Source organism: Homo sapiens, chromosome 1 (genome assembly GCF_000001405.40).
Source record: "Homo sapiens chromosome 1, GRCh38.p14 Primary Assembly".
Classification (NCBI taxonomy): domain Eukaryota; kingdom Metazoa; phylum Chordata; class Mammalia; order Primates; family Hominidae; genus Homo; species Homo sapiens.
The window spans coordinates 99,634,427-99,703,707 of NC_000001.11; the positions used below are offsets into that span (position 1 = coordinate 99,634,427).

Sequence of the window (69,281 nt, forward strand, 5' to 3'; positions counted from 1 at the left end):
AATTCTCCATTAGTTTTTATACCCCTTCCTACTGAGAGGACCTGAGGTCAGCTTCCTTCAGATTGAAATCAGAGACATTTATGTCATACACACAAAAGTATCTCTCCCCCAAAAATAATCAGCATCCTAAACTGAAATATGTGTCTTTTCAATAGTCTCCTATATCAAGGTGAGTTTTCTTACTACTCAGTGTGCTTCTAGAAGTTCCTGGAGCCCCAGAATCAAAGGATCAGTTCTATAGTTGTCTCCCCATTTCTCCTAGAAGCCCGCATGCAAATACCCTGATCTCACAGCATTCCCAAAATGTGTGAAGATTAGGCTTCCTCCTACCCAACACCCTACCATCCTTTTCTTGTTAAGGTGAAACTCTAATGTAGCCTGAACTTGGTGCCTTTGAAGCTAATGGAGGTGAAAAATTATAAAGCTCAAATTCGCAGCCCAAAGCTACTTTTTTATTGCAGAATCTGACATGAAGTAGAGAAACATCCTACTGGTGAAAAAAAAAAGAAATAAACTAAAGTCAGTGGTTTGGTCTTCAGTAAATACAAAAGAAAAAAAACTGACCATGAATCAGCTAACATTTAGGACTTCTCTGTAGGAGTTGAATATTTCTCCCCAAATAGAGAGGTCAGTAGGCTGCCATGTAACATCTATTCTATCAGCTGGAACATTTTGCTCTTTAGTAGAATAAAGCTTGTAAATAAACCTAAGCTCTGAGTTGTTTCCTAAGGGGAAGATCATGCAGCCTGCTTTGGTGGAATGTCAAGACGTAAGGGGAAAAAAGAGATCATCAATAAACAAATGCACAGAACTGAATTGTTACATTCTTTTTTGTGGACAAACCCGTCTTTATTTTGAGCCGTATGTTAGGGAGTCACTGCTTCTCCTTTTCATAATTAACTTGGCACTTGGAGGCTACCATTTGTAATGGCATGTAAGAACCTTTCTGTACATTTCCCCTGCTGTGTAGCCATGGGGTATCATTTGTTTACATTCCATTTGTCATATGTACATTTGTGCTTAGTAGATCCTAGGATGGGGGAGAAGACCCAGTAGTCATACAAAGCTCAGGACAAAACTGAGGGGTGTTTACCTTGCTCACTTAGAAGTGAGCTTACTGCCTTCAATAGCTCTGGGAAACATAATAATGTACTTACTCCATTAGGCCCCAAAAAATGCATTTCCTTGCTTCCTCACACAAACAGATTTGGTAAATTCAAAGAAAGGAAAATTGATCTGCCCCACACCCTAAAAGGTTGTGATTTTTATTTCATTCATATTCATTTCCAAAAGAGCTATATAAATAAAGGGTGGGGATAAGACTATAGCTTGATAAAAATCAAATGTCAAACGGACAAACCATAGTATGTTAATAAAGCCTTGGACAAAATTAACACGAGATATTCATCTGGTTTGACCTTTGTTTCTCAACTGAATTACTGTTATTATTCTATTCAGGGACTCCCTTTAGAAGGCTGGTTACTATTGCAATACCAAAATAGCTTAGGATTTCATATTTAAGAATTCCAAGGCCTGTGAGGAAGAGTAGACTGCTCTTTGGAATTTCACTCAGAAAGAAATTTACACTTAAATTGCTTTTAAATGTTTTCTCTGAAGTATTTTTTATGTTATGAGGTTGAAATTAAATACATACAAAGGAATATTTTTGTTGCTGAGTTTTTTTTTTTTAAGTGGCTGATGGCCAACTAATGTGGGTACAAAGTGGCAGCTCCCTATGTCACTATCTGGGCTATGCTCTAGGCCTTCAAATTTCACAGGAAGTAAGGACTCTAATTAACCTCCAGCTCTAAAGGAGTTCCTACAGACCTGTTTGTGGCAACTATATTTCTTGGAACTTAATATTCTTTTAAATCTCACCCTGCCCACACCACTGCTTCACTGCATAATGTAATTCTTTCAGTCTTTACCCTGGGCACCCATTAAGCAATCTAACTCCTACAGTTAGAATCTCACCAAAAGGAAGAGGAGAAGAGGGAGAAGAGAAGGGAGGGGAGGGAAGAGGAGAGGAAGGAAAGAAAGGAGAGGGGAAGAAAAGAAAGAGGAGGGGAGGGGAAGGAAGGCTATAAACCCAAAAGAATTTCACTTTGCATGACAGATCTAATGATGAAATAACAAAGATATTTTATTTTTTACACTATGCAAGAGTAAAACTCCTAGATGGAAAATGTGTGGTTTTATTTTTTAGTTTTCGCTTTCAAAGCCTATCTAAGGCATGCAATAAACCCTGGCCCCTACAAAGTATTCATCTCTCCAAAGAGAGGCCATTAAAAATTTTGGAAGTAAACTTTCAGTTGGCATCTTTCAAAATACTTATTTCCAAAAATCTTCAAGCTAGAATTACAATTGTCTGGAACCCAATCTGTTGGTAAATGAAACCTCAGAGCCTTCACTCTTAATAGTGAAATGGACTGAAAGGCAGACACACTGACAGCTGGCTCATTTCTTGCTTTGCCATGTAAATCCACTTTAACATAACTGGCTTGCACCCTAGCCTTCAGAGTGATGGCTCTGCCTAGAAACCAATCTAATTGGATAATCTTATACGATATTTCCATAATGACAAAGAATCAGACCTCAGACCGAGCCCTCCAAGATTTCCATAGGGAATCTAATGGGAAGACAAGGAGTGTTATTATTTAATGAATTGGCTCCTTGCCCAAATCAGTCAGTCCATCTATGCCTCAGTTTTCTCATACTGGAAATGAAGATATCTGGTAGCTTCTTGGTTCGTGGGGAAGAATGAGACTCTGGTCTTTCTCCCAAACAAGTCAATTGCAGTATTAGGTTATATATGTTAAAAGAGGCATTCAGCAAATGTAAAAGCACTGAAAGAAATAATAATATGCCTGCAAGATTTAATATACATTTCTAAGAACTGGACTTGTACAATAAGGTAAATAGTAATAGTAAAGTTGCCATTTATTAAGCATTTATTGTAGCCTATTACCATCTTTACCTAAATACTAATTTAATCTTGATGAAAAAAATTTTTGACATATTTCTTATTCCCATCATTGTACACCTGAAAAAATGCACTCTCTCAGATATTAAGTGATTTTCTTGAGTTCACTCATCTACTAAATGGAAAGGTTGGAAAATAAGCCAGTACCTCTGATTCCAAAACCATCTACATTCATTAACTATCTAATGGAAGAGAAACAAGATTTTGATGTACATGAATTAGCTAAGGATCATTAATAGACACAAACATATTTATAATATATATGTGTATATATGTATACACATAGAGTCTTTGAATATCACATACCTTACATAATAACCTGGGGATGTATAAGCCTGTTCATGGACAATTTGGTAAGATGTCATTCCATTACCTACTAAAAATTCTGCACCTAGAAAAATTATTCAGTTTATCTATAATGATCTAGAAATTCAGGGGCTGTGACTGTGCCGTGTCCCCCTTACTTCCCTATACCTCCTATCCCGGAATCATTCTCTTGGTTAATTAACTCTTACTTGTCCAAATCTGAAAGACTCAAGCGCTCAGGTCAACTGCTATCTCTGCTAGGATGACTTCTCTGAACTCTGGCCTTCCTTGTCCTGATTCTGACTTTGGTGAACTTTTCACTTTTAATGCAGTATTAACTTGTCTTCTGTGTACCTCTTATCTTCTCCACTAAAAAAGTTCATTGTCTTATTTATCTTTATTTCTGCACATAGCATGATGTCAGTTACAGAGTCAACAGATATTTAATCACTACGTGATGTATGGATAGATGAATGACTACGTGATCAGAACTCAAAGTACTGGGTTTCCACTTAGCGGTGACATCCTTTTACAATTCCATATTCAGTTTCCAAATTGTATTCCTATGACGGCCAAATTGTTCTTCAAGACTTTATGGGGGAATGTAAGTATTTTATATACACATATTAGGTCCATATCTACATTTGGGAGTCTAGTAGAGCTACAGAATCAATGACTTCTTTATAGGCAAGGCAGCTTCTCAACGATCAGTTTTAATTTCTCTATTTGCATTTATGAGATCAATATAAATTTGAGGGTATTTATTTTGCTATACCAACAAAAATTGAGATTCAAACTTAAGGAGAAAAAGGGAATGCAACAAGTTCAGTTGATAGAAGAAACCCCACTTAGTATTTCTTTGTGCAAATCTAGGGCAGAAACTACCCAAATGCTAAAACTTACAATCAGTTACTCTTTAAACTAAAATCACAAACTTTGAGAGAAAAGGAGAAATAACCCTCAAAACAACAATCAAAAAAAGCCCACATTTTTAAAGCTCATAAAACAGCTGAGCACACACAGAAGCAACCTGGATAATTTAAACATCCAGTTTAGTATGCACTACCACATATTATTAACGTATTCAAAATGCTTTTGATTTCAGGAACACTTTTTGGTCCAAATATTTTAAATATTATGTTGAATTGACTGGCTAAAAATGAAAGTGTCAAGTAAAGGTATCACAGTGGAACAGCATTTTTAAATACACCCAAATCCGAAAACAATGCTGAGGGAAGGGCGGCTTCCTTACACTACTAACAAAGGAAGGAAAGTGAATAAGGCAAATGGTCCACACTGAATGCTCTTACTCATAACAAATACATCTAAAGTTCAACCTAGATGGTCTTTTTCATCCTCCTGTATGGTACACACTGTACAAGGGTATAAAAGCACCACAAGGTGTGGACGTGTAAGTGGGAAATTGATAGAGAAAAATGCACTGTGCTGAGGTACCCTATAGCACTTGATCTTTGTGGAATGATAATTACAGACTGTTTAGCCTCCTGCTTTTTCTCCAGTTTAAAGCTATGCTAATACTTTCTATGATGCTGATTATTTTCATGTCCATTTGTAAACTGAGGCAGAGGAAACTAAGATGTAAGATCTCAAATATGTTAAATATTGGTTTCTCATGTTACATGGACATGAGAAGGGAAATAAATTATAGAACATTTTCAATTTGTTTGATGGGTATTTGGGGAGACTTTGCTGTGTGCTTGGTTTGGTAATAGGTTATTTTTTATCTGTGGTTATTTTTGATAGGATATTAGATAACTTAGGCTGTGTTCAGAAAACAGCTGCACCTTTTATCTCTAAAAAGTCAATTGGTTTAGTTAAATATCCTTTTCCACTAAATGGAGCAGTTGTTTGACCTCTAGGAGACTTAGCTGGAAAGCACTGCATAGCTGTTTAAAGAGACAGCAGCATGCTTAACCACACACACTATTTGATTACATGCAAGTAGAATTTTTTTTGTAGTGGTCTATCTCTGGAATACTTTGCTTACAAAAAATTATAGTCTAAGCTTCAAGCAAATTTCAAAGAAAAAGTGATTGTGGACTCTGTTTGCTTACAAAATGTTATATTCTAATCTTTAAGCAAATGTCAAAAAGTGGTTGTAAACTGTTTCCAGTCTTAAAAATCAATTCCACAAATCATCGAAATGATTGAATTTGTGAATCATGCATAATATTGTATTCTACGTCTGGTTAAACCTTGTGCTGTGGTGTCTCATTGCAACTAAGGAAAAAATAGAGGTAGGATAGTATGGTGAATAAAGATGGAACCTTTTGTCCAGACAGTTCTAGATTTAAATCCTGGTTTTACTGCTTATTAGATATATCACCCATTGGTAGATTAGTTAATCTTTTTGAATGTCAGTTTCCCCAATCCATTAAGTAGGCCTATAAGGCATTTGACACATATTGTGCAATCAAATGGATCACAATGATTACCATTCAACAATTATCTGTTGTGTCCACTATGTACCAGTCTGCTCTAAGTACTTAGACTACAGATAAAAAATAGACCTTCTCTGCATGGAGTTTGCATTCTAGTGAAAGAAGACAGGCAATAAACCCCCCAGAAAAGTGTGTCATATAGTATTACAGAACATGACAAAGGTAAAAAAAAAAAAATAGAGCGAGATGAGGAGGATTCGTAGTTTCAGAAAGAGGGATTTGTGGTTTTGTATAGTGTAGTCAAGGTAGCCTCATTGAGAAGGTAGCATCTCGGCAAAGACCTAAGAAGGTGAGAGAATGAGGCATACAGATTTCTAAGGTAAGGGAGTTCCAGCACAGAAGAGAAGTCTAGGCTGGAGATATAAATAAATGCATGAATCTTAGCATCTAAATGGCATTAAAATGAGAGTAAATGAGATCTTGAGAGTGACTGGAAAGGAATAGAAAAGAAAAGATCACCAACAACTGCAGCTTTAGTGCACTGCAATTTTAAGACATTGAGAAAAGGAGAAAGAACCAGCAAAGAAGGCTGAGAGGGAGAGACTAATGACATGGAAATAAAATCAAGAGAGGTGTCCTGGAAGCCAAGTGAAGAGAGAAGGAGAGATTAACTCTGCCCAGTGTCATGGAGAGTTCAAGTAAGATAAGCATCTGTACTGTAGATTGTCTTGAAGCCTACTATTTTTTCCTCATTTACTCTTTAAACCATAAAGCTCAAATTACCTCACAATGAAATGGGTATGTTATAGTACCAACAAATCAAAATAATTTTTATTTGATTTATGTGGTCAGATTTTTTAATTTGATTTATGTGGTCAACCTACTCACATACTATTTGTTACTTGCCTATGGCAATTAAATCCCTTCCAATGGTCTACTAAAGAATAAAAGGTCGATGAAAAACTCACCTTGTCCAGTGATGTGAGAGAATAAGGGTCAAGGATTAAACAAAAGAAAATAGAAACACACTCATTAGCACATGGTAAATCTGAAAGTGAAGATTTTTCTAATGGTTCCTTCAGAGATGTCGTATAAAAAATAAACACCGTATTCTTAGCGTGACACTACTTCTGGCCTCCAGAAGTCTGAGAAGTTATAAAGAGAGAAAGACGGGAAGAAAAAGAGAGAGAAAGAAAGAGAGAAGAGTGAGAAGGAGAATGAGCATCCAGTTTTTTAACACGGGATCTGGTTTCAAAAAGGCTCTAGAGATGTTTTCAACATATACATCCTGCCTTCGGCATCCTTCAATTTTCTCCTGCCACTATTTCATTAGATTTCATTTCTTTGTGATTTTCTATCTGAAATTTCCAATTCAAGCTCCTATTTTGTACTTCATTTGGAACCTATCAAATTCTCATCCTTCTCTCCAGTTGAACACTCTTATTGAAATTTCTTGTAGATTTCTTCCTTATTGGTCATTCCCATTGCCATCCCCCTTGGATTCTAACACATTTGTATTAGCACCTTAAACACTTCTCCTCTACTTACTTTGTCCTTCATGTTCATCCAGTTTGTGGTCTCTGAGTTCAGACCTTCTGAAGGTGAGGAAGAACACTGGGGACCTTTCCTTTTGTGGAACATCAGCAATTTTTTAGTTTCCTTCTACAGGCTCTTTCTACAGACTCTTTCATAGTCACCCTTCCTGATGGATCTCTTTACCTGAATTTTCCCTCCTTCTATATGTTCTGAGACAGTTGGCAGTTTTATTTCCCTAAAATATGAATCTGATCTTTTCTCTCCCACTTTCCCTGAACATCAAGTTCTATGTATAAATGTATATCTCTATCAATCTCTCTAATTTCTCCTTTCTGCTCCAGACAGGACACTCTCCCTTATGGACCTCTAACACATTGTTTCACCCCCTCTCATGCTTAGAAATGGCTTCTCTGCTTCTAAAGTCTACTTTCTCCCTGCAGTCGCTTTCCTGCAACTCACATTAACCTCAATTTTCAATTCATGTTGCACTCACTGCTAATCCCACACACTACTATCATTCACTATGATATACTTTTCTGGGCTCAAATTGTGCAATAGTTAGCACTTTGTTTCATCGGAATACAACAACGGTTGGTTTACTATTCTTTTGTCTTCTAATTGTTTTGAGCACGCGTCTTATCTCTCCAGCCAGACAGTAAATTCATTGTAAGAAGGAGCACTGTCTCATAATCGCTTATATCCCTACCTCCTAATATAATGTCAACTAATTGACTGTAACTTTTAACTCTTGCCATCCTCGTTTACACTGGCTGGAAAACAACAAAAATACTTGGTAAAAGTAGTTCAATAAGATAAATGACAGCAGATAGTGCTCTATTATATATCTATTTTACAAAGGCTGAATTTGGTCATTAATATAAGGTTAATATTTAATGGAAGCTAGTTCGCTAACATATACTGCTTTTTGAACTATAATTCTGGATGTTTTGTGATCCTTCCGTAGTTACAATAAATTTTATAAATCCACCTGAGACTTCTTTCCTGAACTCCAAATTCGTATATCCAATTGCCTACTCAACATCTCCATGTGGAGAACCAATTGACTTTTCCAAAACTTGGTATCCATCCTCTCCCTCAAAAGAAAAAAAAAAAAAAAACCTAGTTCATCAACCTCACTATCTCAATTGATGGCGACTTCTATTCACTCAGGCAAAGAGTGATTATGAATCCTCTCTTTCTCTTAAACCCCTATATCCAATCCACCAACAGAATCAAAAGTTATCCATGGTACAACCATGGTACAACCAAGGTGGTAACACTCTCATTGTTACCACCTTGACACAAGCCACCATCATCTCTCATCTGGATTACTGTAATAACATCCTATCTAGTCTTCCTGTTTCACACTTGCAAAACACTCCTCTGCTTAAAACACCTCAATGCCTTCTCATCCCACACAGACTAAAAGCTAAAGTCCTTACAATGGCCTACTGGACCCTGCATGAATTGGGACCTGTTACATTTCCAACCAAATTTCCTGTTAACCCTCTCTTAGTCCCAGCTCTCTAACCACACTAGCCTTGTTCATAAAACATGGCAGGTATGGCCCACCACAGGACATTTGCACAGGCCCTTCCTGATATGCTTTTCCCATAAATATCCTCATCACGAACTCTCACCTCTTCTTCAAGACCTTGCTCAAATATTGCCTTCTCACTGAGGCTACCTTAGTGACCCAATTCTAAATTGCAACATTCCCTGCCTTAGCCATCTTTATTCTCCTCCCTGCTCTATTTTCTTTCCATAGCATTTATCACTATGGCTGATGAGAAAGTGCCTCTCAGACATTGAACTCCAGGAGCATAATTGACCCAAGAGTCCCAAGCTGTTTCACTCTGAAATCCATTCCTATGTTTGCTTCAAGGCTATGCTTCCCAGGGGCTACTCCCAGCCAGTGACTGAGCATGGCAAGAATGCTAAAATTCCTGAGAAACACTGGACTACTTTGGTTGCTGACAACTGATGTGTCTCATCATGTGTTTATTCATTCATTTAGTTGACAATACTAATACTTGTTAATTTTTTAAGCATTTGTTATTCATTCTGCACATATTTATTGAGAACCTCTGATGTGTCAGGCACTGTGTTAGGTGTCTGAACAAAATTTCTCCTCTCCTGGAACTTACATTCTGGTAGACAATAAAAGATTAAGTAAACAAAATACAGTAGATGTGGAAATGATGATGTTATTCTGGATCCTATAAGAAACAAATGCCAAGATGGGTTAAATGTACAGAATTTTATTAGGAGAAATGACTGTATGAGAGAACATGGGAGGACAGGCAGAAAAGGCTGGAGCTGGACATGTCTAAGAGGCAGGTGAAAGAGAAAGGGAGGCGAAGTTGAGTGGAAACATCCTAATCTGTATTGCAGTCCAAGGGAGATTGTCAAGACCATCAGAGCTCTGGCTCCAGGATTCCACTCAGGTCCCCCAGATTTTCCCAGCTCCAGCCTTTTCTGCCTACCACTCACATGATGATACCAATCAGTTGTTGCAACTCTGCTCCCTCCTAAATTCCCATCCTCTTTTTTTAAATCTTGTCCTCCCCTACACTAGCAAAATCTTGGGTTTTCCTCTAGCAGAAATGAGATTTGAGAGGTAAATTGTTTTTAGGAAAAGATCCAGACTAATAATTGGATGACTGCCCATTTGTTCTAGGCACCAAATATGCAATTCTGACTGAGATATTTATCATTACTGCTTTCTTGTCTTTAATTTCAGCCAGGATCTACAAATAAACATAATCAGAAGTCTTGAAGGTTTGATTTTTTTTACACTTAAATATGTTTCCAACAGTAATCAAACTTGGCACACATCCAAACAATCCTCCCATTCTCTGGTCTCCCTAAGTATCCCTTCTGAGGGTGTATGAGCAAGGACAAACTACTCTCAAGTATAATTTCAGACTCTTAAAACATGGGTTTCACCTTATAGTGACTGACAGAATGAGGGCTCTGTGGTTGGGGAACTCCAGTCAACAATGTGGGGAAACCTCAGTAGGGCCAATAAGTTTCTCCAGAGGACATTCCCACACCGTTCTGCCTTAGGCTGTTACACCCAGCTGTAGTGTTCTAGGAGCTAGACAGAGAAGGAGGCTGGGGGTCCAACCACTTCTCATAAAGACTGACTTAACCTTCAGCCTGTGCCTCTCCTTGCCCCGTGTCCTTGGGCAGTCCTTGATGAATGCCACTTATAAAGTCAGGCAGCTGGTGTTCCAATCCTGGCTTTGCTACTTACTAGCTATATGGCAAATTACCTCTCTGAGCCTGTTCCCTCATTTTTAAAGTAGGGATTATAGCACTTATCTCTCAGCACTTTGCAAGTATGCATTTACCTGTAGAAAGAATGCAACAAATATTAGCTATTATTATTACTAATATCAAAACTGCAAAGGAAATTAAACCATATGTTCAATGTTTGGGTTGTCCTTTTAACCTCTTCAGCTGAATGTTGATATGAAAGCGCTTAATAGCATTCAAACACATAATAATAAGGTAGTTGGTAATTAGGATTTACTTCAGCAAAATTTAATTAAAGAACCTGTAGGGAAAAGAAAACAGACAGAGCCAATTGTACAGCTTCCCAGCCTCTGCTTTGACCTAAGAGTCTCACTGGGCTTGCCTGCCTTTTTCTAAAGGATGGGCGAATATTCACACAGTGCCGGGCTCCAGGCAGTTACCAAATGTCTCATCACATTTTCAAAGGCTCACTCCTCTCTCTTGCGTAACCGGTGAGGTCAAAATGGGCACCTTCCTGAAAGCCAAGAGTGTCATTTCTGAACAGCGTCCAAGAAAGAAAACTGCATTCCATAGAAATCCAAGTCAAGCAATAACAAAAGGTGGCACTTGGTGCTTAAGCCACACTAAATACCTTGGTGGGCCAACTTCTTAATATAGTCACATTAACACCTTTGATTTCTCCATGACCTAAAGATTCCAAAGTTTGCAACAAAGTGCTGAGCAGGGGGGTCGGGGGTGGGGTGTAGACGGGGGAGAACGAACCAATGTAAATTTACCACTACATGAAGTTTAAAGTAGCTATAGATTGTTGTATTATTATCAAATCCAATCAGTGGAAGAAAGGCAAACAAGTGACTTGGCACTTCTGCCTCAGTCAAGGTAAGGCTCTCTCCCCTAGAGCTAGCAAGCAGGTAAACGAGCTTTGTACAAACACACACAGACCAACACATCCGGGGATGGCTGTGTGTTGCTAGAGCAGAGGCTGATTAAACACTCAGTGTGTTGGCTCTCTGTGCCACTCCTGGAAAATAATGAATTGGGTAAGGAACAGTTAATAAGAAAATGTGCCTTGCTAACTGTGCACATTACAACAAAGAGCTGGCAGCTCCTGAAGGAAAAGGGCTTGTGCCGCTGCCGTTCAAACTTGTCAGTCAACTCATGCCAGCAGCCTCAGCGTCTGCCTCCCCAGCACACCCTCATTACATGTGTCTGTCTGGCCTGATCTGTGCATCTGCTCGGAGACGCTCCTGACAAGTCGGGAATTTCTCTATTTCTCCACTGGTGCAAAGAGCGGATTTCTCCCTGCTTCTCTTCTGTCACCCCCGCTCCTCTCCCCCAGGAGGCTCCTTGATTTATGGTAGCTTTGGACTTGCTTCCCCGTCTGACTGTCCTTGACTTCTAGAATGGAAGAAGCTGAGCTGGTGAAGGGAAGACTCCAGGCCATCACAGTAAGTCTGCATACAGTTATAACTCATTAACGTTGTTACTTAGAGGAAGGCAGACCGTGGCCGGCTGCCCCTGTCGCTGAGCCCTCGCAAGTGGAAAAACAGAACTGTCAGCCTTCATGGACGAGTCTCTGTTTCTCTCTTAACCCTCATGACCCTCTGTAACTCTGGGGCTTCAGAACCTGAGTGCAGGGCAAACGTTCTTGATTTTCAAAAAGGCTGTGCCTGCATTTTAAACAACAATCAAAAGCTGTTAAGGCAGTCTGATTAACTATCTTTCACACTCTGTGGTGTACCTTAGAAATGCAGTTTTTCCTTAAATGTCCATTTGACTGGCATTAGATAAAAAAACAGATCCCCAACTTGGAAACTTTTTTAAGCTATGAATGCCTCAAAAAGTTAGAATTTTTTTTAAAGAGAGAAAAAGAAATTTTAAAAATGACCTGAAACTTTATATTTGTAGTGTGGTAGCATGTTCCAGAAAGCCTAAAATAATTAAAATGAATGTTAATATACGTAATTTAAGCATTAAACAAGAGAAAACTAGGTAAAAGCACGTATCAGATTAATTCTAAGATATCAGTTTCCAGCAGAGTCACAAACTGAATAAGATCCTGATAAAGGAATGCAGTGCATGCAGTGGATTTGGAAAATATTTTGTTAATACCGAGAAGGAAAATCGTACATTTTTTATGTTTGTTCCGGGAAAAAGTCAAAGCCAGAAATAAATTACTTTTCTTAAATGATCCAGCTTTCTTTTTAATTTTATAAAACCCTGTATTTGGCAGTAACTTGGAAATCTGTGTCACAATCATTTATCCCTAGCTATAACTTTTGATGTAATTGTTTTAAGAAGAAAAAGATCTTTGGAAAGCAATATCCCAATTTCTCAGCATTTTCTGCCACTGACATTAGGTATAGGAAAAAAATGAGTACTTTTTAAAAACTGATGCTAGATCAGGGATTTTTTGTTGTTGTTCTTAAAATTTTCATTGCATAACTAATTATGCTAATCCTAATTTAGATTTTTTACTAATTGATACAATATCTTAGTTTCACCCAGGAAACATTCAGTAAATTGAAATGTCTTCTTAGCCAATAGTAAGACACCAGAAGTCTATTGATAAGGTTGGCACTTTTCCATAAAACAATGCTTTGTTAAATGTCTAGCTTCTAATTATTACATTTTCCTCTCTTCAGAAAACCTTGGTCGGGATTATTGTTTGTTTTGTTTTGTCCTTTTTTGTCATTAAACTCAGCCACCATCTCAGCTGTCCTGCTTTAAGGGACAGGAACTCGGCTCTGCTCTGTTGTTTTTGGCATGGGCCTTTTACATTACAGCTGTTGTCTAAAGGTTACTTTATTAGACTGCGTGAGTTGTGTGGTCACAGGCTCCACTATTTCTAATGCTTATATCTCCTAATTAGCTAATTGAAATAGACAAGTAGACCCTTGTTCTGAATTTGCCTCTTTCAGTTGGGGGACACCCTCGCTCAAGCCCTTTTTCCCTCCAGTGTACCTTATAACTCTTACCAAAGCCACACATGTTCCAAAGATATGGCTGTATACAGTTATTTCTAAGGCTAGGAATCTTAGTCACTGAAGGTTCCAAACGCAAATAGAGACAGAAAATCCTCATAATGTCTTAAAAGCCATCAAGAGAGTAAGTAGCTTCCTGAATATGCAGATGTATGCTTTTTTGATGATTAAAAAAATTTTTGGATTATTCCATCAGCCTAAATATATCCCATTAGAAAGGATTAAACAAATCTCCCAAGTAAGATCACAAAGTAATTCTAGCTTGGAAGTAATATACTTGTATAAAGGTTGTAGGGAAAAAACTGGAAAAAGTTTATGGGAACAAATTTCTCATAAACCAGCCTACACCTCACCAGGCTAAATCCAGTCACATTTGTCACCACCTAGAGGAAAAGTGGAGCAGTGGTGTGTCCATGGAAACAACACATCCACTCTCCTCCCTCTTGGACGCCCTGGGACACGCCAGCTTTCCTCGCCCTCGCCCTTGCCTTGCCCAGGAAGCCACCTCAGCTAGTCTCTTTCCCCCTAGGAAAATAAAATCACAGAGTATGCAGAGAGTTTGCAAGAATTATTTCATTTTTGGAAATGCTTAAGCCTCAGAATCTCCAACCTAGACTAAAACTCAGAGAGTATCTTCTCATTTTAGCTTTTTCCTAGTACTTACCTACACTGAAATAATTTTTTGTATACTTCAAGAATGAAATCAGAAGGCAATTCCCCAATGCACCCAGACATAGCAACACATAGACCTCACTTTGGAGGAAAAAAAAAAAACTTTTACACTCTAGGATCTATTTGCTTTTTACATTAAAATTCGTTTCTCCAATTGCTGGCTATAAAATAAAATAATCTTCACAGTTGTATTTATTCTACCTGGTTTCAAGTGCCTAAAAAGTCATTATTTTTCACTGCAAAGAACTGAAAAAATAAACGTATATACCTAGAATTTGACAGAACAAAGATCCAAGTGCCAGTCTTTTTCTTTTTCTCAAAAAAAAAAAAAAAAAGGTTAAACACATTAAGTAGTTGAAATGTGACACTTAGGCTCTCAAATTGAAAACTAAATTACTATCGTGATGCCATTCATTTCTCATATCAGATCAGTAAATTGAATTTTAGATTAGTCAGATGTCTTCTCAAAGATTTAAAGAGAATAAGAGCAAAATTATGAAAGTATGCAGAAACAATTGTTCAAGGGTAGATACTTCAGTTTGGGTATACCAAATATAGATTCTATTTTACACAATTACTTTCATGTTCTTCCTTAATACTTTATCCATGCACCAACTCTTCCCTTACTAAATTAATGGTCAAAGTACCCCTTTGCCTAGAAGTTCAGTTTTCAACTATAATTTAAACACAGGGCTGCTTAAAATTAATTAACTATTATGTTTGATCTTTAAAATGTCTCTTGAGGCCCTTTTCAAGTCAGTACACACTTGAACAAATAGCTGATCTTTCTACAAAAGGTGAGCTAATTGGAATTCAATAGTATTTTGAAATAGACTAGTAATTTGAAATTCACCTTTAACAATACTGGAACTGAGGATACCAATGACTCCAGCATTCTCGAGAAGAGTGAGATGAAGAAGCGTGAGATGAAGGACTGAACGTACCACTGACAGAGTTATCCCTACAGAGTTACTGTCTGAAAGTGAACGTGGCCCACACTGAAGAACAACGAAAAGGCCCAGGGGTCTCTCCTCAGAAACACAAAGATTCCCTTAGGATGAGTAACATTCCGTATACTCTTAACATCTCCTCCACAGCTAATACATTTTCTTACCCCCATGCCTACAGCGACATTGGAAAATACCATTACAAATATGGATATGCTCAAACTGGAAAATTAGATCTTAAACTGTCTTGCGATCATAGACTCAGTTCTATTTGAAGGATGAACTCAGAGGAAGTTTAAGAACTAGAATCCAATTTCAGAGAACAGACTCAACTGAGAAAAAGAGAGTAAGAAGAAAGCTGACATTTTTATTCTCCTCCAGGCTTACCTTTAACTGTAAGGAATGTGTGTTATCAACACAGTCTCTCATGCCTTTATTCAATTAATGGTTATTAGGCACCTACTATGCACCAAGCCTTGTGCATTTAAATGAAAAGAAGTGAAATAAGGGGAGTCTGGAATGTGAGGAGTGGGGATGGGAGTGCATTGTAAGTTAAAATAGAGTGGTCAGGATGGGGTTCACAAAGAGGGTGACGTTTGAGCCTAGATGTGAAGGAGGTGAGTTCTGTCAAAAGTTAGACAATAAAAATAATCACAAGTACAAGCACCTGCCTAGGACTGCCTCCATTTGGAAAGGAGCCATATAAAGTCCTGACACTGGAATTTGAGCAACAGAGCCAGATTTTGCCGGCCAAAGCTGCTCATAATGAAAAAAAAAAAAAAAAAAAAAAAAAAAAAAAAAAGCTCTCACATTTCCCCTGATCAACTCCCTACTGCTTTCCACTCCCAAATACCCAAATAAATTTTTCTTGACTTGTAAATATAGGAATTTAAGAGACATGGAGTTCTTTACATAAAACAGAAATCTCCACAGTACAAAGACCAACATTAAAACAAGAACATGAGCACGGATGGGTTCTAGTTATTTCTTTAGCACATGTTCCCTGTTACAAGTGTCTCTGGGCACTCTACCTCATCTTGTTCCCTTTTTGTCAATATCTGGGCTCTTCTAACAGTCAGTAAGACAGTTAGTGACCCAAAAGCAAGACCTGCTGTGTGATTTGTGGGGCCCAAAACACAAGGGAATTGTGGTGGCCCTTGTTCAAAAAATATTCAAAATGTCAAGGTGGTGACAACAGAGCTTTGATCTAAGTGCTAGGCCCTTCTGAGCATGATGACCTGGGTGACTTCACAGGTCACAAACCCAAGAAGTCAGCCCTGCTTCTGTATTCCAGACTGGCCATACATATTTTTCCTTATTCGTTCTATCTGAACAAATAAGAGAGTAAAAACAAGTGTAAACTAGTCTGTGTCTTTAACAAAGGCATACCCTAACACGTGTTTGGATCATTGTATTATTTAGAGCTCTAAGGAATTCTTAAAGTACTAGTGGCCAAAGAATGCATAATGCCCCATTGTTAACCAACATACCTCATGATTAAGACATAGTTAGAGGAACAACTTCTAATTTGTCAGGAGCTTCCAAAGAAATTCACATGAAGATGGTACATGAAGATGTAGCAGTCTTCTAAATAAAAAAGTCCCATTCTGGAATATTCAACAATGAAACCTCAGCACAATTTTCCACAGTGCTGTACCAAGATTACATGTTTCTTCCAGAGAGGGAAAGGTTTCTTCAAACAAATGTGGTACGCCACACTTCTTTGCCAAACATAACAGCCCACCCATAAAGGACACCATGTGATGAGGTATAATAGTTTTGATAGCTCATTAAGGAAACTGCTTTTTGATAACTGGGGAAGGTTTTTCCACTGTGCAACAAAATGATAATGCTACTTTGCTAACTCCTCTACTGACAAAGATCCCCATGAACTTTCTGAACATTACTGGATGGTTGAAAGGAAAAGCTGCTTCTTTAGAAAACTGTGATTAAAACAAATTAGAGAATAAGCATCTAAGACTAACCAGAGTATAAACAAATGCAACACAGTTCAATTCTAAAACTGCAATAGGACTTCCACTTTTTAATCTGCAGTCTCTAACTACCTACCCTCTCTTAAAAAGAAATAAGAATATTTTAATTTATTTAAATGATAGTAATGTCATTTTGGGAAGAGACTCCATGAAAATTTACCACCTTAAGAAGTTCCCTTACCCAGAACCCTGTGGCATGCACATTTTCCTAAAACATCATCAAAGCAGTTTGAATGAGATCTATACTTAAAGTTTTTACATAAAATCCCAGGGACTGAGAGGATTCAGTCAAGCCACTTAAGAGGTAGAGCTAGGTTATCCTCAGGAGTTCTGAATGGAACTCAAAACTAGCTTCTGTCCTAAGCATCAAGTTTTCAATCTATTAAATGTATCAGTGATTGACACAGGATGATGTAACATAGCAAAGTGGGCTACAACAGCTATTCCTAATCAATTACGCTAACAACTCTGGAATAAAATGGACATCTCCTAAGAAAAAGAATTGTGAGATTTCTAACAATAATAACAGTGCCTATTCTTACATAGCATTTAGGCTATGAAAAATAAAACTTTCACATCCATTTTATCTCATTTGTCCAAGTAGTCCTATGAGTATTTTCAAAAGCATATGTTATCATTCCCATTTTATGGCAGAAAGCCTAGGCCAAGAAAAGCTAAGGAATTAGTCAAATGTCGGAACTTGAATCTATTCCTCTGCTCATCAGATTTTCTGACCACAGCATCATGACAAATTTTTATAAACATCAACATCACACCCCTGACCCCTGTTCAGGACTTCCGTAGATTTCTGGCTGGGCATGGTAGCTCATGTCTATAATCCCAGCACTTTGGGAGGTTGAGGCAGGCGGATCACTTAAGGCCAGGAGTTCAAAACCAGCCTGGCCAACATGGTGAAACCCTGTCTCTACTAAAAATACAAAAATTAGCTGGGCATGGTGGTCTGCGCCTGTAATCCCAGCTACTTGGGAAGCTGAGGAACGAGAATTGCTTGAACCTGGGAGGCAGAGGTTGCAGTGAGCTGTGATTGCGTCACTGCACTCCAGCCTGGGTAACAGAGTGAGACTCCGTCAGAAAAGAAAAGAAAAGACAGAAAAGAGAAAAGGAAAGGAAAGAAAAAAGAAAGAAAAGAAAGGAAAGGAAAGGAAAGGAAAGGAAAGGAAAGGAAAAGAAAAGAAAAGAAAAGAAAAGAAAAGAAAAGAAAAGAAAAGAAAGAAAACTTCCTCAGATTTCTATTGTTCACTCTTATTAATACAGTTTGACGTGGAGCCAAGAGAAGAAACTATGGAGGGTCTGCTTTGCTTAACCACATTTTCTAACCCAAAACAGTTCTCCACCTCTGCAGTCTCTTCCCACCTTCCCCAGTTTGCAAGGAATAGAAGTGGGCAAGAAGAGACTGTGGTGTCATTTCAGAAGTATTTGTTATTGTTTTTAAGAGGTTTGGAACAGAATCAAAGTCATTTTTCAGAGCACCTAATAGTTCAGGCCCCTTTTTCCTCTGCCTTCCTCCCCATCCCACTTCCTTTACGTAGCCTCTTCCCTGCAGCCAGGAATTCTCAAGACAAAGACATCCTTGCATCTTTCACAGTTCCCTCAACAACGAGCTCAACACTAGCTGGAGCACCAAAACAAAACAAAACAACAAAACAAAAAAACTGTCCTGGGTGAGTGAATGAATGAATGAACAAATACAATCAAGCTGAGAAAGGGTGAAAGCTACTGATTGGCTGGCCTGCTGACAGATTTTTTTTCACTGAAGACCCGGCCAAATTTACCATCACCCCTTGATTATTCAGGGGTCTGTTTTGTGTTTGTTGTTTAGCCTGGTTTGGTTTTGTTTTGTCACTATTTGTTAGAACAAACAAGATAGGGTAGACAAAGGAAAAAAAGAGTAAAACACACGCTGGATTCTGTTTAGAGGTCTGTTAGAATGTGTTGTAAGGTTGGGAAAGAAGACTACAATTATTTGATAAATGAGGTTTAGAAAATTTGTGCTTTTTAATTCACCCCATAAATAGTAGTGATAACCATGCCAAATTTCCATGACTAACTTAAGAATTAGGATATTTCAAAGCTAGATGCAGACATAATTATTGGAACAGAAGAAAATGTAGAAACTTCTTTATCCACGTCCTCACTCTCTTTACACCATGCCCAAGTTCACCCAGCTTCTCCTTGAGCACTTCAATATCACATGGATCGACACCCCCCAAAAAACCCTTTTCCATTTGAGAACAGCTCTCTGTGTTAAGAGTTCTGACATAATGTACCAGAATCTGGTTGCCTTTAACTTCCACCCAATCTTCATGACTCCTGCCACTGAAGCTATACAGTTTTGTTTTCTGGATTTCAGTCATTCTTCACAGACTCATTCCAGACAATCTCCAAAATGTCAGTGTAACTGTTAGAAGTTGGTGCTAAGGGTTGATCAGAACTCTGATGAGTATAGAGACCTTTGGTGCTATAATGTCCCTTATTTGAGGAATTGTATTTCTACTGATATATTTGGAAAGCAATAAGGAAGAAAGAAAATAATAAAAATAAAAGATAAAAAAGCATCACCCCTGGAATCATAGAAAATCAGGTTCAACACAAGTTCCACCACTCGATCAATCACGTGACTTGAGAAAGTTAATGAACTCTCTAGTTTTCATCTTCAGTGTCTCTAAAGTTAAGAATTGACTTGAAAGTTCAGTAAAGAAGCCAGATACACAATGAATATATAAAAAGCAGTAGCTTTCTGAAAAACAAAAATTAATCAGAAAATATAATGTGAAAATATCCTACCCTTAATAGCTATAATATTAAATTTATAGCTATTATGTTAAAATTTAAAAATAATACTAGTAAGGAAGTATGCCAGATTTAGATGAAGAAATGTTTGCATTTTTATACCTACTAAGGAAATGTGCAGTATTTATGCCACAAAACTCTACCAAGTGACATACTATATGTGATGAGAGACACACACTATTCCTGAAAGTGCAGTTTTAAAACAGAAAAGCTATCATATACTTCCAAATTTATTTCAAGTTTAATACAGTTTCAATCAATATCTCTAAGGAGGTATTCTCATCCACAATATAAATTGTGGTCAATTTATATTACTAAACATGTAAAAATAATCCCAATTTTATATGAACTATAATAAATTATGCAGATATAAATCTTATATAACATTATCAATCTCTGATTATCTCTGGATAGTGACCATTAAGAGTAACTTTTTAAATTTCATCAAGGCATGTAGATTTTTGTTTGGTTGGTTGGTTGCTTGGTTGGTTGGTTGCTTGGTTGGTTGATTTCTCTGATTTGGTGGAGAATGTGGATAAATAAGGAATTAGCTGGGTTTTCAGTTTTGTTTCTGTTGGAATTTAACAAAATGATTCCAAAGTCCAACTAGAAAAACAAACTATGGCTATTAATCAATACATTTTTTATAACAGCAATAAAGGAAAACTTGAATATATCTAATTGGTAAATGATCTAAACTATGCAGTATTGGTACCAGAATCAATAGTTAGAGAAACTATACAGATAACCTGCAACCAGACCCTAATGTACATTTTTAAAAATTAGTAAGTAATAAAAGTTTCATACTAAGTCAATAGGAAAGAATTATTTGATAAAACTTCAGATACATAGTTAAAAATTTAGAAAAACAATTACTCAGCATCTATGATGAATCAAAATAAATTCAGCTGAATTATGGTCATTTTTTAAAAGAAAATATGGATGAATAATTATTGAGTCTTAGATGATAAATAATATTAAAAACATAAAAAACTTAATAAATGTTATTATTAAAACCGTCTTAACCTTCATCATCTGCAGATCTTAAAATAATTAAGCAATAAAAAATAGTGTGAGTTTTAAACGCTTTGTTTTTAGTCATCAACTGCTACCACCTAGACCTATTCCTTGTCTAAATACCACATTCCTTGTCTGGATGCAATTCACTCTACAACTTTGCTAGGGATTAATCCGTAATTTCACCAGTCTTTAAATATTCATCATTCACCTCTTTGCCTCTTCAAAAAAACTGGGTCATTTGCCACTTTCAGTCTTCTGGTATCTTTTCACCTCATCCAAGATTCCAAAGAGGTTACTTAACAATATTTTTCTGTCATGTCTATAAATTTTTCTACCCCCTGAAATGAAACCCATCAGAGACTGAAGACTAGAGCAGCTCTGTCTTCAATGCTGTATTTCCTCTTCAGCTTTGATTTCGCTTTAGACATTTTTGTTCTACCCTTTTGAGGATCAAGATTATTCTCCTTAATCAAAAATATGAAATTAAAGTAGAAACGGAATCATATTTTATCTCTGTCATTTTGATATTACGCTATGTATCTCAGCAGTCATCTTGTGCCTTTATCTTTTTGTTCTCAGCATAACACACACGCACACACACACACATGCACACACACACACACACGCATGCACTTTTTGTGCCCTCAGTGTTTTCATGTTTCACATCTCATCACCCTGAATTTTTACCTTATTTACACTATTACAAGGTGTCACCATCTTATCTTTATTCTTGGTTGTGTGAGCTTATTGGGAAACTCTCAGTGATAGCAAATGATTTGGTTTTATTTTTTTAAATAGTAGCTCTCTTTTCTTCTTACCCGACATCATTTTTAATTTTGTGTCCATGTTTCCATTCGTAAATTGCCCATGCCTTATAATCTATCTTCCCTCTTGAAATTTTTGCTCCATTTTCAATAATTTTTTTAAGAATGTTTCTCAAGAATGGTAAAATATACTTTTACTGAAATCTGGTAAACTTCTAATTATGCCCTGGATTCTTTCCTAAGAACACTGTTAGCACGTCTCTTTTTTTTCAAAGTTACCATTATTTGCACACCACCAACTCTGCATTGTTGGTAGTACTTAAATTCAAATAAGCAGTTTCCGCTAGTGTTCTTTTCAGACCTAAGCAATGAAAATATCAGCAAAGCTAATCATGAAGTTATAAGATTATCAGCTTCTAGAAAAATGAATCTGAAAACATTCAACTATTTTAATTCTTCAATCATTGCACTAACTTGCCCCTTCCAATTGTTTCAATTGGTTTAGAAAAAACACCTATACCCTCTTTCTAGTCAAGTATATGATGGCTTCTGTTTTTCTTTACTTTTATCCTTGCCTAAATGCCCACAACCATGCTTTTCTTTTGTAGAGTTAGTGAGAACTAAAAAGAGCCCAGGACTGAGAATTAAGAAGATCTTCTTACTAGTCTTGGCCCTGCTACTAAATACCTTTCTAAGCAAGCCACTTAACCTCTTAAGGTTTCAAACTCTAATATGTAAAATGAAGCATTTGGACCGTAGGATCACTAGATCTCTCACAACTTGCAATATCATGACTCAGTGGTTGCCCTTTGTGCTCCCCGCAATCTGTTTATTTGAAATAACACGGTTCATTCATTGCTCCTTTCAGTTATGTGGCCAAATTCACCAAGTCCTATTACAAATAATATCAGACTGATCCAAAATAAACTTCCATGTGGGTTCCCCTTCTCCTATACCCATTAAATGTAGGTGCTTCATGGAGGCTCTCCTTAGCCTCCTTTTCTTTTCATAAAAAATGTCTCTCATCATGCTCTCATCTATCCCTTTCAAAACTCACACATCTTTATCTCTAGCTCTGATTCTTCATCTCTCTCCATCCAACATTCCAACTGCCTAGCAGATAATTCTACCTATTTGGCCCAAGGACATCTCAAACTTGGCGAATCCATCATCTTTTTTTCCAAACTCTTCCTTCTCCTGATACTCCTCTGTCTATGCGTCATTCTGCTCTCTCGTCAGTTTCCTGAACATAAGAGCCTGCATTCCATCTGACACTTTCCTTTTCCTCAATGATATGTCATCAGTTGCCAAGTCCTGACAATTCTAACTCCTTGCTAACTCTGACATCCCTGCCCTCTGCTCCTTCTTGTTCAAGCTCTCATGGCCTTATGTATGAGTTGTGCAGTGGCCTAACTGAGTGTCCTCTTCGTGTTCTCTCCTTTCCATAGCTATTACACAATGAGGCCATATTCAACTTCTGAAAACATGCTTTTAACTCTATCATTCTTCTTCCCCTGAAAACTTTTTATTGCTCCTTATCTCAATATGTAAATAAATTCTGAACCCTTTGTCATGCCATTCAGTATTAGCTACTGAAAATCTATCCTCACCTGGTTGTTCTTAACTTCCTGCCACTCCCTATATGGTAACTTAGATTCCAGACTTGCTGTTCTAAGTAATGTCCCACATTTTTTAGAATTTGTTCACATCAAGCCCTTGACTTGAATGCCCTTTCTCCATACTCCCCAGCCTCACTGTAACTACCCAAAATATTCCACTCAGATGCTACTCCAAAGCTTCTGTTAATGACATCAGCTAGGAACAACCTCTCCCTGTCTCCCCTCAACCTGCATCATACATTACTAATGCCTTAGCGATAACATGTATTACTACTAAAGTTGTTATTACATGTTGGCTGGCACAGTGGCTCAAGCCTGTAATCCCAGCACTTTGGGAGGCCAAGGCGAGCGGATCACTTGAGCCCAGGATTTCAAGATCAGCCTGGCCAACATGGCAAAACTCCATCATCTCTACTAAAAATACAAAAATTACCCGGGCATGGTGGGGCATGCCTGTAACCTCATCTACTTGGGAGGCTTAGGCACAAGAATCACTTGAGACCAGGAGGCAGAGGTTGTAGTGAGTTAAGATTGTGCCACTACACTCCAGCCTAGATGATGGTGCAAGACTCTGTCTCAAAAAAAAAAAAAAAGAAAAAAGAAAAACTATTACATGTAATAACTTTATTTCTCAGACTATAGTTACTTACACAAATGACTTTCTTTAGCCAAGGTAGGAGGATTGCTTGAGCTCAGGAGTTTGAGACCAGCCTGGGCAACACAGAAAGACCTTGTCTCTCTTAAAAATAAAAATAAAAAATATAGGCCGGGCACGGTGGCTCATGCCTGTAATCCCAGCACTTTGGGAGGCTGAGGCAGGCGGATCACGAGGTCAGGAGATCGAGACCATCCTGACTAACACAGTGAAACCCCGTCTCTACTAAAAATACAAAAAATTAACCGCGTGTGGTGGCGGGCGCCTGTAGTCCCAGCTACTTGGGAGGCTGAGGCAGGAGAATGGCGTGAATCTGGGAGGCGGAGCTTGCAGTGAGCTGAGATCCCACCATTGCACTCCAGCCTGGGTGACAGAGCAAGACTCCATCTCAAAAAAAAAATTAAAAAATAAAAAATATAGCCAGGTGTGGTGACATGCATCTGTAGTCCCAGCTACTTGAGAGGCTGAGGCAGGAGGATGATTTGAGCCTGGGAAATTGAAACTTCAGTGAGCTATGATTATGCCACTGCACTCCAGCCTCGGTGACAGAGTGAGACGCTGTCTCAAAAAAAAAAAAAAGAATGTAAACTCACATCTGTCAAATAATTTTTAAACACTGCACAACTCCTAATATCATCTTGAATATAGCATTTGCACATAAGTAGCTAAGTATTGAATAAATCAATAATCAAACAACTCAGGATCAATTCTGCCTTCCTGACAGGACTAGGCATATTAGAATTTAGCACATTGTTAATCAATAATATAACTAAAATACTTACTTATACTCTTAAGCATTGTGCTGACTTTTATCAAATATGTGATTGTGTTAATATCATTGGATCATATTAATAGATGGTCACAATAACTATAGTTGTACAAGGCGAATAAATTAATTTTCAAAATAATTAAGAGATAACCTTTAACAGGTTGAAATTTCTGGGCGTCAGTTGCTAAAATAGGCTGTCAGATGGCTAAAAATCTAGGTAAATGTCCATTGAACAAAAAGTCAAGGTAGTTGGACATTGAGAAATAAGCAACAATATGTTATTCATAATGGTTACATTAATAACCAGTAATGTCTGATGTGCCAGGTTGCAACAGCTATCTATAGAAGTGCTCCAGGTTCTGGGGAAATTTAGGGAAGCAGGTGGCATTTCACATTTATTTGCTCCAATGAAAAACTGGGAAGAAATTAGCTGACTATGATAACTTTTGGTATACTAGCAATCGAGCTAGATAAACATCTTAAGGTTGACTTATAGTTTATTCTGCTATACTGAAACTAAGTTATTGTCATATTATTTTTCATTAATGCTAACAGAGTTCAATGAAATTTGGCAAAGGAACAATAACTCTGCTGATGAATATCTTATGAGGAAAAAGTATGCCTATCTTAAAATAGGATCATGCCTATAAACATTATGAAATTTCCTTCCTACCTACCTAGACTGATATAAGAGAGGCATCATATTACCCCTGAGTGACAAAACATTAGTATTCCCTAGCAACCCTTGTATAAGCCTGGTGTTGCCAAAACACTTCGGATGGCATGCCTCTACTCACAGATTCAATTGCCTGATTACTAACCCCAAGATGAAACTAGCCCAAATGGCAAACCAGCCCAAACTGGCAATGAGCAGGGGTGGGGAGGCATTGCTGGGTTCAGCAATCCTGTCCACCCCACAAAACATGCTCTTCTCTATGGGCTTTTCACGGAGAGCTAGCTGCAGCACCAGCATCTAGGGAGCTAAAAATGTGCTCCCTGCTAATGAGAGGTCACACTCAGTGCTTGTTGTCCTAGTGCTGCCTCCTGGCCACAGTACTTCATGAGGGAGAAGAAAAAGGAAGAAACTGTGACCAGCTTGATTAACTTTCCACTCCAGGGAATGGCACAGTGAATTGGCTAGGAGTGTGGAGGCTGACTTCAGACTGCCTGGGTTCAAATCCTGGCTCCGACAATTGTCAGATGAAACTTGGATGAGTTAATTTCCCCTAAATTTCCATTTCCTTTTTTCAAATGGAAATTAGCATAGTATCTCTTTGTTATGACAAGTATTAAGTAAAATTGTGCCTGAAAAATATTGCCAAAATGTTTGGCACAATGAATTTAAAGTACAATTAATATTTGCTCAAATAACAACCTCTAGAGAGAGTGAAGAATTGACTCACAGAGGCTTTCAGAGTTTTTGTTACTAATGGCCAGATTTCATCCAAAGAAAGAAGTGATTCTCAAGATCCATGCCTGTTGCCTAGCTATTTTTTTTTTCAAAAGAAATACTTACGAAATTTTAAAAGTAAGCTGATATAGCCTGAGTCACATAGTGAGACCCTGTCTCAACAAAACACCAAAAAATTATCCAGGCATGGTAGTATGCGCCTGTAGTCCCAGTTACTCAGGAAGCTAAGGCAGGAGGATTGTTTGAGCCCAGGATGTCAAGGCTACAGTGAGCCATGATTGTGCCACTGCACTCCAGCCTGGGCAACAAACAACAGAATAAGACCTTATCTCAATAATAAAAATAATAAGCTGATGAAGTCATATATTCTCCTTACATGCAAAGAGAAACACAGCATACAGTTGGAGAGCAATATGTTGCTTTTCTTCAACAAATGTACCTGAAATTACACATCAAAAAAGAGTTTTTATCTTCAAAATAGTCACATCAGGGAACCCATGCACTTATATATCAATAATGCACTTACATCAATAATGCTGCCAAACATTTTTGGATCTCCTTCTTCTAAATTACCTTTACAGCTTACTTCTTTTGGATGTCTTCATTGGCAACAAAATTTTATCCTTTGGGAGTTTTTAATTTTGAAAGCAGATTTAAAACCAACACTTATGAATAAGATGGAGAAGAATGTCACCTCTGATCAAAAATGAGGAAATAAAGACCTTTTTGCATAACTAGTCAAATGTCTCAAACAATTCCAGGGAATCTCTAAAACATTTCAAGCTAATGAAAGCACTGTCAGATTTAATGTGTTGCTTTCTATGTGATTAACAAGTTATATATTTATTTATTTAATGTTATTAAATACCTCTAGAGCACTGTGACGAGTACTGTTCTAGAAACTTTTACATATATCAGTTATTTAGTGCTCACATCTTATGAAGTAGGTGCTCTCAGTATCCTCGTTTTACAGATGAGGTCATTGAGGCACAGAGAAGTTAAGGATTTTGTCCCAAGACACAGAGCTAGTAAGTGGAGGAGGCAAAAGTCAAACCCAGGCTGTCTACTTAGTATATTTGCTATATTTTCTTAAAAGTACAACCTTTTTGTATCAGTAGTTATGCTTTCTGGGTTGTCCGAGGTAATGTAATTTAAACTTGGTGAAAGATACAACATATCTTCATGAGTTTTGTTTTACCTGAGCTAAAAGCCTTCTTAGTGTTAAGAAGCACTATCTAAACTATTTTCCTCTATCTTCCCATAGCAGGCTATGCAAGGAGGAAACAGTCCCAATTTCCAACTTCCTAGTTTTCTAACGATCCATAGGTTGACCTGTTTTTCCACATAAGGAGTCCTTTCACCCAGAGGCTTCTTCAACCTTGGACCAGGATCAGTCTCTCTTCTCACGATGTTTCCTCACACCTATTTCACAACTTGTCTCTTTACAATTCACTTTTTCTATTACATCACTCAGTAGGTCAATCTTGCTAGACTAATGGGGAAGAAGGAAAAGGGGAGTGAAGAAGGATGTTTAAGCCCTCTTTGAAAAAGTGCCTTTTCATATTCTTTCCCATAAGGAAAATGCTTCAAATGTCTCACTTCGCTCTCCTTTGCTTTGAAATAGGAGTTTCCAAAGCAGCTTCACACCAATGCCAAAAAAATATCAGTAACGGGCCATTCAGATAGTGACAACAACCCCAAGGAAACATAATTAAGCAAATTTTAAAAATAAAATATACTGGAACTTTTTTATTTCAGGATAAAAGAAAAATACAGGAAGAAATCTCACAGAAGCGTCTGAAAATAGAGGAAGACAAACTAAAGCACCAGCATTTGAAGGTAATTTATGGCTTTAATTTCATTTCAATGATTTTGTATTCAAAAATTCTATTGGTACTCAAATTTCAATAGTAAAAAAGCTTTAGGAAAGAAAAAAATTTCAAGATAGTTTGACTAACATTGTAATAACCATAGGGGAGGCCAACAAGCTAGTAACATTTGCATATGAGATTAATACCTTCTAGCAAACATGTGCAAAGTTGAACACATGGTTTTATTACTTTTATCCTTTATAACTGAGTTTCCCAATTTTCTTGAGCAACCTTGAGAATTCAGCCTTGAGAATTTGGCCCTGCTCGCAGTCTTGCTTAACATCCCTAGGGAGTGGATCCAGCTAGGAAGTGCCTTTTGAAATCAATGAAAGGCCAGTCATTCCCCCGGGGGTGCAGAACAGTGTCTGGCCTGGTCAAGGATGCTTGTATTTAAAAGTTCAGTGCAATGAGTCCAATGTTGTTTGAGTATGCTTCGGGTTTTTGTTTTATTTTGTTTTGACAGAACATGAGATCATAACCAGAAATAACTTTCCATGTTTAAAATCAGATTTTACATCTTTCACTGGGTGTGGCCATTTTGTAATTAAAGCACATTGAGTTTCAACATTTTATTACTTAGCTTAGTGACAGGATGCAAGCAAATAACAAACAGCAGCTCCTTGTGAAAAGGCCCAAGCAGGAAACTACTTATCTGACAGGGCTGCTATCAATAGATTTAATGAATCCCCTTAATGATACAAAGCTGCACACTCAAGGGGTCTACAAATTTAAGTTAAACTTGCTGAATGCAACTGACTTCATTTTTCTAATGGAACAAGTACCTGCCTCTGAAAAAAAACATAATTTAAGATTCCAATTAGCCTCATTCTCTGGATTCTGTTTGCTTCTTTGCTTCTAAACAAGTTGACATTTCCGATGTTTGATGGATAATTTCAAAGCACAGTTAGTCTGCTCCCCTTCCAATATGTCACATTGAATTTACATGAGTAGTATACATAGTCAAGAAATGTAGTGTGTACTCCTAGGAAATCAATGAAATTTAAAAAAAAAAAGTTCCAAGTTGTTCCAGTGCAATTCAAATGAAGTCAACAGTCAAATCTAGAAAGTTTTTTAGATAGGCCATTTCTCACTCCAAAACCAGAGGTCATTTGCTCTCCTTTCCTCTCTCTCTCTCTCACACACACACACTTGCACAATTTACACACACACAATCACACACACAATACACACAATCTGGATCTCCCAATGAACTACTTCCTGCCTCTGAGTAAAATGATAGCTCTCTAGCTATCCTTGAGAATGGGCAATTGTTATCCTTGCAGAATGGGTAGCCACAAAACAGTGGAGCTCACAGTAGAAGAGAAGATTTAAATATCCCCTTAGTTCGTTCTAGAAGTAAGTTTCGCATGAGAAGCCTGACTCACTGAAAGGTCCATTTCTGAAGTAGCACCTCATTCCAGCACTTGCCAAAAACAGTCTGGAAAGTAGTAGATGATCTTCCTTATTGGTTTGCTCTCCAGAACACAGGAGACCTCTCCTGATCCAATCCAATCAAAACATTTATCATGTTTTGGACTGCCATATACAGTTGTGCAGATTGTGTACTGCACAAAGGTACCTGAAATGATGGTGCTAAAATCTTGTCCACATTCCTTTGCCAGTCGTGCACTCTGGTTCAGGGATGCTTATACCTGGAGCAAAAGGTTTCAATTTTCTCTGCACAAAAGTGCTATCCACTTTCCCAAGCTGTTCACTGGAAAAAAGGGGTGTGTGTGGCATGGAGCAGGGCTAGGAGTTGGGGGAAATGACACATTGTCCTAATTTGGGAAATTCAAGATTAAATAAACAAGATAAATGATAGTTGTTTTAATTTAAACTACAGTATAATTATTCTTTAATCTGGGATGGTCAAGAAGGCACTATTAAAGGTATGGGATTCAAGCTGAGTCTTAACTGGTAAGTAGAATTTATATGGATGTATATAGGGCCTTTAGTCAATAAATATTTATTAAGTACATATTATGTACAAGCTATGAAGCTAGACACTAAGAATATAAAACAAGTGAAATTTGGCCTGCGTCCTTAAGATGGTAACTGATACATAAACTCATAATAACAGTTATTCTGTGATAAACACTGTATGGGAGGCATAAACTGCACAGGGCACAGAGAAGAAAGAGTGGCTATTTCAGTAGAGCACATTCTTCCAAGTTTTGCAAAAAATAGTTGTCTATACCAAACAGCAACAAGGCATAATTCCAAAATGGGGTTCAAAATGTGCAAAAGTATTTTTTAAAATAATTCTACAATGTCTTCACCAAATTAAAAAGCTCTGTTGGCCTCTATAGCCTGTCTCTTATTTTCTTCATCCATTCGTCCTAGTCTTCATGACTATCCTCTCCACTTTCCTGATTGCAAACTAGTTCACTATACTTCAGTGACACACATTAAACAACATAAGCATAAACATTTACAAAGTGTTCCTCCTACATCAGAATACACACATTTCAAAATAGTTGTAGTAACTCCCTCTGATATTCTTTAGCTCCTGAACCTGATGATCATTCTCATAATGTGCTAGCAAGGGAATTTCTGGGACATTTTTTACATCTTAATATTCAAACTACTCATACAGAGATTTTTTTTCTGTATGGATCTTCTTGCCTAGTAATATGATCACAATCTCATGTTACCAGGAAACACAAAATACAGTCAATCTGAAAAATTTTTGATTTCCATGAGTCCGTTCAATTCAATCTACAAAAAACCAATTTATTCCTACTCTACTGTAACTTCTGGGTAGATATAGAAGTGCTCAGGAAAACCTTTTCCTAAAAAAACTGCAGAAAGACCTATCACCTGCATGTCACATATTTTCATTTAGTTCATATGGCTTTCAATTCTGAATTTCATTGTAAAGTAGATTTTATTATACTCATTAGCCTCATCCACTAAAGCACAAGTCTAAACTGTGACATAAAAGCAAAATAACTCTTTTGATTACTACAGTATATATGTGATTGCATCATATATCATTTTGATTGCACATCCAAATTGCATATTTTATATTTAAGTTCAAAGAGTTCTCCACGAGGCATAAATGAAAATTTATGAAGTATGAACAAAGTTTTACAAGACTAAAATTAAAATTATTTCTAACTAGACTAAAAACCAAGAATATAGCCCCAAGTTAACCTAATCACATCACAAGAATGATTCGCTACTCTCTATAATTCAGCCTCATAAGACCACCCCATCTGAGTGTTTCTTATATAGCTATGTGTGTCATTGGCTGGAACTTTCCTTATAGGTGGTTTGTAAGGAGTAAAACTTACTTCTATAGGTGTTACTGTCTTCTTTCCTATGCATTAGCTAAAATTCCATTAGATAAAAATAAATTAGAATCAAAGTAAATTATTAAAATGCTGCTATATTCAGAGTTTCTTAGCATCTTTGACCCCAGGAGCTGAATCTTGACCAATGTTAATCATATTTACTGGGTCTGCAGGAAAACATTTTTGCAAACAGCTAAACAGCTATAATAAATGGTTAAGATAACACTGGGGTAAAGAATCTCTGGCCACAGAATGGAGTAATACAAATTGCTCTTGTGATGTATATCGTCCACATGCAGTTGCTTAAGATTCTGAAAAGGCCAGTACAAATGTGATGATCTGGGGTGAAGCTGTTATTTACTAAATCTAGTGGTTTTCAAACCATGTTCTGTGTATCCATAAGCTTTCAGGCCCCTTCACTTCTTCAATTAGAGCAGTCCAGAATTCATCTGTTTTCCAAACTATAGTTCCATATAACATTTGTTTGTAATGTTGTAAGTTATAATGTTATATTGGTTTTTTTTTTAAGAAAAAAAGATTTAAAAGTCATTGCCTCAGTAAAAAATAATCATCCTTTGGTAATTATCTATCACAACTAAACTTAATTTTAAATGTTTTCTTAATTCAGAGATACTTGTATCTCAGTGGTATCAGTAAAAAATAATCATCCTTTGGCAATTATCTATCACAACTAAACTTAATTTTAAATGTTTTCTTAATTCAGAGATACTTGTATCTCAGTGGTATTTATTCTAGCATCCTTAAAAAAACACACCCACACACAAACACACAAAGTTATTCTTACTTACTCTCATTTAAATTTCAATATAAGAGAAAGAAGTCCCAGAAAATAAAGTTCCCATTCTCTCCTCACAGATTTTAAATATAGTGAATCCCCAATGAATAATTAACAATGAATAACTGAACAAATAATTGATAGGGCAGATTGGATACATAATGAGAGCCCTTTTATTCCAGGAGAAAAAGAGAAACTTGAGCTCCTTGAAAATAACATGACCATACATCTGATGCTTCCCACTTGAGATGTAGACTACATGCTAATTAAAGCCCATCCAAAATTTACAGGTCTTTTTCATTTGTTTTAAGTCTTCTTAGGTCTTTAAACTCCAGGTCCAGGCGTTTAATTTCCTCATGCAAATTCAAGAGGAGTTTTTGTTTTTTCCATCTGGTGAAATGTAATTTTTTGTGTGTTGTTAAAGTTGACAAAAACTCACCAACATTTAGACAGATCAGTAAATTTTGCGCTTAAGAATGTCTATAACCAGGGAGATTCTGAGAAGAAAGAAGGGGAGCTAAGTAGGCAAAACAATAAACAGCTGCCACACAGCCTAAGAATAACACTGAATATGTTTAAGTTACAACAGCAACCTTCTGTTTTGCCCACCATTCCAATTAATCCCACTAAAGATTTTTTTAAAGCAGTCATTGCATGCTCTCACCAGGGGGAATATCAAAATAGCTTCAAGAAGCTTTTGACTTTGTTTAGGACACAAGATATATACCCATCAATAACAGATGACACTAAAGACATCATATTATGAGGTCCCATTATGACTGTGATAAACACACAGTATGGCATGGTTCTGAAGACAGAAAGTGAGGGTCAGGATGGGGCTGCCAGGAGTATGGGGGCCAGGGATCTTCATGCCAAAGGAGAGACCCAAACTAAACCTTGAAGTATAAATGGGATTTAGATGCATAAAACCTGGCTTTGAATACAGTCAAGAAGGTTACAATGAAAGAAAATACCAGATTTATTCAGGCAAGGCACTGACAGAAAATAATTCCTCTTTAACGTGTCACCTATTGAAATTCATAAGATTTGAAAGCAGTAAGAGATTTTGGAAATTATTGACCAATATAAGAACATATCTTTATGTTTCCTGACATCAGAAAAAGGCCTTGAGGGAGAAATGGCTTCTAGATGGAATCAGCAGCGGAAAAGAACAGGAAGAGATGAAGAAGCAAAATCAACAAGACCAGCACCAGATCCAGGTTCTAGAACAAAGTATCCTCAGGTATGGCCCTCACTGAGATACTCCACAACTACCTTTATTTTGACTTTATCCCATGTTGTGCATAGACATGCCATTCTCACTTTCAGGGGCATAATCAAATCTTCCATTTGAATTTCTTTTTTTTTTTTTTAAGGCACGCTTTCACACTGTCACCCAGGCTGGAGTGCAGTGACATGATCTCGGCTCACGGCAACTTCCACTCCCAGGGCTCAAGCAATTCTCCAGCCTCAGCCTCCTGAGTAGCTAGGATGATGGGCACCCACAACCAATGCTTGGCTAATTTTTGTATTTTTGTAGAGACAGGGTTTCACCATGTTGCCCTGGCTGGTCTAGAACTCCTGAGCTCAAAGTGATGCACCTGCCTCGGCCTCCCGATGTACAGGTGTGAGCCACCATGGTCAGCCTTCCATATGAATTTCTAAAAAAGGGATTACAGGTGTCAGCCACCGCGGTCAGCCTTCCATATGAATTTCTAAAAAAGACTAGGGAAACACACCAAAAGGCCACAGTAGAAATTTTACTATAAGTATCACCTGAGTATAGCAACACTAGATTTATTTTTAAGTGCATATTGATGACTTACTCATACCTCTCTGAGCCTATTTCCTGCAGAATGGTAGTAACAATGCCTAACTTTTAAAAAATACATGCACTAAACTACCAGCACCTACCTAGCACATGGTAGGTACACAAACAAAAGTCCTTCTTCACAGCCCCAGCCCCTACTCTCACCTTAGGACAGGTGACAAGTCTACAGGTGTGTTTACCCGGTCCTTCCATCATATTTCTCTCAGGCACCCTCCCCAGTCACAACCATGATATTGGAAAGAAGGTTCTATAGGAATACTCTACTCACAGTTTCCCTCTTCTAGTTCTTTGATGATTTGGTCACAGGCGTTCACTTCATTTCTCAACATCCTTTCCTGCTTATTTTGTGAGATCAGTACAGTCAGGCAACTGCTGGTGTAAGAAGTAATGTTCTAAAATTATCTTGGCTTGAAATAAGGTGATGGACAAGAAAAAACTGGAAAGCTCAAATGTAAGATGGGATTATTAGTATTATCACATGCAAAAAAGCACAAAAGAAACAGATACGGGAAAGGCCAGAATCATTTTCTAACCTACAAAGGGAAAATATTTAAAAGATGGAATTTCTTGTGTTATAATCACGACAACAAATTAAAGTCTACCCATCTTTGAATATAGACGACTTTCAAAACCTCATTCGCTATAATGTATTGCCTTTAGTGAGGACTGTAGAAAAGATCTGAAACACAAAAGTATTTGGTATCTGTGCTACGACCGCATTTTGTCCATACTCACTGCACTATACAAACAGATCTCATTAGGCTTAAGACTGACAACATGAAGAAAGTCTTCCTCTCTTCAAATGATTTCCATTTTACTTGATTAATTACATGCACTTGTATATTGAATAGCTAAAATAACTGACTGTTCATCCTTATCTAGATGTTTTTGAAATTAACAATTCTTAAAAGGTTATATAATTGAAATGTTTGCATTTATAAACCCCTCAGTTATTTACTCAAAGATTTGAAGTGCTTCTAAATAGTGGATAATAAATACTTTAAAAATAACCCAATAAATCAACTCTATAGTTTGGAAAACTCAATTCTTATCAAGGCATCCCTTAGCAAGACATTCTCACCAAGATCCCGGCATAAGTGGGTGATTACTTTCTTTATTCCTCAACACAGAACCCTTATCTCTGAAGGAGTCCTGAATTTAATCCCCGTAAACCTTTCCCACTGCACAGACACCTACTTGCTTCCCCTCAAAACCTCCTTTTAGAGTCTTTCCACACACTGAACACCTACAACTTTCTCTGCATCTGATGATAATTGAAGTGGCTACATATACTCAAACTCCATTAACAGGCTTGGGCAGCATTCTGAGTAATCCGAGTATTAACCAGGACTCTACTGATTGCTTTTAGGCCTTGCCTGAATGCTCTGAGAAGCACACGAGCTCCCAGAAGTATTGACAGTGGCTGGTCTAGTTAGAGCTCCTTCCTAACCAAAAATTAAAAAGGAGAAGGAGGAGGGAGAGGAAGAGAGAGATAGATTTAATAAGCCATAGTATACAGCAGGCACTTTACATATATTGTCCCATTTAATCTTCATAACCCGGTGAGGGTAGGTATTATTACCTTCACTTCTTTCAGAGAAGTTAAGGAATTCACACAACTAGGAAGTGGGAGGTCAGGGACTGACTCATTTGACTACTCCACAGTGCCTGTGAAATGATGGCACACAGCAGCCTCTGTGGACTGAAAAGGTATTCTCTCTTATAGAAAATCTTTGAAGTGTGTTCTGTCCCTTTGCTCTCCTTTCTCCAAAATCTCCAACCACACTTAGGGTCTCCTTCTATGTCCCCCTATTCTCTTTGGTAAATTACTGATTCCATGTTTGTTCATTACCCAATTTCTCGCATCTCACTACAACTTTTAGATCTTCATGATGCTAAATCCATCAATACTCCTTTGTGAATACCAAATGAGTTTAGTCCTTAAATATAAGTAATAATAATAGTAATGGTTCATTTTTAAAGGAACTTGTATAATTTACAAAGCACTTGAACTTACATTAAGTCATCGAAAACAACAATCCTAGAAAGAAAGTGCCAACACCTCCATTTCACAGATGAGGAAATAGGCGCAGAGAAAGAAAGTGACTTAATTAAGGCCACAGAGTCAGTAAAGGGTAGACTTAGATCTCAAAGCAAGCCAGGTTCAGTGCTCTCCAGCTGAAAAATGAAGAGAGCTGTAAATGCAAATGCTCTAGAAATAGTAAAACACCTAACACAGACAAGTATCTCTAATAATCAGCAAACTGCTTTGTTTAAGGAATGATCCTAAAAAGATGTATTTGCAAAAAAAAATAGTAAAGAATTTGTTTTCTTGTGACCTATAGAGGCAGGTTTATCTGGTTAAAAATATAACAGCAACAGAATGTTCCAAAGCAACACACAGAGAAAAAATATCTATGCCTTGTCTGTATTAAGCAACCTCCCCTACTGCCCAGCATTATAAAAATCACATTGCCAAAGCAGCTTTACCTGATAATGGAACGTTTTCTTCTCAGATGTTTGTAAAGCTGCTAAAAAAAACAAAAACAAAAAAACAAAAAAACAAATCAGGTGCATGTTTTTAAATTCAATCTTTCTCCTAAACAAGTACCCACAGTGCTTGAGAAGCTCTTATTACCAGCTAAATCAGTACAATTTCCTGTTAGCACTGAGTAGCAATGGAGCCAACTGATGAATTTGAACTAGGGAGACCCACTCACAATCCCTAAGCAGGGAAAGTAACTCAAACTCTGAATGTGATTTATCACTTGACTTACGTGCCTGCTCGAGGGTGACATTTGCCACTCTGCCAGGCCCCCTCAGCTAGAGGATAAGATTTTAATGGGAACATCAAAGTAGAAATATTGCTATTACCGTGGAGTCCATAGCAGGGCCAGACTTTGCCCATGAACCTTTCTTTCCTTCTACTTCTAAGGCGTTGTAAGATGAACTGAAATAGCGTTGCCTCTGGCATTCAAATCCCTCTTCTGCTGACATAGTACACAGGCTTGGCCATGTTCTTTCATTTCTTTGAGCCTCAGTTTCCTTGCCTGTAATGTGAGACAGTTATAGCCACTTCACAGGACTGCTGTGAATACAGAGTGCCTGACACATGGAGGTGTACAAAAAATATTAAATACTAGTCCTTACTAAAAGGTGAAATTAGAAGAACAACACTGCACGGATCTTTATCCAGGTATTTTTATTTTTTGGCCAAGTTCTCTCCTTTCTTTATGCTAGTACAAAGAGTGTTTTTCTTGGAGTAAACTGAGAATACCAACCAATGAGGATTCTTTCCATTTGGAAATAATCTATGATTTTTTTTATGGCTTAAAGTCTAGAATGCTACCATAGAGGTTAATTTTTGTGGAACATTTGCTGTGGACCAGGCATTGTGCTAAACATTTCATGTACATTATTTCATTGAGTTCTCACAACTACCCTATTAGGTAGGTAACATTTAACAGATGAGAAAAATTGACACTTACAGAGGCTAACTCACCCTAAGTCATACAGCAAAACGTAAAGAGCCAGGATTTAAAACCTAATTAAAAGTCCTAATCATAAAAATAAAATTGCACCTCAGAGCCTGTAGAAATTTTTTACAAATGTTAAATGCTGTAAACTCTATACTTTTATAGCATTTTTAAGTTTCCAATCTATGCTACAATTTCACTTTTATGTGTACCACTTTATGTAGACATTTACCTGAATATTTAACATATTAAAGACATTCAGAGGGTACCCTGACTCACACATAACCTTTAAGTAAAGCATATCTGCTTATTCATCCTGTCGTTGTCTCCTCCAAAGAGAGGCAACATTTCAGAAAATAAGTGGGTTTCCATGGTTTCTGTCTCTGAGTTACATTCTTAGCTTTCAAACAATATTGTGGAGTATTTTGCCTTGTGCCCTGATTAATACCTTAGGAGGAAATGTTCCCAGGGGAAGCCTATATTGAACGTCTCCTTCTGAATCACTTTGCTTAAATAGAGTTTCAATTTGCCTCCCAAAAGAGCCCTGCGCTTACTGCGACCACTGAACCATTTACTGCCTGATTGTAGGCACAGGTGCACTGATTTTTCAGTCCAAATATCCATGTGCACAAATTTATACCTGGTTTAGAAATCTTGTCCTAACACTTTCCTTGCTCTCCTCTATCCAATAGCCCACACCCAAAATGACACCCCCAGTAAGTCTCCATAGGAGGTATGCCCCCAGCAACTTGTTCACATCCTGGGTTCTTCTTTCCTATCCAGCTGCCCTGCAGTTGTCCATGACCTCCCTTAGCCAAACTGCCCTGTGCCAAGCTCCCGGCCAGACACTCTACTTCTTGAACTGTGTCCAAAGACCTCTGACTTTAATTGGAGCACACAGAGCGCCTGACAGAAATGTCATAAGCATGAAATGTAAAAGGTCAACTGCCGAGGAGAATGATGCAAATACACTGCATTCCCTTTGGGAAGGATAAGCTACTTATGATTAAATGTTCTCTAGCACGGATTTTTTTTTTAATACTCCAAAGTGCCCTTCTGACCTTCTGCCTTCTTTTAATGAACTTTCATTTGTCCCCCAAATAGTTAGAAACCGCCTTCCACAGATGATACAAATGGGCAAAGGTGTATGTGAAGCCTTGGATGTCTGTGTGACTACGTGTCATGAGAAAAGCCAAGTGGGCTGGTACAGCAGCTATAGCCACATCCCACATAACTTAAGGAAAATTCCTCCACAAAAGGAGCTGAAACCCAGGAAAATGCATTCTGCTCAATATCATGTAAAGCAATAATTTACTCAATTAACTAAAAAGAGAGCAGGCAAAATTCAATTCAAAAGAGAACCCAAAACATTGATGTAGAAATATAAAAGTTAAATTTTTTTGTTACTGGTTATCATTTATCAAAGTTTATCTTATTATTATTTCCATCCAAGTTTAACCCCTACTTAATGCTTTTAACTACCTGTGCAGGTCAATTGTACCTTAATGAAACTAATGTTTCCTCAAACACGGGTGAGATATGCTACGTGAAAAATACTACATTCTAGATGTTTCTGCCTTCCTACCCTAACCCGTATCTAATACCACATAGCAGAGAGATAGACAAGCTGCTCTTTTATGACAACATAAGAAAAAAAAAGAGGCGAAAAAAAACTCTACCATTTGTTTCTTATTAAATTTGCTGTTGCCTAGAGACACTCAAGAAATTATTCTAAGGTAATTACATGAGTCAAAATCGTTCCAAGCATGTTTTTCACTCTCCATATTTGACTAATTGGTTTACCAGATTTGTAATAGTTCATCTGTTGTTGTTTTCAATTTCCCAGATAGTCTGATTATTTTTAATTCAGGAGCTTCACTTTTAACAAAAAAAAGCCAAGTAAACCAAACTTAAAAGCAAAAAAGGGAAGAAGTCTACCCACTCCAACCCTCCGAAACACACACATACAAGCCCCTAGTACAACGCCTAGCACATAGTAGGAATACCTGTGAATACATAGCTTAATAAGTGAATGAATGAGTAAAATAGATGACGTATAGATGAATGTTAGTACTTAAAAATACTACCTTTCTAAGAGGACCAGCTAAAGAAGCCTAGATAATGACTTGAACATTAATGAACTGAAAAGGAAAGCCTTGAAACTCTTTTAAAAATAAGAAAAGAATAAACATCCAGCTATTTTGAGTCAAGGGCAAAGTTAAATGGTAGTAGTGCCCTGGTTTTTTAAACAATTATCAATGGCATGTTTTAACATCTCACCAGCACTTTGTTTACTTTCTCTCCATGTTCCCTTCCTCCATATGCCCTTTTATTTCCTTATCCCGACCTTTCAGCATTCATTCTTGCTCATACCTGCCAATCTCATCTATATGTTAGTAGAAATAAAGATTAAATGGTTACTGGCCCCCACCATGATAAGCTGAAAAGTAGATTGCAATAAACTCTGAGGGTCCTCCCTCCACTCCACTTCAATTTATTTAACAACAGCTACTCTTTATGGAGCACTATTCTGAGAATGACAATTCTCTGAGGGAAGTCTAATTAGCCTCATTTTGTACATAAGGACACTAAATCATAGAAAGCTATAAATCTGGCAACAGTCATGCCAGGAGTCACACATAGGTCTTTCTGACTCCAGACCCTTCCCACCAGACCTCACACTGCTTATTCTTGATTCATTCCATGAACATTATTGAGAACTTGCCATATGTAAGTCTTTGAGTCTTACAGAGAAGATTCCATATAAACTCCCACCCAAAAAAAAAAAAAATTTGTTTTTCTCTCTTTAAATCCCTTAACTTTTCAAAATGCATTTACATTTATTATCTCACTTCAAATGGTATTCAGTGCCTTGAAATACAAATATGACACCATTAGCAGAGTTGTCATAAATCTTTGGCTGTGCTGACATGAGTAAAGACAAAACAAAGGAGCAACTGAACAATCCAGAAAGTGGGAGGTGAATTAGTTTCAGTGACCCGTTCTCCAAGCCTTGGTCATAAAGGATGAATGTTCAAGAGCAGCGACTCATTGTAATAGAGAAAGGATCTGTGCTGCCTGCCACCAGGCCTAGACTTCTGCATTCTGCAGGAGAGTTTCCCGTGACTAATTTTACCAGCTCAAAAAACTTCCACACCCACCCCCTTGCGATGCATCTTTTGTCTGCCATAAGGCAAATGTCACTTCGTCCATTTAGACCACCCAAGGTTATCTGATTCTTGTTGGTTATTCTATGTTTTATTAGGATTGGAATTTATATTTGTTGATCTTCAAACAATAGAGTCCTGTTCCTTGGTATCAAATATGAACAGTTAACATCAAGAAACAAAGCAAAAATGAAGTAGATAAAAAATAGAAAATATAGTGACTGCTGTATAATATAGTCAGGGATAAATGTTAAGGGTTACCAAGGCACAAAGCCAGGAATTATTTCTGAAAGGAAAGAGTCACTATCTACATCATTGAATACTTTTTGCCATTTCATTATATAATTACAAGTAGTTTATTCATAGAAATGTTTTTCTCTACAATTTATTTTTAGGAAAAGAAAAGAGGCTTACCAGAATCATGGATAAGTATATCTTCAGTTAACTTGCCATGTCCTGGCCACAACAGTAGTTGATGGTCACTTGGGAAACTCATGACAGCTGGGTACAAGTCAAATTATTACAATTACTTCACTCCTATTAAATGTTTGGCATGTACTACAAGGTCCTCTACAAGCCCTAATTTAAAAACACACACACCTAGTTTCTGTCCCACCAGAGCAGTTGAGAAGCCCATAACAAACCAATCCTTCATATCACATCAACCTTGAGACTATATGTTTATTTGCATTCATTTGAAAATGACATTTGTTTAATAACTTGTGCATGATAGTGGCTGATTCTCTGAAAACCAGTTTGGTTTCTTATTTTTCATGGCAAATGAAACCCTCAATTTGCAAAATATTGTTCTGATTAAGAGGGTTTGCTTTTCTACTAAATCACTCTCTTCTAACGTTGCATGCCTACACGGCAGTTTCAAATTAGGATACTATCATCTGCCCATAAGATAATTATTAATATTTGCAGAGTTATATTAGGAGATGAGATTCACCCATGCAAAAGCTATTCACATATAATCAGTCAGCTTTCTAAACATCTGCTCTGTTCCCAACCATCAGAGCAAACTAATGCTTGTTTTAATGTCATTGTTCCCTTGCCTCTCTGCTTCTTGTTATCTTAAAACTGCTGCATTGTATTGTTTGTCCTATTCTTAAATGCTCAGGATTAGAGGCAATAGATCTGACTTGTGGCAAACTTAGTGTTTGCTGTATGCCAAATGCCCTTTAATTCTCTGGCATGCTTACCACTAGCATGTGACAGTTTGCACTAGTAGGCTAGATCTTCCTTATTATACACATGCCCTTTGACAATGGCTGGTTCTAAGGCAGTTCTTCTTCTTCCTTTTTTTTAAGGACACCAGCCATATTGGATAGTTTTTGTTCTCACCTACTGTCTATGCACTGAATTATTCTTCATCTTTTTTGATACGCACTTTTTAAAAATTTTTGTAGATGTAGGGGGTACAAGTGCAGTTTTGTTATATGGATACACTGAATAGTGGTGAAGTCTGGGCTTTTAGTGCAATCATCAGCCAATATATTCATTGTATCCATTAGGTAATTTCTCATCCCTAATACCCCTCCCACCCTCTCACCCTTCTGAGTCTCCAGTGGCTAGTATTCCACTCTATATGTCCATATATACACATTACTTCATACCCACTTATACGTTAGAACACGTGGTATTTGTCTGTTTCTGAGTTATTTCACTTAAGATAATGATTTTATTTCAGCTTAGTGAAGAAAATATGCCTGACATATAATAGGTCCTTAATAAAGGTTTGTTATATTTTGATGAAATTTATTAAACCCCAACTTTAAAAAGTAAAAAAAGAAAAAAAAAGCTCACCTTCTAATATATTACATGACCCTCAACTTTATTAAGAAAATGTAGTTTGGCACTACCATTGGCCAAATTATCTACAAAGATGAAATATCTTTAACCTCTGACCCATCAGTAGTAATTTATCTGCCTATTACATATGACTAACACACTGCAGTCAAGATAACTAAAGTCAACTGTATGTACTCAATAATAGCCATTGAATTTCCAGAGAGATTATTTTAGATGAGTTATGATTTAAAAAAGTAAAAAGACCTTTCATTTTTCACTGCAAACCTTAACCATTCAGTAGTAGCCAGCTGTCAACACATATCATGCCAGATTTGATACATTTTTTAGAAACACATAAATCCTTTAACCACTGAGAGCAAAGACTGATTAATTTTTCTGTTTTTCTAGTTAACAACCTGAAATGCAAGATACTAATGAGTAATTCTGCAAATCAATGAAAAAAATTATGAAAAATCTCATAAAATGTGTCACACTACAATTCATTCCCCATAAAGTTACACAATAGTCAGCATATGGGTTTTGTCACTTTAAAAGGGTCCTCAAGAGCAGTGCCTTAAATGAGATAGAAAGGTTCATTTCTCTCACATACATCAAATCCTAACTGGTAGACATTCAAGCAGAGGAGAGCATCAATGTTACATGAGGTTATCTAGAGGCCCTATTTCTTTCTGCCTTGTTGCTTTGCTACCTCCTAAGGGATGCCCTTGGCTATACAGTCAAAGCCAGCTCACTACCTCATCTGCATTCCACTTCAGGAAGGGAAGATAAATGGAGGACAAGCAGTTCAATTTTAATGGCATGACCTGACAGTTGCAGATGTCAATTCTGCTAATACCCTGTTGGCCAGAATTTACTCACATGGTACCATCTGAATGCCAAGGACACTGGGAAATGTAGTCCATAGCAAGGTAGCCAGGAAGTCGTATAAAACTCAGGGCATTCTATCACTAAAAAGAACAAAAGGAGAATGGACTGGGGATGGGGTGTGGAGAGAGGAAACGACAGGTTGTCAAAAAAGACTAGGATGTTCTTTCTGCTCACATTTACTAAATAGACATCATCCTCATACATATTATTACAACTCTTCCAATCATGCTGGATCACTGTTGAGATTTTCTGTTTAGATCAGTATTTGCAAGGACAAGTGTGTCCCTGAATCTATATTAGTACCATGCTTGCTAAAGTTGCAGATCAAACACCCAAATGGACCTGCTAGATTTTTGTCTTCCAATGGGGTTGTCACAGGTGGTCCTCCTCTCTCAAGCAAACTAAGAAGGAGAAAAGTGTAAGTCCTTTTCTATTTTTTTTTTTTTTTTGAGACTGTCTCACTCTGTCACCCAGGCTGGAGTGCCGTGGCATGAACTCACTGCGACCTCTGCCTCCCAGATTCAAGCGATTCTCCTGACTCAGCCTCCCGAGTACTGGGATTATATAGGTGCGTGCCACCATGCCCAGCTAATTTTTGTATTTTTAGTAGAGACAAGGTTTCACCATGTTGGCCGGGCTGGTCTCGAACTCCTGATCTCAAGTTATCCACTCGCCTCAGCCTCCCAAAGTGCTGGGATTACAGGCCTAAGCCACCACGCCTGGCCCAGTAACTCATCTTTACTAAGGAACTCCTCTACATCAAGCCCTGTTGTAGGGGTTTATGAACAATTACCTCAATTAATTCCTTAAGACAACCTTTAGTGAATACTACTATTATTCCCTAAATGAGAAAAAAAGCTTGGAGGGGTTAAATGATTAAGCCAAGTGTATTAGCTTTGAGATGGGTTCATTTTCTGTTTCCATGGGTAGAGCTGTAAAAAGTCTTTTTTTCCCCTGAGAAAGTGGGCTTTCACAAAAAAACTCACAAAATATAGGTAAACCACCAGCTGTTTCCTGTTCTCCCAAGATTTAGTGGGGAAGAAAGGGAAGAGAATCTCTAGGGGAGAATCAAGCTAGAATTGCTCACCACTCTAGGCAGAATTCAATACTTATCAGAGGCAAAGACACTCTGAGAGCCTGTGAGTCCCAAAAGAAACTGGATCCAGCTGGACATGGTGGCTCACACCTGTAATCCCAGCTTTTAGGGAGGCCAAGGCAAGGCGGGAGGATCTCTTGAGCCCAGGAGTTAAAGACAAGCCTGGGCAATACAGGGATACCTTGACTCTTAAAAAAAAAAAAAAATCCTTCTTTATCTAGCTTGGGGAATGTTGGGGGTGGGGGTTTGGTCCTAGCACTTCCATCGACCGGCCTCAGAGGCACATCAGTAGTGGCATAACACCTGCTGACTCAGGCCATCCCAGAGAAATAGCCATTGGACCCTCTCTTTAGGTGTAGTCCTGGCTTTTAATAAGAGAGTTTGGGCTACTGAAACGCAAGTAATTCATCAGTCCCTTCAAAGTATAGATAAGAGCCAGTCATAAACTTAATTTCATACCTAGCATTGGTAGTTACATTGAAACTGCAGTAATACAATCAAATTGCATTAGCCAGCTTTATATTTAAGACCTACTGCTTTAATTACTTTAAACAACACAGTCTTGTGTGGAAGCAAAGAAAGTCTTGCTATAAAGTGGCATTAGCTTAGGAAACCCCAGATTCTTTGAAGGAGACCGTTCTAAGAACTCCTACCAGAACCAAAGTCAAGCAGCCAAAAGGAAAAAAAAAGATAAAGCCCGGACTTCAATCCTTGTTAGATGGACTAACCCACTGAGCAGAAAAATCCCCAGTACAGAAAAATAACCCTAACGAAGATTAGGACAGAAATATTACCTTTGTATATAATGGGTCAACACGTTTACACACTCGTGGGCCCCAGCTATCATTTCAATCTTCACTTCCTTCATTATCATAGAAAGTAAAAAATCCCTTAATACTGCTGAGCTAAATGAATGTTGTGTCTAAGCTCCTAAGAATCAATTTTTTTAAGTTTTCTTTCTACAGTGGCTAATTGGAGAGGAGTTAAGAGTTCAGACTCTGTAAGTAAAGATCTGATTTCAAATTCCATCCTGCCTCAGGCTGCCTGTGAGACTCTGGGCCGGTTGCCTTTCTAGGTGCCCAGCTTGCTCATCTGTCAATTGGAACTAACAACAGTGCTCATGGGGGTTGCTGTAAGGACGAAATAGGCCAGTGCCTGGTGCAATGGAAATATGCAATATGTGTTAAATGTTATAAATGCTAACACATGAAGTACTGAAAGGTAGGATGATGACTTTTGAATTTTGGTTTGTGTGGTTTTTCCCCTCATGAGTTCCAATCTGTTTGGCCCCTAATGGCAAACTCTATCAGGTTGTGAGTCCTTGTTAACTCCACCAAAAGCTGAGAGAGATAAATGGACCCTTAGCAGCAGAAAAATTGCCTTCTGAAATAACCTCTTCCTGATGCATCCAGCATTTATGTGCTGTCCTTTTTTCCAAGACAAAAAATTGCATGTTGGAATTGGATTGGAGACATTATCTCGTGATGATTAAGGGAGGTTATTACTACAACAGTTCATGAAATGAAAGCTACCTGCTTTTACCCAGGGAGCTCTTGAAAATAACCCTCTTTTTCCCCAGTGAATAGGCAAGGAAAAGCAAGATTCCAATAATGGATAGCATTACAAATCCTTTTTCATGTACTCTGCTTATCTAAATTGGCACATGATGCCTGCCCACCATCTCTCAGAAATTGTGAGAGGTACTGACTCATCCATCAAGCCCCACCTAACAGCCTGGGAGGCACCAAGGAGGATATTTCTCTTTCTCTGCTGCCTGTTCCTCACCAAACTGAATCAGCATTTCAAGGAGCTCAATTCCCATTCTGAAAGGTAATACCTTCTAAAGATGGGGACGGCAGCACTTATGGAAATTCTAACCCATCAGCTGAAAGATAGGCATGTGAAAGTTAGAGAGTTACCCCACAGTAACCTCCCCAAAAGCTCTCCATTTGAAAAAATTTTAATTTTACATATATATGTATATACACCCACACATAAACACACATACATACACATATATGTGTGTATATCTATGTACATGCATACATGTATGTGTATATGTGTGTATATATATGCATATATATATATATTGCCTTCTGGAAAACCTCTTCCTGATGCATCCAGCATTTATGTGCTGTCCTTTTTTCCAAGACAAAAAATTGCATGTTGGAATTGGATTGGAGACATTATCTCATGATGATTAAGGGAGGTTATTCCTGCAACAGTTCATGAAATGAAAGCTACCTGCTTTTACCCAAGGAGCTCTTGAAAATAACCCTCTTTTTCCCCAGCAAATAGACTATATATATACATATATGTGTGTGTATATATGTGTGTGTGTGTGTGTGTGTGTGTGTGTGTATGTATATATATATATGTATAGAGCCCGGACTTTAATCCTTGTTAGATGGACTAACCCGCTGAGCAGAAAAATCCCCAGTACAACAAAATAACCCTAAGGAATATATATATTTTTTCTATAGTGGCTAATTGGAGAGGAGTAAGAGTTCAGACTCTGTAAGTAAATATCTGATTTCAAATTCCATCCTATATATTTTCCCAATACTTCATTTATACTTGCCAAATTTTTTCTCTTCCCCAAAACTACCTTTGGGAAGGGATTAGGAATGAGTCCCTAATTTAAGTCTTGCATTGTTTAAGCTTTAAATCAGGGCCGAATATTCTCTTAACTATGAATGGTCATTGAACAAGGAAAAACAACAGATACACAAACGTATATGTATCTTGGAATGGGAAGGAATAATGAGGAAAAAAATAAAAATATAAAAGAAATGGATATAAACAAATTCCTTATAAAGTACCTATCAAGAACTTACACTATACCAGGCATTCTTTTAGGTATCCAGGATTCCTCAACCTCAGCACTATTGACACTTTGGGCTAAATCATTCTTTGTTGTGAGGAAACTGTTCTGTGCATGACAGGACATTCAGCACCATCCCTGGCCTCTACCCACTAGATGTCAGCAGCACCCCTCACCCTCGCCAAGTTATGAGAAGCAAAACTGTCTCCAGACTTTGCCAAATATCCCCAGGGAACAAAATCGCCTCTGGTTACGAACCACTGTACTAGATACACAAAAATTGCCCTGCCTACTAGTTGCAATTTTTGTTTTATGCTCCTTAAGGACAGTCAGTCCTCAAAAACTCAGTGCATTATCTGGTGTACAGGTTGTCAAACCTCCTCTTCTCCATTGCTGGGCTACTGCTGACTTCTGACCAAGTGGAGGAGGTTGCGGGGGTTCTGGGAGCATCCAGTTCCTTACTCTCAGTTATGCTTTCTAAGTCTCTCATCATTTCCATTAGCATTCTGATCTTTTAGAAAGCTTTTCTAGAGCAGCAAATCTCTAACATTCATCTGATATTTATATTGTCCATAAATATTTGAAGTATCAAATCAACATACAAAAATAAGAAGTCAAGTTTTGCATTGAAGTGGAAATTTTAGGAAATGTTCTACATCAGTAGGCATCTCCTGTTAGAGGTTTGTGATTCTAAGTAATTAGTACCAAGATGTTTCCTAGTTATCCTTTTCAACTCAGAGTTGGCTGTGACTAAGGGATAAAGAATGGGAGGGAGGTGTTTGTTTATGTTTAGTTTTCACAAACATGTCATGATGTATTGTGAGACCACAGCGACTTATTAATGCAACTTTCATCCAGTGACTTGAAAACCTTCAAAAATATTCATTAACAGATACGCTGATGAGGTTTGCAGGCTTTCAACCTCATATTCTTACCATATTAGTCTAAAGAGATTCTTGGGATGAATCATATGGCATTACATTACCCACGGCTTTATCTTCAGAGAGAAACAACAACAAACACCAGTGCATTTCAAAATTCCCTAAGGTGTCATTGGCCAAGCAGACCAGGAGCTTTGTCTCTATGCCCCAGGAAAAGAAAGGGGCAGAGACAGGAAGAAACTAGCTGAAGTCATCGGGCTCATGCCTGTAATCCCAGCACTTTGAGAGGCCGAGGCAAGCAGATCACTTGAGGTCAGGAGTTTGAGACCAGCCTGGTCAACATGGTGAAAGCCCATCTCTACTAAAAATACAAAAATTAGCCAGGCGTCGTGGTGCACTCCTGTAGTCCCAGCTACTCAGGAGGCTGAGTCAGGAGAATCGCTCGAACCTGGGAGGCAGAGGTTACAGTGAGCCGAGATTGCACCACTACACTTCAGCCTGGGTGACAGAGCAAGACTCTGTCTCCAAAAAGAAAGAAGGAAAGAAAGAAAGAAAGAAAGAAAGAAAGAAAGAAAGAGAGAGAGAGAGAGAGAGAGAGAGAGAGAGAGAGAAAGAAAGAAAGAAAGAAAGAAAGAAAGAAAGAAAGAAAGAAAGAAAGAAAGAAAGAAAGAAAGAAAGAAAGAAAGAAACGAACACCCTATGAAGTTGTTAACATTGACCAGATCTCTAAATGTTGAATTGCTCCAGATTCAGGCCTTGGAATTCTTATCTCCTTCACTTTCTAGGGAAACTTATCCACTCCTGTGGTGATAAATACCAACTCCCAAATGTATATCTTCAAACCCAGACTTCTCTGAGCTCCAGTCTTGTATATCCAACTGTCTTCTCCATATCACACTTGATTGTCTCAAATTTAACACATCCCCCACAAATCCCCTTTCTTCTCTCTCCCAGATTTCTTCAGCCAATTGTATTGCATGTTTCCAATTATTCAGGTCACAAACAGTGGAATCACCTTGACATCTCCCTTTCTCTTATCCCCTGCATGTAATCATCAACAAATTCTGACAGCTCTTTCTGTCAAATATTTCTAGAATCCAACCACTTCTCACCCTTCTACTGGCAACCAACCTGGATTACACCATCTTCATCTAGATTTTTAGCACAATTGACCTCCATGTTTGCCCCATCCAGTCTATTTTCCACACAGCAGCCAGTGTAACTGTTTACATTTCAAGTCATAGCATGTTTCCTCTCTGTTCAAAATTCCAGTGGCTTCCCCAAAGCCCTTCCATGCACAAGGCCCTGCCTATCTGGTCATCTGCCTCCTCTCTGACTTCATTTCACCTTTCTACTCTCTTGGCTCTTCCTTCGCTCTCTATAGTTACTCTTCCATCTCTCTGGAGCACACTCCCTTTGAAACCCTCATGTTTCCCGCTCTCACTTCCTTCATGTCTCTGCTCAAATGACACTTTATCAGAGAAACTTCCCTCACCACACTGTGTGAAATAGTGCCCCCTCCTCAGGCTTTCTCTATATTCTTTATCTTGCTGTTTACAGCCCCTATCCTGCTTTTCTCATCAAAAATATTTTTTCTTCATAAATAAATGTGTTTATGTGTATATATATGTATGTACATACATCTGCAATATATACATATTTGTATTACACATTTATTAATGCAGGGATTGACAAACTATGGCCCAGGACCAAATCTAGCCCTGGCCTGATTTTGTACAGACACAAGCTAAAAATGGTTTTTATATTATTAAAAGGCTGTAAAAGAAAAAGGGGAAAAAAGATGAATAAGAAACAGAAAGCATATGTGGACTGCAAAACCTAAAATATTTGGCATCCGGCCCCTTATAGAAAAAGGTTGCCAGCCCCTGTATTGTCTCCCACTAGAACATAAACTCCTTGAGCTCAGGGACTTTGTTTTGGTCACTGTAAGATCCCCAGCACATAGAAGAGTGCCTGGTTCAAAGTAGATGCTAAGTAAATATTTTTAAAAGAATGAATGAATAAAGACAATGAGTTTTATTGTTTGTTTGTTTGTTTGTTAGCCCAGATCTCACTCTGTTGCCCAGGCTGGAGTGCAATGGTATGATCATGGCTCACTGCAAGCTCGACCACTCGGGCTCAAACAATCCTCCCACCTCAGCCTCCCATGTAGCTGAGACCACAGGTGTATGCTCAGCTAATTTTTTTTAATATTTGTAGAGACTGAGGTCTCACTATGTTGTCCAGGCTCATCTCTAACTCCTAGGCTCAAGCAATCTTCCTGCCTCAGCTTCCCAAAGTGCTGGATTATAGGCATGAGCCACTTCTCTCAGCCCAACACTGAGTCTTAGTGAGGTCAGGTGACTTGTCTAAGGTCACACAGGAAGCTGGCAGATGAACCAGGTTTCAAACCCAGGTCCACCTGATTCCACAGCTAGGCCCTGATGTGCAAGAGCTGCTTGAAGCAATGATTTGAACCTTCTTGTTTTCTACCAAAAGGCTTTCCTTTGTAGACTGTCTCTAACAGGCAAATTAGGTAAGCACCCTGTGGGACAGGGGATGAAAAAAGAAAGACATACAGTATGTTGCAGAAAACTTTTAAAAATTATATCATAACATATTTACATCTGATATCAACCATATTCAATGTACTTTCATATACATCATCTCTTAGTGTCACCACATATCTGTCTGTATATGGTAATGAGCGTAATCTGTAATTATGCTCATTACACACATTACAAAACAGAGTTTCAGAGAGGTTAGGGGAACTGGCTTTCACAAGAAATGAGTAGCAGAGACAGAATTGAATCCAGATTTATCACTTTTAGTGCAGAGCTTTCCCCTTTACCAAATTGGACCAACATATATCCCCACAGCTCTGCTGAAGGGTAAAAGTGCTGCCATGGATGTGGAGGAATTTTAATAAAATGGCAGTCACAGTTCAGTCACTTCTAAGAAACCAGGGGCTACTCCATTTCACTTAGAGGTCTGTGGCATACAAGAAAACCTCCTCAGTTATAAACGGCAATCTACCAATGGCCAGAGGCAGCAGCAAAGTAAGAACTTTGAAACTGAAGCAATGAGCAAGAGAGCTGTCAAGCTGACCACATCTTGGGCTTTTACTGGTGTGACAATAGTGCAGCATTTTTGAGCTGCCAGGCCCATGACCATCTTCAAGAAGGAAGCCAAGAAAACTGACAGTTCTCTTAGCTGACACGAATATCCACAGCTGTCACCTCCTGGACCAGCTGCTGAATCTAATCAGCCATCCTCTGAGGCAGCTGACTTTAGAGCCTTAGTGTATTTGGCTGAGAAACCATGTGTGTTACGTGGCTGCCAAGGGCCAGCCTTCTGCGTGATTGCCAGTGTCTCTATGTTTTTATAGAGGAGAGGTCACGATGCTGCCCCCTGGAGTTCATTTGAATCTGACACGCAGCTGTACACTGGCCAAGATACCAGCTCAGAATGCTTGCAACAGTCTAGTTTCAAATGTCTGTCTCTTTGTTGCTGTAAGTTCCTTATGCTGTGTCAGGCCATGTGTGCCCTACCCCCCGCCCAGAAAATGTAGCCTCTATAAACAGCAGCAGTTGAAGCTACTGTACTATATTTGGTCCATTTCTGCATCTCTTCACCCTCCTCACTATAATATGGCCCAACTCTTAGGAAACTGAAATTAAATCAAAGTGTCATTTTCAATGGTAGAATATGCAAGAATTTTAAGTACTAAATGACTATGATTATTAAATCAGTTTAATAATTATAATGTTTTCTTCAAATAATTTATATGATGACTTGGATATGAAAACCTGATGAACTACATAATAACTACAAATGTACCATTCCTTTCGGTACAACTTTAAACTTATGTCTCTGTATTTTAAAAATCTCTTTTATTTGGAAATAACATTAGTAATTGCAATGAAGAACATGGAGCAAAGGTCAAATGCTTTACCTAATATATTCCTTTGTCAAAAAAAGAAAACTTGAAAATCGTTCAAAGTCGGGCATTAGGTATCTTCCATATATTAAGTATCATGCTTAGTGTGATGCTAAGTGTGACATTATATTCTTAGAAAGTGTCTGGCTACTTACATGCATATTCCAAGGAAACTTTATATATGGGGAAGACATATTTGAGAACTCCGCATTTGTACTGTGTTAAGCAATAAAAAGTATACCTTTTTGTTGTCAGGCTTGAGAAAGAGATCCAAGATCTTGAAAAAGCTGAACTGCAAATCTCAACGAAGGAAGAGGCCATTTTAAAGAAACTAAAGTCAATTGAGCGGACAACAGAAGACATTATAAGAGTGAGCATTAACCAATTTTAAAACTGTAATTCTCTCTCAAAATGAATCCACAAATACTATATAATTTTTCAAAGCATATCCACATTTAGATTCTATTTTTTAAACTGTATTAATCATGGAGAATTCTTTTTTCTTACAGTCTGTGAAAGTGGAAAGAGAAGAAAGAGCAGAAGGTATGTTTTTGAATAACTTATTTTATGTTAAACTAAGTTTTTTTGGTAATTTGAAATTGTTCCCATTGTAAATATATTCTAAATGTATTTTGAATTCATATTAATTTTACAGAGTCAATTGAGGACATCTATGCTAATATCCCTGACCTTCCAAAGTCCTACATACCTTCTAGGTTAAGGAAGGAGATAAATGAAGAAAAAGAAGATGATGAACAAAATAGGAAAGGTATATGAGAAATCTGTGTTGAAGGGCATGTTCTTAATTTCAGATTTTACAGTGTCAAATATTCACAACTTGCTATGACATATTATTCTTCCAGGTTAAGCAATGGTTCACTTTACAAAGTTCTGTGAGTTATGTGAGTCACCGCATAGGTGAGGATAATGAGGGTATAATAATAGCATTTATTCCATGCATTTTATTCCCTAACAAACCAGACAGGGATAAGGAAGATAGAGACCCAAAGGAGACAAGAAGCTCTTAAAAGCATAGATTCCCTGGTCAAAAATATTTCTCCTGACATATTCCATCCAATAGAACCTCTTTGGGGGTTACAAAGATCTTTTTTGAAAATGAAAATATTCCTTTGGGAAGCTTAGGCCTTATTTACCTCCATGGGAAATTGAGTTACATAAAACTGATGCTTCAAAGCTTCTAGAAAAATGAAGGTTTGCATTAGAGCAGAGAGGAAAACTTTGAATTTTACAGTGGAAGGAAAAGCTACTCTTTATTTGCAGATGGTAGTCATTTATTCATTCAACAAATATTTAGAGAATAGATACTGTGTGCCAGGTTCAGTTAGGCACATAGTAGGTATTCACTAAATATATCATGGTAGGGAGTGCAATACAGAGAATAAAGCAGAGAAGCTGGACAGGGAGAGTGCAGATGAGGGGTGTTGCAGTTTTTCTTGGGTAGTCAAGGAAGGCCAAGAACCACCAGGCTATAGAGGAGGTAAGAAATACAAAATGGGTTCAGAAAGAAAGGTGGGAGGACACAACAAAAGCAAGCTGTAATTTTGCACAGAATTCTATTCGCTTTACCTTTCCTATTGAAATTCCAGCCATAGGGATCTTACTTAGGTCATGAAGCAAATCTCAGCTTCCCCAGTTCTCTCCAGTCCATTTGTCTCAGTGCAGCTGATATTGCTGTACTTTTTAGCCCTTCCTCTACTTGAAAATGGGAGTGAAAATGAAAAGAAACATAAGGCAGAAAGAGAAGTGTGTGATTGTAGCCTTCTCCCTCCCGTTTCCATCCCAGTTCTACATTTAAACAGCCTCTCCACTGTGAAAACTTTAGAACACACCTCTATAATTTCACCAGGCTGCTGGCCTGTACAACAAGGATGTAACTTTATAAAATATACTGTACTAGGCACTTTGCCCACTGTGATGCACAGTCCAACATATTCTTCTTGACTAAAGAAGAGATTGATTCTGCCCATTGAGAAATGCAAAAGAAAGTATATCCATCTTGCTGAATTTATTAATAGGAAAGAGGATATCTTTTTCGGTTCCCCATTGAAATTCTTTCCTATTTGGAACCATCAGCTTATCTTCTCTAATCAACTTCTCTTCTTCAACCCTTTCCATTTTTCAGTACAATTCCCTACACCATTACATAAAAACCCGTGTTATTCCAGTTGGTCATGATATCATTAATGAGTAAAATCAGAAATTTAAAAAATAGACAACATCTCACATACAAGAACATGAAGGGTCTACTTAATATAAAAATAAACACAGTGAAAGCAGGTTAGTTTACAAAAGAAAAGTTAACTAAATCAAAGATCAAATTTGTTTCTTAACAGCTTTATATGCCATGGAAATTAAAGTTGAAAAAGACTTGAAGACTGGAGAAAGTACAGTTCTGTCTTCAATACCTCTGCCATCAGATGACTTTAAAGGTACAGGAATAAAAGTTTATGATGATGGGCAAAAGTCAGTGTATGCAGTAAGTTCTAATCACAGTGCAGCATACAATGGCACCGATGGCCTGGCACCAGTTGAAGTAGAGGAACTTCTAAGACAAGCCTCAGAGAGAAACTCTAAATCCCCAACAGAGTATCATGAGCCTGTATATGCCAATCCCTTTTACAGGCCTACAACCCCACAGAGAGAAACGGTGACCCCTGGACCAAACTTTCAAGAAAGGATAAAGATTAAAACTAATGGACTGGGTATTGGTGTAAATGAATCCATACACAATATGGGCAATGGTCTTTCAGAGGAAAGGGGAAACAACTTCAATCACATCAGTCCCATTCCGCCAGTGCCTCATCCCCGATCAGTGATTCAACAAGCAGAAGAGAAGCTTCACACCCCGCAAAAAAGGCTAATGACTCCTTGGGAAGAATCGAATGTCATGCAGGACAAAGATGCACCCTCTCCAAAGCCAAGGCTGAGCCCCAGAGAGACAATATTTGGGAAATCTGAACACCAGAATTCTTCACCCACTTGTCAGGAGGACGAGGAAGATGTCAGATATAATATCGTTCATTCCCTGCCTCCAGACATAAATGATACAGAACCGGTGACAATGATTTTCATGGGGTATCAGCAGGCAGAAGACAGTGAAGAAGATAAGAAGTTTCTGACAGGATATGATGGGATCATCCATGCTGAGCTGGTTGTGATTGATGATGAGGAGGAGGAGGATGAAGGAGAAGCAGAGAAACCGTCCTACCACCCCATAGCTCCCCATAGTCAGGTGTACCAGCCAGCCAAACCAACACCACTTCCTAGAAAAAGATCAGAAGCTAGTCCTCATGAAAACACAAATCATAAATCCCCCCACAAAAATTCCATATCTCTGAAAGAGCAAGAAGAAAGCTTAGGCAGCCCTGTCCACCATTCCCCATTTGATGCTCAGACAACTGGAGATGGGACTGAGGATCCATCCTTAACAGGTAATAAAAATGACAAGGCATGCCACTGCTGTTCAGTCATGTGACCAGCTTCTCTTGTGCTAATGCAGTCTTGCTTTCAGGCTTCTCTGACCACCTCATAAACTAATACGCACTGAGATTTTTTTATTAATGCTGATAGAGATTATTATCACCACAGTAAAGTGATTAAGTCACTTCAAAAGATAAAGAAAGTAAAAATAAATCATTGCCTTATTTGATATTGTATTGAGGAACTTTAATAACTTGAATTTCATCTTCTATCATGGTATGGTGCTGCTTGTGAGTGTATTTGGGTCACTAATATGTTGGATCATCAATAACATATCTTTTTCCACTAGAATCTGATGACTACTTTATTTGTGCCTCACTGTGATTTAAACTTCTTATATAAGTTAACAAATTGCCTTAATTCTGCAAGAAAGTACAAGAAACAAATTTTATTTTCAGAGTATTTTATTACCTTGCTGTATCTTGTTTCTCTATATGTCTATAGTTTCATTAATTTTATTTTCCTAATTTTTCTACATTTTAAAATAGAATGTTAGTTTATTTTATGTTTTCTATAACCTTTAACTTTGCATAGTGTTCCCCAACTTAGCATATTTATCTTTTCTATTTTCTATATATTTGCATTTCTCATTCTTTGCAAAATTTTTATAGCTTTATAGCTAACCAGCTATTTTAGCATTGAGTGGAAAATAACTTTAACACTTTTTTTCTACAAAAGTGATAGCTTCTCAATTTTAGATTTCTTGTTATCACTTAAATACTATATTCTAGTTATCATTTATAAAGAATAAATAAGAACCTAACAAAATCAGTTATAATAGCTGTACTTACCTTGGCTAAAGATGTAAATCAAATTACCCTGACATACAATTTCTGTATGTTTGCTAGGGATAGTAATTTTAAATGTCTCTAATGGAAGGATTCTCATTAAAAAGCAATAAATATTAAGTACTGGCTAACTTCACAAGTCAAACTTGATAATTCTATGGCAGTGTGGTAGTACCTGCACAATTACCTACACAATTCAATAATGTTTCTTCCTCTACAACCCATAAGCCCAATATTAGGTAGCTAATAATACAGTAAAATGAACCTTCTCCCATTATTTTAAGTAGTTAAAGTAGGTATCCCAATGATAAATTTAATTACCTGAAGAATTTCTAAGCTTTTGGAAAGTATACACGTATACAACTTCCTCAATCAGAGTTGAGTGATATGTCTCACAATGGAAAGTTGCAGATACTAAGTTTCTTTCCATCTTAAGAGAGAGCTTTGGTCACTGATCAAACTTTGCCATCTTAAACTCATTTTAAAAACAAAAAACACAGAAGACTTAGAAGAGAGGAACACACTGTTTACGGTCAATAGCAGTGACATTATCCACTATAAAACCTCCCTTTTCTGAACTTGGATATTAGCCAGCTCCTCCTGAACACCCTTATTTCTTCTCCTCTAACCTTGTCAACACATTTACCCCATGGAAAATGACAGGAAGTGACTAACATTTCCAGACAACACTAATCATGCCCCTGAACTAAAATAATGAAAACAGGAAAACCTATTCCAGACAAAGTAACAATACAGAGTTCTGTATTATCAATCAAAGTATCTTATAAACAGAATGCTCCAAATTCCTTGCCTTCCACCATGATATTGTTTTACATTGCTGTTTTCCAATTCGGCATACAGACTACAGAGCTGATGTGTATTTTTTAAGTAGGTTTTAAAAATAAGTAAGTCACAGTGTCATATGCCCTCACATGCCATCCATATACAAAGAATACATAACCACCTACGTACTTCCATTTCACAAACACCAAGTGGGTTGAGCTTCTCCCCATAACTCCCCCAAAAAACGCTTATGATACTTGAAAACTCACCATTTAGGTCAATTCCTTTATTTATGGTATAAATCCCCTATTTAATATAAATAGCCCTGGTAGGCATAATAGTTAAGAATTGTTAGTCTCTTTTCCCTTGGTATAAATATGGTTATCAATACCTTATCTAAGAGCAATTTTAATTTGGAAAACAGCGTGAAGAAGAAAGAAATGGAAAAAGGTGGACCCTGGAGATTCAAAAGACAAGATTTTTTTAGTCAAAATTTTGAACAGAGTAAGACATGACAGAAAAATTCAGGCAACATTATGTCCATCTGCTTAATGTAAATATAACATATTCATAGGATAAAGCTCAATGCCAGACACTTCCACCATTGCATGGCCCCAGCCAGCTTTGCATGGGAACTCACTGCTACCCCTACCAATCAGGGGGTAGTAGTTGGCTTTCTTTGGTAGTCCTCACCAACCTATTCTTGTACTTCCAGCTCTATTCTGTCCTCTTAGAGGTGTCAGTGGCATTCCAGGATGAAGTGGTGGGGATCTCAGCTCTGGGAGTTCATATGCTACTGGTGCTGATTGCCAACCTGCAACAGCCATTAGAGTCCAAGGGATAATGAGAGTAAGGAGACTTCTATCAAGTTCAGCCAGCTGAAACCATGCATCTAAAATGCTATGGGAAGAAGAGGCAGGGATCAGACAGGAGCAGAAAATAGAAGTAAAAAAGAGAGCTGATGGCCCAGGGTTTTTAGCTGCTAAACCAAGCCTTCTATTGCCAACATGCTCTGGCCCCATGCATTTACTGGAACTCACACTACCTACTTGCCATAGGCTTGAAAAAAGGAAAGAAAGGAAAGCAGACTCTAGCAAACTTCTCTGAATGTCCACAGCACACAGGATGTGCCTGATTTACGGAATCTTACAGTGAGGAGTGACTGTAAGAAAAAGCAATTTGCCCGTGACTTATAAGAGACTCAAAAAGCCCCTCACTCCTACTCTCTTTTGTTGGTAGGGGCAAGATAGAGGTCCATAAAATCCAACAGTATAAACTTCATAAAGACTTGCCTTCTGCCTTCTGCCTTCTGTTCACCTTCTGCTATGTAACTACAGCCTCTGCCAGCAATCGAGACCTGCTTGCTACAGAGCACATTCTCTCAGTTCATCCTAAATTCTAGGGAATATTCTTGGCCCTGCCACTAGAACTGATCATCCCTGTTAAAGTTTCAAGGGAAATAATGCTCTTTAGCTTCATTGAAATTAAAATATTTCATATAAGTGGAGTGACAATTAAAATAATCATGGTCTTGTTACAGAATTAGATCCCATCCCTTCTCATATTTGTGCAAAAAGGTTTCTTAGGTATGGGGTCATTTCCATTGTCAAAAGGTAACCAATATATGGTATACAAATGAGAAAACATGTCTTCCATTTTACTTTCCATGAGACAAAATTGTGCAATCAGTTACATAGCTTGTTCTTGGGCCATATTACATGTGAATGTAATATTAGATCATTAACATAATCTTTAGATCAGTGCCTTGAAAGCATCTATCAACTTTTGGAACATGACTAAGGCAGCTCTACACTGAAATCCTAAATAATAAGAATAGAATACCAGAATACTCATCCAGAATACCAGAAAAGTGTTATACATTCTAAATCTACATTTTAAAAAATGCTTTCTACATTCAATATATTATTAGCAGAGGAATATATCCAAAAAGATATATTTGCCATTTTAAAACATACTTATATCTTGACAAAGACATTTTATAATCACTCCAGCTTTTAATAACTTGTTCCTGTTGTTTCATTCGTAAAGAAATTTGTTTTTGTTATTGTATATCCAAAGGCCAGAGCTCCTTTGGGAAAGGAAGTTGAATGAGCTGAAAGCAAACACGATCATGAAATAGAGTTTAAGTGTAAACACCATTTTATTTTGGCAGTACATAACTCAGAAATGTATGTAAAACAGTCATCAACCTATAGGAATCTGTATGTATGGCTAATAGGGAAACTGTGCATTAATCCTGTATTTGTTCCACTTGTACTGTTTGCTCTACTAATTTTTCTAATCTTTATAGAAATAGGTTCCTTCTAGTTCTGAACCTGCTTCTGCCCTAAGTTAACCATAGCTTATTATTTCTACTATCTTTTTGTGCTACTAAATCAATGCTCACACTGTTGGATAAAACCATCTGAGGTATGTTCTAAACTTTCCTGCATTCTATGAATGGCCATTTAGAGTAAAAATTGAGGATTTTTTTTATAACTCTCTTTTTTTTTCTTTAATTTGCAGCTTTAAGGATGAGAATGGCAAAGCTGGGAAAAAAGGTGATCTAAGAGTTGTACCACCTATATAAACATCCTTTGAAGAAGAAACTAAGAAGCATTTGCAAATTTCTCTTCTGGATATTTTGTTTATTTTTTCTGAAGTCCAAAAAATTATCATTACAGTGTACCATATTAAGCCATGTGAATAAGTAGTAGTCATTATTTGTGAAAAATTCCCAAAAAGCTGGGGAAAACAAATGTGTAACTTTTCCAGTTACTTGACACGATTCAGTGGGGGAAAACCAGCATTTTTTATTCTATTGATACCAAAGCATTTCTAATAAGAGCTTGTTAAATTTAAGAATAAAGTTATTTAAAATATTCTGAGTATAGTATATTAACTGGCATTGTAATTTTGATGATACAAAGATTGAAAGATCATAGGAAAGCATTGCCCTTCATCACAGAAGTATTCAACTCTGACAAATAAATATGTCATCCTGAATTAATAATGCCTTAATAAAAGTACATCCTCCTGCTAACTATCACTTCAGTTGGTTTGGTAGAGACTTCAAACCCTTGCACATATCCAAAAGGTGCATCCCGTAATGATCCTCAGATTTGGGGACTGAGTTTGGATAGTCCGGCCAGTGCACAGATGATAACCGGCACATTCATTCTTCTTAAATTATCATCCTTTCTTTCACTCAGTTCAATGTGAACCCTGTGGTGCAATGACAGACTATGACCTCAGGGTGTTGGATAGAGGATGTCCCATACCCTCAAAGAGCACAGATCTGGTCTAATATTTCACTGATTCTTGTGAACAAGTTAGACAGGGGTGGCCCATCTTTTGGCTTCCCTGAGCCACATTGGAAGAATTGTCTGGGCCACACATAAAATACACGAACACTAACAGTAGCTGATGATCTAAAAAAAAACGCAAAATAATCTCATACTGTTTTAATAAAGTTTATGAATTTGTGTTGGGATGCATTCAAAGCCATCCTGGGCCACATGCGGCCCGCGGGCGGCAGGTTGGGCAAGCTTGAGTTCGAATCTTAATATTAAAACTAATAGGAATGTTTACAGCATATTACTTCTAAGTATTCTTGCCAAGATATTCAATCCTAATTTGAAGCAGAGTACTCCCATGACAATAAATTCTTTCCTACCCTGCCTTATTTTACGTCCCTCCTTCAAACCCCCTCGAGATCCACTCCTACACACCTTCCCCTGAATCATGCCAGTATATATTATCCAGCTCATCCAAGTCTTTCCATGAGAGTCTGTTTCCTCCCAGGACAGAAACTGAATTTCCCTGCTGGGACTATGTATGATCAGACTTTATCTTAATTATTGGTCTGAAGGTAATGAGAGGTCAGAGAAGCAGATGATTCTGAGGAGGACATGCATTAACCTGCAAAGCCTCCATTCCAGCTGAGTGGTTTTGCAAGGGGCAGCTGTTCTCTAGCGGGAGAGAGCTACTTCTGGTGGCCTGAAATGTTCTGGGAAACCTGGAGGTTCAAATTTTTGAAGTAAATTACTTTCAACAAATATCCCTATTCCAGGTCCAGGGACTCCTTCCCTTTCATGGCTCTAAGTTTAGCATAAGTGACCTCTCAAACCTGCACGTTCCTTTGTTGCCCTGCCACCCTTAGGATTGAAGCATGGGTTTTATTTTCACACAGTTTGCCTTCTGTCTACAGCAGACATAGTTCTCTTTAAACATTGCCATGATGCCTGCCTGGCTTTCTGGAATGCCCCGAAATAGTTGGCTGGTCTGAGCCTAATTCTTTTTCTTCAAAGATTCTAAGGCAATTATCAAAAAGCAGCCAACTTCACAGCACATGTCAGTACATGATAATATTTTGCCCCATACTAGTCAAGTGCAGAGCTACTTTATAACCTACCTCTTCCCTTTTTACCTGTACCTCATCTCAATCCAGTATAAGGGAGAGTCTTAGTAACTATAATAGTACAGAGACAAGGTACTGCCTTCTGTTCACCTTCTGCTATGTAACTACAGCCTTTCCAGCAATCGAGACCTACTTAGCAGGTATTTTGTACCTGAGTACAAACCATGGGTTATAACTGAACACAATTTGCTGCTCATATTGGTCCAGGTTTGGCTATTAAAAGCTCATTCAGTTGGCTCCTGTGCCCCTTTGACTTATCCATATAAGTGATTTTGCTTAGTTACTTCCTTACTTTCTGGCATTACAAGATTACCCAGTCTCAGCTTCTTAGTAACTATAATAGTACAGACAGCCAAAGGTTGTTACCATTAACTTATCACACAGTCCTCATTGCCCTCTGACCAGTGAGTGGACTGTCCAGTTCCAGAGTCCCATTCAGAGCATCTGCTCTGTAGAGCCACTCTTGGTTCCAACAAGAAGTACAGCCTGAAATTAGGACTTGGGTACAGTAGTTTGAGAAGTGATCCCAGGAGTAGGAAGAAAAGCACAGGAAAGAATGGTAAATATAATGGTATGTAATAGAAGTCAATGCTTTAGGCACCAGAGACTGAATTTTACTATAATCTCAAAAAGAGTGTACAGAAAGCAGCTAACATTGTCTGTCTGAAGGAGAGAACTTTAGGGCATTTATCCACCAGCTCAGGTCCCTCATTGAATGAGGGAGCATAAATTCCCCCACACTTCTGGATTGCACTTGCATGAGAGTCACACAGGTTGCCTTAGTGCCCAGAGTGAAAAGAAGAAAGAAGCACGGAACATGCCTCTAGAAGGATGGTAAGTCTGAACTCACTTGGAACTGTCCACTGCAGCTATGGTGCTGCAAAAATGGACCATGGGGAAATGACACAGGCACCAACAGTGTCTGCCACACTAGCTGTATAACCCTGGGCAACAAACAACTTACCTGAGCCTGTATCCTTATCTATAAAATGAGGTACATGTCACCTGTCTAACACAGTCATGTGAGGACTCAATTTGTCAGCGAATTAAAAGAACCAGGTGTCCTGCCCATCATCAAGTCTGGCTGAGGTGTCACACATGAAGGTAGACACCATATACCCTTATCATTTCATATCTTGGTGTTTTGTATGTTTAGTGCTCATTTTAGGTCAATGGGGCATTTCAAGTTAAGTGGAGTAGAAGTAAGTAAAGGAAAAGTTTGGGGAAGGGTAAGTGAAATAATAGTTCAGGGTATTTTTTTCCCAGAGACATTCAGTTGGTCCAGCTCTATTTGTTGAAACACTATTATTTTTCACATTGAATTACCTGGACCCGTCTGTTAATTAGTTGGTCCTAGAAGTGAGATCCTACATATGGAGTCTCTGCTCTATTCCATTCATCTGCATATCTCTCATGAATACTGCACACTTTATTTATACTGGTTAATATTGTAGTTTTATAATAAATATTGGAATCGAGTCGGGTTAGGTCCTCCAATCTTATCTTGTTTTTTTAATACACTTTAAAAACAGTTTTAGATTAACAGAAAAATTGAGAAGACAGCACAAAATTACCACATACCCTGTACCCAGATTTTCCTATTTTAACTTCTTACATTAGCATTGTACATCTGTTACAATTAACAATCCAGTAGTGATACAATATTATTAACTAAAGTCTCAAACTTTATTCAGATTCCCTTAGTCTTTAGCTAATGTCCTTTTTCTGTTCCAAAATCCCAAAAAGAAAACCATGGTACTTTTAGTTGTCATGTCTCCTTTTGCTCTGCTTGGCTGTGACTCTTTTTCAGACTTTCCTCGTATTTGGATGACCTTGACAGTTCTGAAAATTGCTGAGTATGTATTTTGTACCAGGGTACAAACCATGGGTTATAATCCAACACAACTTGCTGCTCAAGTTGGTCCAGCTTTGGCTGTTGAAAGCTCATTCAGTAGGCTCCTGTGCCCCTTTGACATATCCCTGTAAGTGATTTTGCTTTGTTTTTTCCTTACTTTCTGGCACTACAAGATGACCCAGTCTCATCCTATGTATTTCTTACCCCAGTTCTGGAATCAGCAACTTATCCAAGAGTTTCTGTTGCTTTTATTGGAGAATGATACAGAAAACAAAATCTGGGCACTAGGCATGCTCATTGCTACTTTGTCTTTTTAAATATTGTCTTGACCATTTAAGGTTCTTTGTCTTCCCATGTGAATTTTAGAATCAGTCTGTAAACCCCTTCAAATGAGGCTGCTAGGCTTTTGATTGGAATTAAATTTATAGATCAATTTGGAGAGAATTTTCATTCTAATATTGTTTGCTGATCCATGACCCCAAGAAACCAAAGGGCAAGATATCTACTTATGCCTTCTTTGTGCAGATGCGCAGAGAACCTAAGAAGAAAAACCCAGTGGTCCCTGTCAATTTTGCAGAATTTTCCAAGAAGTGCTCTGAGAGGTGGAAGACCATGTCTGGGAAAGAGAAGTCTAAATTTGATGAAATGGCAAAGGCGGATAAATTATGCTATGATCAGGAAATGAAGGATTACATACCAGCTAAGGGAGGCAAGAAGAAGGATCTTAATGCCCACAAAAGACCACCATCTGGATTCCTCCTGTTCTGTTCAGAATTCTGCCCAAGATCAAATTCACAAAGCCTGACATCTCTATTGAAGATGTGGCAAAAAAGCTGGATGAGATGTGGAATAACTTAAATGACAGTGAAAAGGAGCCTTACCTTACTGCATTAGTCCAGTCTCATGCTGCTATGAAGAAAAACCTGAGATGGGGTAATTTATAAAGGAAGGAGGTTTAATTGACTCACAGTTCCGCATTGCTGGGGAGGCCTCAGGAAACTTACAATCATGGCAGAAGGCAAGGAAAAACAAGCACCTTCTTCACAGGGTGGCAAGATGGAGTGAGTGCCAAAAGGGGAAATGCCAGACACCTGTAAAACCATCAGATCTCATGAGAACTCACTATCACAAGAACAGCAACCGCCCCCATGATCCAATTACCTCCACCTGGTCCCACCCTTGACACGTGGGGATTATCAGGATTACAATTCCAGGTGAGATTGAGTTGGGGTCACAGAGCCAAACCATATCAATCACCAAGGCAGCAAAGCTGAAAGAGAAGTATGAGAAGGATGTTGCTGACTACAAGTCTAGAAAGCTTGATGGTGCAAAAGGTCCTGCTAAAGTTGCCCAAAAACAAGTGGAAGAGGAAGATGAAGAAGACGAGGAGGAAGTAAAGGAGGAGGATGAATTAAAAAAACTGTTCATCTATTTTAAAAATGCTTTTCTATAATGACTTTGTGTCCTACACCTCTGATAAGTTCAATTAATTTTAGCATTTTTTAATATATTCCTTAGGATTTTCTACTTAATGATCAGGTTGTCTGCAAATAAAAACAACTTTACTTCTTCCCTAATCTTATGACTTTTATTTCATTTCATTGCTTTATTGCACTAAGGCTTTCAGTACAATGTTACATATAAATGCAGAGAGCAGGCATTCTTTGCCTTGTTCTGATTTTTCAGAGGGGAAGTATTATCTTTCACCATTGAATATAATTTTGGCTGTAGGTTTTTCCTGGATGCTATTTATTACGTTGAGGAAGCTTCCACTCCTAGTTTGCTAAGTTTTTACTATGAATGTGTTTTGAATTTTGTCAAATGCTTTCTCTGCATTTACTGAGATCATCAGAAGGGTTTTCTCCTTTTTTGTCTAAACTGGTGAATTTCATTGACAAATTTTTCAGATGTTATGCCAACAGCGCATTCTTTGCATAAATCTCATTTGGCTTTGATGTATTACTCTTTGTGTAAGTTGCAGAATTTAATTTGCTAATATTTCATTAAGTACTTTTTTAAATTATGGATTTTCAGTTTATGGTCACGGGGAATATAGTCTGTAGTTTCCTTTTCATGTGATGCTTTTGTCTGGTTTTAGTATCAGGGTAATGCAAGCCTTATAATATTAGTTGGGTAATGTTCCCTACTGCTCTATTTTCCGAAAAAGTTTGTGTACTCTCAATATTAGTTCTTCCTAAATGTTTGCTGGAATTCATCAGTGAAGACATTTGGACCTGGAGTTTTCTTTCTGGGAAGGTTTTTTAGTTACATATACAATTTTTTAATTTTTATTTTTAATTGTGGTACAAATACATTAAGATAAAATTTACCATCCTAACCATTTTTATGTGTACAATTCAGTAGTGCTAAGAAAATTAACATTGTTGTGCAACAGAGCCCTAGAACTTTTTCCTCTTGCAACACTGAAACTCTATACCCACTGAACATCATCTCCCCATTTCTCCTTTCCCATCCCTGGCAACCACCATCCTACTTTCTGTTTCTATGAGTTTGACTACTTTCAATACCTCATCTAAGCGGAACCATACAGTATTTTTCTTTTTGTGATGGCTTATTTCACTTAGCTTCACGCTGTCCAGGTTCACTCCTGTCGTTGCATGTGACAGAATTTCCTTATTTTTTAAGGCTGAATAATATTTTACGATGTGTTTATACCACATTTTCTTCATCCATACATGGGCATTTGAGTCGCTTCTGCCTCTTGGCTATTGTGAATAATGCTACAATGAACATGATGTGCAAATATTTCATAGAGATCTCACTTTCAATACTTTTGGGTATATATCCAGAAGTGGAATTGCTGGATCATATGGTAATTCTATTTTTAATTTTTTTGAGGAACATCCATACTCTTTTCTGTAACCGTTGTTCCATTACATATTCCAACCAACAATGCACAAGGGTTGCAATTTCTACAAATCCTCACCAGCACTTGTTATTTTCTGGGGTTTTTTTATAGTAACCATTTTCATGGATATGAGGTGATATCTCATTGTGGTTTTGATTTGCATTTCTCAATTATTAACAATTTTAAACATCTTTTCATACGTTCGTCAGCCATATGTGTATCTTCTTTGGAGAAATATCTATTCAAGTCCTTTGCCCATTTTTAAATTTTGTTACTTGGTTTTTTATTGTTGGGTTGCAGGAATTCCTTATATATTCTGCATATTAACACCTTATCAGATATAAGATTTGCAATTATTTTCTCCCATTCTGTGGGTTGCTTTTCACTCTATTTCTTTTGATATATAGGAGTTTTGAGGTTTGATGTAGTCCCATTTGTCTATTTTTGCTTTGTTGCCTATGCCTTTTGTTGTCATATCCAAGAAGTTGTATGACTAAATCCAATGTCATGAGCTTTTTCCCCATGTTTTCTTCTAGGAGTACAGTTTTAGGTCTTCAGCTTAGGCCTTTCATCAATTTGAATTAATTTTTGTATATAATGTAACATAAAGGGCTCACTTCATTCTTTTGTATACGGATATTCAGTTTTTCCAACACCATTTGTTGAAGAGACTGCCCATTCCCCACTGAGTGATCCTGGCACCCTCATCAAAGATCATTTGACCATAGACAAGAGGGCTTATTTCAGGGCTGTCTGTTCCATTCGCTGATCTATATGTCTGTTTTTATGCCAGTACCACACTATTTTGATTATTGTAGCTTTGTAATATGTATGTAATTCAAAAATCACAAAGGGTATAGATATAGAAAATTGTACTTTTTGATAAAAATGCAGATATTCCTCACTAAAAATATATACTCTTCCTGTGTTAATTCTTCCAGCATAGAAATCTTTAAATGACTATTATATAATTCATACCTTAGAGGTAAAGGTGGTGTATATTTATGCAAATTCTCTGCATCCTTCTCAATACTTATTACCTTTTTTTATTACAGCCATTCCAATACAACATTGATGCAAAGTGACGAGAACAGACATACACTTGTCCTGTTCCTGATCATAGGGGCAAAGTGTTCAGTCATTCACCATTAAGTGATGTCAGTTGTAGGTTTTCCTTAGATGCTTTTTATCAGGCTTCACACGTGTTCAAGGGTCAACCAGAGAGAGATGTGGGCAAACAGGATTGGGGATCCCCTCTCTAGCATTTTCCTTTTCAGGATCACCCACTGACTCCAGCAGCTTCAGTTGCCCCGGCCATCAGTCCTCTGATTTCCTATGCTAGAGAAACTGCAGGTTTTCCACTGGATCCTCTGCCACCCAGCACTCTACTGACTACAACTGCCCTGATGCTAAAATGTAGAAACAGAGCTCACTCCAAATAGTTTTCCTCCTCTGCATGTGGATTTCTCTCCAGGAATCTTCCTAGAATTGTTAGAATTCTTTCTATATTCGATACTATAGAAATACGTATTCTTATTTCTTATGTGATTTGCAGATACAAATACATTCTCCCAGTCTGTGGGCTGTCTTCATATTCTTGATGCTGTCATTTGAAGCACTTAAGTATTTATTTATAGCATAGTCCAATATAATCTTTTTTTTCCTTTATCCCTGTACTTTTTGTATTATATCTAAGAAATCAATGCTTAACCCAAGGTCACAAAGATTTAGCCCTGTGTTCACTCTCTGAGGCCTTCAGGCAGCTGCTTTCTGAAGTTTACACTGGTTTTGTGGAGAAGGGTTGATTTGGTAGGCTCTTACTCAGACATTACATGCCATGCAAGTCAGATATTTAGAATGTGTGATTTCAGGAAATTCTTATCCCAAGAGTTTGACTATCATACATCAATGTCTAATTGAAAAATCCAAAAGTGTGTTTAGGTCTTCATAGAAAACCCAGAGCACAGTACAATTTCTTTTACATGTGAATAAGATATCACATGAAAAAGATATACTCTTTAGCACATGCTCTAGGAACTTCCTCTCCCCTAAAACAGAGGTATATGACCAGGCATAATATACAATTACATTAACTTCTTTGACAACAAAATAATAAATTAGATGGATACCAAATTTATGGCCAGCAATACCCCCAGTTTTTTTCTACCCAAAGTGATAATCCAAGAGCAGTAACAAGATAATCTTTTTACTGAGATGAAATTCACATAATGTGAAACTATTTTAAAGTGGACGCTCAGTGACATTTCTTATATTCACAATTTGTCAACTACCACCTCTATTTAGTCCCAAGACATTTCACCCCAAAATAAAACCTTATACTAATTAAGCAATTACTTTCTATTCCCTTCTTGCCCCACACCCAGTGCCTGGTAACCATCAATCTCTCTTCTCTCTATTGACTTACCTATTCTGGATATTTTATATAAATGTAATCATAAAATGTAAATTTTGTGTCTGACTTCTTTTACTTAACACAATGTTTGGAGGTTCATCCACATTATAGCATGTATCAGCACTCTATTCCTTTTTATAGCTGAATAATATTCCATTGTATTTATATACCACAATTTATCTGTTCATCAGTTGATGGATATGTGGGCTGTTTCCATCATTTGGTTACTGTGAATAGCACTGCTATGAACATTAGCTTTTTTCCACTTTTTTTATTGTGGCAAAAAATACATAATAATGATAAATGCTATTAAAGTACAGTTCAGTACATTACGCATATCCACAGTGTTGTACAACCATCACTACTATCCATCTCTGAAACTTTTTATCTTCCTTAACAAACTTTGTGCCCATTAAACCCTAACCTTGGCCAGGTGTGGTGGTTCACGCCTGTAATCCAGCACTTTGGGAGGCTGAGGCAGGCGGATTGCTTGAGGTCAGGAGTTCGAGGCCAGCCTGGCCAACATGGTGAAAGCCCGTCTTCACTAAAAATACAAAATTTAGCCAGGAGTGGTGGCACATGCCTGTAATCCCAGCTACTCAGGAGGAAGAGGCAGGAGGATCACTCGAACCCGGGAGGCAGAAGTTGCAGTGAGCTG

The 69,281-nt window shown here is 37.7% G+C and overlaps 1 protein-coding gene and 1 pseudogene across 1 annotated transcript; both read left to right on the plus strand.

The window, feature by feature from the left end:
* The first annotated feature begins 11,686 nt into the window (after positions 1–11,686).
* On the plus strand, positions 11,687–60,109 carry PALMD (palmdelphin). The gene is made up of 8 exons (NM_017734.5): positions 11,687–11,936; positions 27,893–27,973; positions 33,216–33,340; positions 52,250–52,364; positions 52,504–52,537; positions 52,650–52,763; positions 54,349–55,446; positions 59,593–60,109. The coding sequence occupies exons 1-8, from the start codon at positions 11,892–11,894 to the stop codon at positions 59,634–59,636; spliced, it is 1,656 nt and encodes a 551-aa protein (NP_060204.1). The 5' UTR covers positions 11,687–11,891; the 3' UTR covers positions 59,637–60,109.
* Positions 63,789–64,771, plus strand: HMGB3P10 (high mobility group box 3 pseudogene 10; annotated as a pseudogene).

Bases quoted from the DNA above. Each gene is read 5' to 3' on its own strand.
- PALMD (NM_017734.5), top strand. From the start codon at position 11,892: ATGGAAGAAGCTGAGCTGGTGAAGGGAAGACTCCAGGCCATCACA. The intron at 52,764-54,348 runs GTATATGAGAAA...GTTTCTTAACAG, and splicing joins TGATGAACAAAATAGGAAAG to CTTTATATGCCATGGAAATT. The intron at 55,447-59,592 runs GTAATAAAAATG...TTTAATTTGCAG, and splicing joins TGAGGATCCATCCTTAACAG to CTTTAAGGATGAGAATGGCA.